This window comes from Arachis stenosperma, chromosome 10 (genome assembly GCF_014773155.1).
Source record: "Arachis stenosperma cultivar V10309 chromosome 10, arast.V10309.gnm1.PFL2, whole genome shotgun sequence".
Lineage (NCBI taxonomy): Eukaryota > Viridiplantae > Streptophyta > Magnoliopsida > Fabales > Fabaceae > Arachis > Arachis stenosperma.
In genome coordinates this window covers 7,864,748-7,936,836 of record NC_080386.1, presented here as the reverse complement: position 1 = coordinate 7,936,836, position 72,089 = coordinate 7,864,748, and the positions used below count along the sequence as shown (strand labels likewise).

The 72,089-nt window shown below is 31.9% G+C and overlaps 6 protein-coding genes across 7 annotated transcripts; 4 read left to right on the top strand and 2 right to left on the bottom strand.

Moving 5' to 3' along the window:
- Positions 1-5,219: 5,219 nt before the first annotated feature.
- Positions 5,220-6,662, bottom strand: LOC130955030 (probable methyltransferase At1g27930). Its single transcript, XM_057881803.1, has one exon. It carries the CDS (start codon positions 6,368-6,370, stop codon positions 5,498-5,500), a length of 873 nt encoding a protein of 290 aa, XP_057737786.1. The 5' UTR covers positions 6,371-6,662; the 3' UTR covers positions 5,220-5,497.
- Positions 6,663-25,197: 18,535 nt separating this feature from the next.
- On the top strand, positions 25,198-26,082 carry LOC130956694 (uncharacterized). Its single transcript, XM_057883705.1, has one exon. The coding sequence runs from the start codon at positions 25,198-25,200 to the stop codon at positions 26,080-26,082; it is 885 nt and encodes a 294-aa protein (XP_057739688.1).
- An 83-nt stretch (positions 26,083-26,165) lies between these two features.
- On the top strand, positions 26,166-27,638 carry LOC130956692 (uncharacterized). The gene has a single exon (XM_057883704.1). The coding sequence runs from the start codon at positions 26,166-26,168 to the stop codon at positions 27,636-27,638; it is 1,473 nt and encodes a 490-aa protein (XP_057739687.1).
- A 946-nt stretch (positions 27,639-28,584) lies between these two features.
- Positions 28,585-32,646, top strand: LOC130956691 (cation/H(+) antiporter 4-like). The gene is made up of 3 exons (XM_057883703.1): positions 28,585-28,839; positions 30,014-31,012; positions 31,573-32,646. The coding sequence occupies exons 1-3, from the start codon at positions 28,585-28,587 to the stop codon at positions 32,644-32,646; spliced, it is 2,328 nt and encodes a 775-aa protein (XP_057739686.1).
- Positions 32,647-35,547: 2,901 nt separating this feature from the next.
- LOC130954249 (pentatricopeptide repeat-containing protein At5g27110) lies at positions 35,548-42,851 on the bottom strand. 2 transcript variants are annotated; one of them, XM_057880980.1, is made up of 5 exons: positions 42,656-42,851; positions 40,945-41,286; positions 39,125-39,192; positions 38,313-38,410; positions 35,548-37,967 (listed from the first exon to the last, which is right to left on the bottom strand). In XM_057880980.1, exon 5 carries the CDS (start codon positions 37,955-37,957, stop codon positions 35,843-35,845), a length of 2,115 nt encoding a protein of 704 aa, XP_057736963.1. In that variant the 5' UTR covers positions 37,958-37,967; positions 38,313-38,410; positions 39,125-39,192; positions 40,945-41,286; positions 42,656-42,851; the 3' UTR covers positions 35,548-35,842. The 2 variants fall into 2 exon arrangements, with proteins under 2 accessions (XP_057736963.1, XP_057736964.1); XM_057880981.1 differs by lacking the exon at positions 40,945-41,286 and having other exon boundaries at positions 42,656-42,837.
- A 12,360-nt stretch (positions 42,852-55,211) lies between these two features.
- LOC130956688 (uncharacterized) lies at positions 55,212-57,297 on the top strand. Its single transcript, XM_057883701.1, has 4 exons — positions 55,212-55,575; positions 55,985-56,213; positions 56,298-56,671; positions 56,771-57,297. The coding sequence occupies exons 1-4, from the start codon at positions 55,212-55,214 to the stop codon at positions 57,295-57,297; spliced, it is 1,494 nt and encodes a 497-aa protein (XP_057739684.1).
- Positions 57,298-72,089: the final 14,792 nt, after the last annotated feature.

Sequence of the window (72,089 nt, the reverse complement as noted above, 5' to 3'; positions counted from 1 at the left end):
ACTTCATTATCAAACGGTATTTGATGACATTATATGATACTGAATTAAGTTAAATTACTTCACTAAATTTGGTTTTGCGATTTTGTTACATGTAGAATCTGAGAACAAGGAGAATAACATAGTAATGGTTTTTATTTATGTTATCGGTGTGTGCATGTTTTATAAGAAAAGTAATTGGTTTTTCTCTTCTCATGACATTTGATTGTGTACTGCCTGTACAAATGAACAGTTATGTCTTTCTTTATGCTTTGTTACTTTTTGTTTTCAGCTTTCTTATGATTTTGTGATTTGTTTAGGGTGTAAGAATTTATTCAATTTGATTATCTTGTGATTTGTTGAATTGGAATTGCAAATCATATAGGAATTACTTTTTGTATCTTTAGCTTTCTGATTTGTCATTGTTTAGCTCCCATGTAAGTGGGCAGATTCCATTCATGAATGAAGTAGTTTCAAAGTAGAAGAAAAGAGTTAAAAAAAATTGTTTAGTTCATCTTCTATATTCAGGATTCTTGTTTGTGAACTTTCAACTAAAAATTATAGAAAATTATTATAAAAAAATTTAAAACTTTAAATTTTGTTAGTTTAGAAATTATTAAATTTAAATATTTAAAATTATATGGTGAATTTTCAAACAAATTTAAAAGAAAAATCAAAATTTAAGTTTACCGTCGGATTTACCGTCAGTTAAATTCACCGGTAACTATTAATTTAATTATTAATAATAAATCATATATTACCATCAGATTTACCGGGAGAAAATCCGACAGTAACAAGCTCCAGAATTTCACAATTAAAAGTTTATATCCGCTGCTAAATTCGTCGGTAATTAGTGGCGGATGAAACAATTCACCAGTAAACAATTACCGACGAGGTTTATACCATCGAATTTATTCCGCCGCTAAATCCGACGGTATCCAACGAATTTCTTGTAGTGACTGCTTCATCCATCACCACATCGCCATCCGTCCTCTAACTGCGTCGTTGTGAGTCTGCACTTTATCGTTTTAAGTTCTTCTCTTCTTCTTCCACAGATTTGCACTTGGTCGTCATTGCTGTGAGCCTGAGCATTTTCGTTGCAGCTTCCAGTGAGACCATCACTGCAGCCCTTTTCCTCTGATCGTGTCTGACTTCCTCCTCTCTCTCTCTCTCTCTCTCTCTCTCTCTCTCCTCTCTCTCTCTCTCTGACCACTGATAAATTCCCTCTCCCTCCTTCTCTCTCTCTCACATTATGAATGACTGAATCTGCACTTTATGATTGTTGTGAATTTGTGCTACAATTTTCTTTATATATGTGCCCTATATTGGGTCTGATTGCAATTTATATATGTTGATTAAGAATAAAAAACTTTGTGATTACAGTTTACATATGTCTGATTGCAGTTTTTTGTTTTTCGTTTTAAATCATCATCAGTTTTGTTTATTTTTTGCATAATGTTGGCATGTTGCTATGTTGATTGAGAATCAGGGTTTTGTTGATTAAGAATCAAAGACTTTGTGATTGCAATTTATATAGGTCCAATTGTAGTTTTTTTATTTTTTATTTTAAATCATTATTGGCTTTGGTTGTTTTTTTCATGATGTTGGCATCTTGCTATGTTGATTGAGAATCAGAATTTTGTTGATTGAGAATCAGAGACTTTGTGATTGCAGTTTATATATGTCCGATTTTAGTTTTTTATTTTTCATTTTAAATCGTTATCGGCTTTAGTTTTTGTTTACATGATGTTGGCAGGTTGCTATGTTGATTGAGAATCAGAGACTTTGTGATTGCAGTTTATATATGTTTGATTGCAATTTTTATTTTTCATTTTAAATTGTTGTCGGCTTTGGTTTCATTTTTTTCATGATGTTGGCATGTTGTTATGTTGATTGAGAATCAGGACTTTGTTGATTGAGAATTAGAGACTTTGTGATTGCAGTTTATATATGTTTGATTGCAATTTTTTATTTTATTTTAAATTGTTGTCGGCAATGGTTTCATTTTTTTTATGATGTTGGTATGTTGTTATGTTGATTGAGAATCACACTTTGTTGATTGAGAATTAGAGATTTTGTGATTATAGTTTATATATGTTTCATTGCAGTTTTTTTTTTCATTTTAAATTGTTATCGACTTTGGTTTTCTTTTATGATGTTGGCATGTTAATACTAATTAAATTGCTATACCTTTTGATTTTCAGATTTAAATATTGAACGATGATGAAGAGTTGAAAAGTGATAAAGAATAAGGATTGAAGACTCATTTATATTTAATGTTGCAATTTTTTTTATTATGGTGTTAAATTTGTGGTGATCATGCGTTAGTTTTTATTTGAATTTCAAGTTATTTGACATTGTATAAATTTTATATTTGTATTTTAATTTATGTATAAATTTCAAATTTTTATCTTAATCTATATATGAATATGTAAAAATTAAAGTGTTATTTAATTTTTATAGGGATGGATAGAGACGAATAGGAGCGGGACGGGTACCCACAGGTGATAGAGAAGTGAAAGGAAGGCGAGACACCATCAAATAGGATAAAATCTCACGCCTACCTGTCCACTGTCAACCCTAATAACCAAAAACAAAAATAGTCATACATTAATTAAGTTAAAACGGGTTAGTTCTTTTTTTTTTACTTTTTTTTGGAACGTTCACATATTTTCGTAGCGTTGTTTTTTTTATGTTGTATTTATTTATAAGCATGAGATACTGAAATAGAGATATAAAGATACAAAATTATATTTTACATATAAGACAAAACAAAAATATCATATTTAAAAATATTAAATTAATATATTTTGTGTCCTTTTTAACTAAAAACAAAAATACTAACAAAAGATATAGCATATTTTTTTATTATTATTCTAATTAATTGTTTGTAATTATATTTTTTTATCAATTTTTTTGTTAAAAAAATAAATTAAACTTTTATAATTTATTTTAATTTATTATTAAATAAAATATAAAAATATTAACTTTTATATTTCTATCTCTTATATTTTATTTTTAATATTTTGTATTAATAGGTTCTCAGAATCAAAAAGAGGCTTAGGGTCAGGTATGCATGCTCTTTCAGGAAAACTTAACATTTCCGTCGTTATTACCTACTACTATCATTCATAACTTTTTTAATGGGAGGACAAGAGAGAAATTAAAATATTTAGCAAATAACTATAATTACGATTCTATCCCTGCCCCGCTGCCCCACACCCACTAAGAGCACATGGGTAATGAATATTGAATGATGAAGATGATGATGAAGAACAAGTGCGAACGCCAGCCAGCTAAAACAGACAAACATGTTACTCACTCAAAAGAAAAGAACAAATAGATATTATTTGCACTCCTCTAAAAGGGTGGGTAACAGATTCAGTTGGCTTGGCATCCCATAATCTGGTGATTCCTTCTGTCCCCACTTTACCAAAACCAAACCAACAAAAATATCTTTAGCATAAATATCATCATTTTATTATACTGATGAATTTAACTAATTCAGTTCAACACAATCCTATGTAATTACAATGAGTTTTTCTATTTACACCTCCTACGCTGTAATCAAGGACCCATGTAAAAAAGTTAAAAAAGAGCAGGTACTATAAATAAATATATATAATATAAAATAAATGTTAATTTTAATACAATTTTATAATTATATAATATTAAAATATGCAATAATATAAAAAAATCAAGGGCAACATAAATTAATACTGACCATATATTTACGTGGATATGTGCAACTAATATATGAAAAATGCTTTTTAGATTACATTTTAACTTTCGTTTTTAACTTGTAGATCAATAAATTAAATATGAATTTTTAGAAATTTTTTAATATTATATATATCTTAAGATAAAATATCATATATGTAAAATTGGAAGAAGGGGGAGAAAGCCTATATACGCCCCTCCACTAGGTCATCAAACAATGGAGGGGCCTCGCGTACATATATAATAACTATATAAAAAAGAAAATTATAAGATACTAATATATTATCTGTTAATTTATTGTTAATAGTAATTAATTATTATATTTTAAATATATATATAAAAAGATACATCCAAAAAATATATTTATAAAAATATTTTTATTAAATATAATTATAAAAAAAGACATTTTTATTAGACACATTTTTAAAGATATTTTTATTAAATATAGTTATAAATAAAAGTTGGTAAAAATTAGTAAAAATACTGTTGATAATATAGCGAAATTAATAAAAAAAATAAAGAAGAAAAAAAAGACTCACGTGTATTTTTTTTTCTTTTTTTTTCTTTCCGTAACTCTATATATTTTTACTCTGTATGTGAGCAAATACCTCAAATAATTGGTTGTAATTGTTCAAGTAAGCATGAAAACGGTAATCTAATAAAAACTAAGAATGTGTATGATTCAAGTATTATTTTATTATAAAAATTTTATTTTTATAGGAATCAAAGATACATAAAAAAAAGTGGGAATTAAAATGATGATATTTTAATTCTTTAGAATTAAATTTATTGAGGAATAATTTTTCAAACTTTAAATCAAACATAAAAATATGATATTTTTATTTTAAAATTCCTAAAAATTAATTATAATTTCTCCAACCAACACACCTGTAAAGATAAACAATTTGTATAGCAAAATGGGTAATATGGTAATTTGTAGGCAAGCAAAGATCTCTACATACGAATTCAATTTTATTTTTAAATTTAAAAAGAAATGAATTTAGTAGGATGAATTATACTTTATTATTTTCGAAAGTTAAAATTTTGGAGCGAATCCTATTTTTTATCTTTTTTTTTTTAACACCACTACCAAGGGATGAATTCAAAGTTTGAACAAATTAAGTATTTTATTTGTCCCCTGCAGATTTAGTTTTGACAAAAAAGTTTTCAGAGGATTTGTTTCACAAAATGCCCCTGATAGATTTGTTTTTAACAAATGGCCCCCATGCATGAAGCACCATAAGTCCATAACACCCATAAGTAGATAAATAAAAAAGTGATGAACCATTCTTCAATTTCTTTTTTCTTTTCTTTTGAAGGTTAAATGTTTACTAGAATGAAATGATGAATAGTGAAACTGCTTTTATCTTAAATTTTTGTGATTTCCAATTTAAAAATTTTAAAACTAAATTAAATTAAAGCTCATCTAATGATTAGACTCTTTTAATTCCATCTTATATGGGAAGAGTAGTATAGGAACACATTGTGAAATCCACTCTTTTAATTCCATCTTATTTGGGAAGTGTAGCATAAGAACACCCAGTGAAATCAGTTCCTATCAGCTCCCCCTTAAAAACAAAAAATGCTTCTCATTATAGTCCATGTTATCTAATTTTGCATTATACACACACTTTTTCTTTTCTTTCCACTCACTTTTCCACTAATTCAAACAGTAATAAATGGGTGAAAATCCATGAATCTTTTACATTGTATCTATCCAATTAAACTGTTGCTGTATAGTTTCTGAAGCAAACATTGAAAGAAATTATAATAAAAAAAATTACAAATTTAATCTTACTTTTTAACAGAAACTTTGAGAAGTATGAGAGTCATTTGAAGGCGGTATCTGAAAATGCCAAAGCCTGCCAACACCTCTCACCAAATACTTCCTACAAAGAAACTCCTCAGCATAAACCTTCTCCACCCTCCGATCAACATCGTGAAGGAACACGTGCGTCACACCGGATCCTTTTCTCCCTCTCGCCATGACCGCCACAGAGTACACCGCCGCCATCCTCCCCGGCGCGTCCGGGAAGTATCCGCGAGGCGCGTCGATCATCACCAGATCCCACTCCGTCTCATACACCTGATCGGGGAGGTTGTGAAGAGCCAGCTCGCACTCAACGTTGTCACGTAAGTGGGCCCCCGCCGGGCCGCAGGTGGGCTCGGAGCGGGAAGACAAGAGCAGTTGGTCCGCGTCCCTTAGGCGCGTGCGATACCGGACAGTGTGGGCCCGCAGGGACGGGGCATCCTTGAGTACGGTTTGAACCCATTTAGGATCCTCTTCCAGGAAGAGAGTTGTTCCGCCCGGGTTCAGGGAGGCCCACATGAGGGAGTCGTGACCCAGACCGAAGACCAGGAAGTTGCATGGCCGGCCCATTGATTTGAGGACGTCGAAGCTGATCTTGATCTCTGCAAGAGATTGTTGCGGGACAATGCGTGACGTGGCGTAGTGGAGTATGGCCTTCAGCTGGATCGTCGTTGGGTTGTAGTCTTCCTGGACTCGGGCCTGGGCTTTGGGCATTTCACCGTAGATTGGTTCCGTCGGGCATATTAAGGAGGAGTCGGAGGTTAGGATCATTACGACTATGAAGACTGCAGCTCCGACCAGGCCCACTATGGCCAGGCCTAGGAACCACCTTCTCTCTGGTAGAGAATTCCTGTTATTTCTCATCCTTTCTAGATTTAATTTTGTTATTTTTTTTATATAAAAAGATATTCCTCTTTCTCCCTCTCAAGGTTACATATGTATTAAGATGTGAATAATGTAGAGTGGGAGCAAAGTGGTAAAGGCGTTTTTGTGTGAAACAAAGAAGGAAAGAGGTTAATTAGTGTGTAGGAAGGAAGAGGAAGAGGAAGAGGGAGAGGAAGTGGAGAAATAATTTGGTGAGGGAAGGTGGGGAGGGTGGTTTGATTTTGTCAAAACTCAAATGTTCAGATGGGATTGGAAAGGAGGGACTTGGCAACGCAAAAAGATATGTAAGATTGTAAGAGAGTATTTGGACAAAAACAAAATAAAAAACTTCTATTAAAACGATTTATGCCATAACAAAAATAATTATAAAAAATAAAAAAAAATTAATTAATTATTAAAACATAATATTAATTTGACAGTAAAAATAACAATCAACATTTAGATCATATTATGGTCTTAATTTATAAGCATTATGAAAGTGCACATGAGAAAGTTGTGATATTTTTATGGATTCATTTTGAATATATGGATATATAATATATTGGTGAGTGTCACCTAGTCATGTAATGTGTAAGGGGTAAAATATAAAATACGGAAGACCCAAATCGAATCGGAGAAAATCTGGAAAATATCAGTTAAATTAAAGAGAAATAAAACAAATAATTTCATATACATAATTATGCCAATAAATAATTTTTTATATGATTGATTATATTAACACTTTTCTTATTTATAGTAAATTCTATTAACTAATAAAAATTAGGTTTTTTTATTTAAATAAATTATTTGGCTTTTTATATTACGTGATTCCCTTAAATGGTTTTCGTGAACGTGAATCTCCTAAATTATATAATATATAAATCGTCCTAGGTTCGTGTATTTTAATCAATATATAAATCATTGTACCCTCAGACGATTTATGCATAAATTGCATAGTTGAAGAAGGTATAAATCGTCCCAACTCCCTGTGTGTTAGAAGAAACAAGTAAATTGTTATAGGCTAAGATGGTCAATGCCTTTTAACCTAAAACCCTCTACCCTGGCATAATTTACGTGCTGCTTCCTAATCCTCTACCTCTTAGCACGATTTACGTGCAAATCCAATCCCCACAATACCCTAACACGATTTACGTTCAACCCTAATCCCCACCAACCCAGCACGATTTACGTGCAAATATACACCCCTCAACAGTCTAGGACGAATCATGGATTACTCCCAACCCTAGTGACCTTTCCACAAGTAATGTCTCATTCGTGAGACCCTATTAGCGGCGAGGAGCTCACTTAAGTGGAGGAGAGCCACGGCCAAAAACTGAAGGAAGGGTGTAGTGGAGGAAAGTCGGCGGCGGTGGAGGGTTGGTTAGACGACGGAAGTGGTGGCCTCCGGTGCACGGCGTTGACGGTGGCCCACATCGGAGGATTGAGGTGATAAGGGCGGCGATGGAAGGTTGGGTTGGCGGCAGTTGAAGGTTGGTTTGGTGGCGTTGGTGGGCGGTGCAAGATGGCGAGGAACAAAGGTGACATGTACCAATTGAATAGCATTGCGCACGTGGCAGGTTTTATCGACGAAGAGGTTAGTGGTTAATTTGATTTACAACTGATATAGTCAATGACGTTGATGTGTTTAGTTATAATAATTTGATTTTTTGTGGAAAAAAAAAAGCTTGTTGTGTTAAAAATTTGTAAAACCTTAAGCTTAACATGCTTAGGATTGGTATGGTTCTTGTTTGGTTTAGGGGTGAGGTTGATTTCTGATACATGTTTTTGGTTGTTATGCGATGTTGAGTTGTGATTGTGCTTGTTATTCTGTTATTAGCCAACCTGGTGTGTACAGAGCATCCGTAGGCAACAAAAGATGATATTGCATGACCGTATTATGCCTTACCTAGATAGCGTCGGATTGCTGCATGTTGCTAGGCTGAATGATTATTGGTTTAAGCTGGATGAGCCACTGATTAGTGCCTTTGTTGAGCGATGGCGTCCAGAGACTAACACTTTCCACATGCCATTTGGGGAGTGCACTGTTACTTTACAGGATGTGACATATCAGCTCGACCTCTCTGTTGATGGATTTCCAGTTAGTGGTTGTCTCAGTGACTTTGAGCAGTTGATGGAGGGTGGAAAGCCTGCGTGGCAGTGGTTTGAAGAGTTGTTTGGTGAACTTCCTTCTGAGAATTATATCGATGAGTTCACCGTGTCATATGGCTGGTTTCAAAATAGGTTCAGAGTCATGCCGACTGATGCTACAAAGCCAATGGTACAGGTCTATGCGCGTGGTTACATCATGATGTTGTTGTCCACAATACTTTTTGGTGACAAGTCTGGTGCCAGAGTTCACTTACGCTGGCTCCCGTATGTTGCGGATCTCGACGGACTCGGTAAGTATAGCTGGGGTTTGGCCACGTTGTCTTGGTTATATAGGTGTCTCTGCAGAGTTGCCAATCGGAATGTAAAGAACTTAGCTGGGCCACTAGCATTGCTGCAGTCCTGGATATTTTGGAGGTTCCCCACATTCAGGCCGAGAGGATTTGATGTCATTCTCTGGCCGCTTGCATCGAGATAAGTATAATGCTTATTATTTAGCTTTATATACTTTAACTGCAAACATAATGTTTACTATTAATGCTTGAATCACTTTTACCATATGTATAATGGCTCCGACAATGAATCTTGAAGGTGGGGTAGATACATGCCATCATCAGATGAGAAAGGTCCTCGGGTCATTGCTACCCGACACAGATTGGACAAGTTGAGAGTAGATGATGTAAGTATAACCTCCCATGATTTTTGTTCATGTTTCACGTTTTTCTTGTTTAGGTGTATTCATCACATATGAACTTTTGACATAACGATCCTACATGTTGCAGTTTATTTGGATGCCATACTCGGCACTAGAGGTTATTCAAGTTATCTATCCTAATATCCTCAGACCTGAGCACACGCATTTATGGAAGTCGACAACTGCGCTGATTTACTTTTCCTCCATCAAGTGGCACCAGGTTGACCGAGTTCTATCCCAGCTTGGAGGAGTTCAACACGTACCTGAACCAGCCATCAACATTGATTTTCTGTTATTAAAGGATGGTCGAGGACCTACCCACTGGTTTCCTGAGGTCTTTGCCACATGGCATGAGTATTGGGATCAAAGGCATCAGAGCGTGCTTACGTTTCAGCTGGTACCAGATCCACGACCCTCTATTGAGTATCTTGATTGGTGGTACAGGGTAGCTCATAGATCTGTCGCATGATCGGGATTTAGTTGACCCTCGCCAGGCTGGGATCCCTGCAGATGCTCCAGTTCGGGGTCATATCGTTGTGACCGCACTTACCTAACTTCTGTAATATGCTATTTCGTAAATCATCTAAACTCGTTGATGGATTTATGAACACTTCAACCTGTTTTTTGCTACTGAACGTTATACCCTCACTTGTGTTTTCATCGATCTTTCTCCGATGATGAACTAACAAAAACACACTCTTAGCCATCTTTCCGCAACCCTCATCTGAAATATGGCTCGACACAGATCGTCTTCCTGTATTTATAGGCTCTTCCAGCACATAAATCTTTTCATGGTATCGGGTATTGTATTTATGCACGTAAATCGTTCCAGACTAACGTGCCTTATCTTAGAAACACATGACTCGTGTCCTAGGATATTGAGGGATAAAAAGTTGCACGTAAATCATGCTAGGGTATTGTGAGGATTGGATTGGCATGTAAATCGTGCTAGGGGGTAGAGGGTTAGGAAGCAGCATGTAAATCGTGCCAGGGTAGAGGGTTTTAGGTTAAAAGGCATTAACCATCTTAGCCTAGGACGATTTACTTGTTTCTTCTAACACACAGGGGGCTAGGACGATTTATTCCTTCTTCAGCTATGCAATTCATGCATAAATCGTTTCAGAGTACAATGATTTATATATTGATTAAAACACACGAGCCTAGAACGATTTATATATTATATGGTTTAGGAGATTCACATTCACGAAAACCATTTAAGGAAATCACGTAATATAGAAAGCCAAATAATTTATTTAAATAAAAAAGTCTAAAAATTATTTAATTGGACTATTAAATTTATATGTAATTTATTCCATATATTATCCTTATCTTAAAATAATCATACTCTTAAAGTTATAAAAATATTTTTAAATTATAATTATAATTAATACTAAAATAACATTTTTTATTTTATTTTTTATTCTACTATCTAAAATAAAAATTATTAGTAGAATTATATTATTTATAATAAAGCCTATTAGTCATGACACAATTTTTTTTTGTTTTACTAAAGATGGGAATGAGACTTGAACTTATAACCTCTAAATAAGTATAAAAAAATTACGTCATTTAAACTATAACTCATTAGTATGACCCAATACATTTACTTGTTTCCATAAATTATTTTTTATTGAGCTTGACTAAAATATTGTAAAATAAGACATCAAAAACTCTTCTTTGCCATTTGCCCTCGAATTAATTTTTCAATCTCACAAATTGATTCGAGAAGAAACTTGCCTATTCTGGACAAGAACAATTGTTCCATTATATCGACGAAACGAATTTATTATGTTATTAGCTCAGTAAAATTTAATGGATATATCATTAAATCACTAACTCATAACATTATCAAATCATGGCATTAAGGCAGTATATTAAAGATAATAAATACCTATAAACAGTTACATCAAGAAGATATAATTAAAAAAAAAGGAAAAACTTAGCAGGCTATACATTTCTTACTTTTATCTAAAAACACTACTGACTTAATAAGTATCGGATTGTCTTTATAGGTTACTCTCCTGATCTGGTTCCAACACAATTCAAACTAAGATTTCTAAAACTCCTTAGCTCATAACCTCTGCAACAGAAACGAATATTTGGCGGCATCTGTGAGAATCCTACTAAATTGATACTATAGCTAATCGAGAAGTAAACTCTATTATTCACCAAATAATTCCAAATACTCTTTTTAAAGAATAGCGAAATAAGGATCAAGGACATGAGACTAAGACCACCCCCAATCCCAACGAGGAAGAACATCAACAAAGCCCTCCAGGTTTCGAACATTGAGAGGTTCAAAATACTGGTGCTCGACATTTCGTTTACTTGGGAGAGGATTATGTCCATGCGATGCAAGAAATGCGTTATCAAGCATAAGAATTGGAACAATTGCTGGTAAAACGGTCAATGTCACGACAATCTTGATCCTAAAGTCGAACAACAAAGGATTGACGTGATACCTGTGACAGGAAGACCCCAGAGCAGGGTCATAAACAACATCAGGATGATGATCGTCATCGTACTCCTTCACCTCAAAGGAATTGGAGAGTCTTTTCGACGTGAAGATGAGCATTGTGATCCGAAAAATAAGGCAAGGATTGACTCCCATTTAGCCTAGTTTAAAAAGAGGCAGACTCTGCAAAGGACCCAAGTCTTAAAAGGCATAGGAATATTCAGAAACATATCATCATAGGACAAACTCTATTTACTTCACATGTCTTTTAAATTTGTTTACCAAGGCACTTTGATAAATCGACAGATTTGAAGTGTGAGGGAAAGTCGAATCCTTAAGAACACATAGACACTTTTGAGGTCGTGTGTTTATGTCTCATTGCTGGCCTATTAGAAGGAGATTTCAGATGGCAAATGAAAAAACCATTAAATTTCTTTGCAATATATGCGAGATAAGTATGTCTTAAAAGTGGTGTCCACCAGACGAAAAGGCTAGCTCCATCACCTAATAAGGTTGGAATAGCTCGGGACAAACGTCTATACCAAAAACGTTAACACCACGAGTTGGCAAATTCTCAACATATACACTTTGGTGGCTTCGTTGACTTAAATCTACCAACAAGTGTCACAGAGAAAAATACTTTCCAAAGTAAGGCAGATCCGACCTAGGATTTTGGGAGTGGATCTTTTCCAGTGGAAAAAAAACTGGATGATGTCTAGTGTTTATTCTCACCTTTCATTACTCTCTCTCTCCTATTTACTTTTGGTCCCACTTATAGAATTAAAGGTGAGATATCATATTTTATTCTCTCAATTGTTAAAAAAAATGGAGAGGATCTATTTCCTAGGATTTTCTAAACAAGTCATAATATTGTGACTATCACACAAGTCCTATTTGAACAACCAATTTAAGATGAGAAACTTTTCGAATTCATTCATCATGTTAAGCCTAAGGCAAGTGTGGTCTGGATACTCGTTGATCTCTCTCTTTTTCATTGTGTTCGAAGCTCGATATTTTATTTTTGGATTCAAGTTGAGGAAGAACTATGTTTTGTACAGGTACTTGGTGAATATTGTTAGAGGTGGCAAATGAGCCTAAATCCGCGCGGACCGGTCTGCATAACCCGCCAAAAAAGACGAGTCGGGCTAGAAAATTGAGACCGCCAAAGAGCAAAAGTCTTCCTAACCCGCACTGTTTAAACCGCGGGTTTTGACGGGGCGGGACGAGCTTTTCCGCAAGGCTTAGTGTTTTTTTGTCAAGAAGGTATTTTTGTAATTTTTTGGCCAAACCCAACTTTTCCCAATCCAACTTACAAGAATATAAAGATGAAAATTGAGTGTTTTGGATTATGTTTATGTTGCTTTAGAGACAATATTTATAATTATATTTTGGATGAAAACTTGGTTTATACTTATATTTATTAGATATTTATAATTACAAAGACTTTAATGTTTATGAATATAAAAAATATAATTTTTTTATGCCTTTAAAAATTATAAATTTTTTAATATGGTTGTGAAATTATATATATTATGTAGTAGTTAATAATAAAAAAAGGAACTTTGGCGGGTTTAGTCCACCAACCCACACTTAGACAGGATGGAGTGAAATTTTAGGACCGCCTCATTAGGTGGGACGGGGTAAACTTTTCCGCTTACCATCCCTAAATATAGCATCACAGAAATTAAGATATTTTTAACTCTCTTAATTTATAGTTTCCTTTCACAATATTTGTTACGTATCAAAATTTGCATTTTTTGCTGGAAAAATTTTTTAGGTTGTTAATAACAATAAATAATCTCATTCATTTAATTCCATAATTTTTTATTTTATAATTAAGAAACTGTTTTAAAATAAAAGTTATCTTTTGCAAAACCTTAAAGTTAAAAACTAAGCCCATGATTTCTGATTTGTATTTTAGTATAAATTCATTTCCGTATAAATTCATATTTATGCTAATAAGTATGATTTTATTAAATCTATCCACCTATCTATTTAATATACTAAAATTAAATTTTACACCAAATTATTTGAAATGAGATATCATTATTAAATATTAAAAAAATAATTTCAATAATCAAATTTATAAATAATTGAATTCTCGCATAACGTGCTCTAAATTTTACTATATATTATTTTATTCATTTATAAAAAAAAATTATAATGAATACAAAATATTTATCATCAAACTAATTATAATTTTTATTTACTTTAATGAGTATTTATCATTGATAAAAAAATAACTATTGAAAAATTTAGCTTTATTTAACTAGCAAAGGTGCAGTAGTCGTTAATGACTATAGTGATGTTAATTACTCTTTAAAACACGATAAATATATTTTTTTTATAAAACACCAAAAAAGAATTTTAAAACACCGTATAATGAAGCTGATGCATGGAAGTATATATAAACCTAGAGAAAACCGTGGATTTAGATTTGAAACTTGTTGAAAATCGTATGGTTTAGATTTGAAACTTGTTGAAACACTAATTTAAAGATGTGAAAACGTCTTTTTTTTAATGTTTTTTAAAAATTAAAATTTAACACATATAATTAATTAAATTATATTATTTTTATTAAAATTAAATTAGATAAATCAGTTTAGCAAAAAAATTAATAAATTAAATTTTAAATTTGTATAAATTAATATTTTTTATAAAAAATTACTATAATATTCCTATTATAAAACACAACTAAAATATCTCTATTATATATATATATATATTAATTTTAAAAACTTTAAATTTTAACTCTATAACCATAAAAAAGAAAAGGGTTAGAATTTAGAATTTTTAAAATTAATATATATAATAAGAATATTTTTGTAATTTTATATAATAACGGTGTTGTAGTCATTTTTTATAAAAAATAATGTTAATTTAGATGAATTTAAAATTTGATTCACTATTTTTCAGTCAAATTAATTTGTCTGATTTAATTTTGACAAAACTAACATAATTTAAGTGATTATATATCTTAAATTTTAATTATTAAAAAATATCTTAAAAAAAAGACGTTTTTTGCGTCTTTATGGGAGCATCCCTATAACAAATTCATACTAATAACCTAAAACCTTAAACGCTAATATATACAAGCATCCTTTTCAAATACCAGCTACCCTAATGGTAGAAGTTTGAAGCTCCCATTTTTAATAAGATAAGAGCTCTCATGATTTTGCCTTTTTCTTTTAATTCAAATTACAGTCTAACATATACTCTTTTCTTTTTCGATAGATTCAATATATCAACAACTTTTTAGTTATTACTCGATTGATATAGTTTTTGTAGTTGATGTACCAAATCGATCACAAATTGAAAGGTATTGAGAGAATGAGACTGTCTAAGGAGAAGTCGAAGAAGAATTTTGAATTCAAAAGTTGGGTGCAAATAGTTTTTTAGCAAAATTTGGTGAGTAAATGACGTGTCATGGAGTGATTGAGCTGAATAGTCTATAAATTGACGGACTATATATAAAGGAATCAAGGTTGGAAATTCTATCCAGAAGTACACTCTCACAAACTCTTACATCTCAATAATTTTTTTAGACATTTGTTTTGAGTTAGTTTTGGTAGGATTTCTTCCATTTCCTTCAACTTTACCAATTCTGTATTTACATTCATGTAATTTAGTTTATTTGCAAAGCTGATTTCGTTTTTCTTGACTTTAAATTCTTTATTTTTATTTTTGATACTTTTGAATTTCCGTAAAGATTCTTTATTTTAACTTTTGTAATATTTTAAAATTCTGTGAAGTATTCTTTATGTTAAATTTACCTTTTTCAAGTAAAGATATTCGTTTTATCTCATTTTTTGCAAAAGATTTTTTTATCATTCACAACGTAACAGCTTTGATGCACATAAGACTGGTATCTTCAGATAAGTAGGTTTTGCTTCTAAATATTAAATTTCGAACCATTAGATTATTTACAATCATCAAAGTTATTTTGGCATTTAAATTTATTAATAATCCACTTAAAAAAGATAAAAATGGATAAATAGGAAAACCTATTATATAATTTAATTTTTTCGTTATTTTAAAATACTAGTTCTGATCTATAAGGATTCAATTTTCAATAAACTGAATTTTTTTCATATTTTGCAAATTATTCTGCAAAACTCAGAATCACGACTCATCATGATTTAGTGAGGTGGGTCCAGATGAAAAAACCAAAATAAATGGTAAAAAGGGTAATAAATGAGTCAAATTTGATTTTACGAGGATAATAAATTTTTCTAGTCAAATTTGACTAATTAGTAGAGACATGTTCACACTTATTTTCAGTATTTTTTATTTTTTTTTTCATTAGAGACTTTTTGAGCTGAAATTTGCTTTTTAACGATAATTTTGTACGCACAAAAAAAATCAGCGTCTTGAAGACCGTAGAATCAGTAATAAATGTTACAGCCACTCATTCTTGATTTATTCTTTTAAGAATAAATCTCAGTCGTTCATTATTTTACTACACGATAAAATTTAATTCGAGATGAACCTCAATAGAGTATTCCGCAAATACCTCCTACAGACCCGAAATTCTCTTTCTTTTCTCCCAAGCAACACGGTCCACTCTCCTTTTACAGTGACCGAGTTTTCTCTCTCTTTTTATCCTACCCATTGTATTTTTAACTCCAAATAATTAAATGTGGTTAATTGCAAAAAATATCACATAATGAGTAATGACTTGGCTCTTTGGTTTCACGTCATTCCACCCTTGATTTTTCAATCTTGACAACGAAATTTTCAGCATCTTTTATCACCATAATTGCATGTTTATTTTAGCCTTTTATTTAAGTAAGCTCACAGTAAAAATTTGACAAGTTTAACGATAATTGAGAGAGAAAGAGTCGAGTTTTAGAGAAAGAAAAAGAGAGCCTTTTAGTCATATTCATATATTTTTCAATAATTATTCATTGTTCTTCCATAGTTCTTGGTGGGTTCTTCAAGGATTCAAGTCTTTCAAGTCCATTTTCTTATTCTTTCTTGATTTTTCTTGTTTTTCTATATAAAGTCCAGCAAAGGTAACCATCATTCTTCACCCTTTCTTTTTCGATTTTGAACCTGAAACTAAGAAGGTATGTTGCTCTCTTCCATATTTAAAAAATCACTCTTGAAAGTCTTAAGGAGACATGTCTAAAGCACTCAAAATTTAAGCTCAAAGTGAATGAAAATTTATCATTTTTTTGACACCCAATTTGGCCAAGAAGACTTAAAATCCAATATTAATTGTCCTCTTACTTTTGTTTAGGTGATTCTTGGTGTTTAAGGTGTTTAAAGACTAATTTGCACAAGAGATTAGGATTATGTTAGTTAGAATATCTTCATGCTTGATTTGGTGTTCATATGAGCCATTTTATGATGATTTTGTGCATAAAAAATTATTCTAAAAATTGTATGATGCGCAGCTATTTTTGACTTGATATATGTGAAATATGAATCTTTGATGCCTATATTTTTGTATTATAGGGCCAAAAAGTTGCAACACTTGGAGTTTAAATTTCAAGCATTAAAAGTCACTAAAAAATAGAGAAAAACATGGAAATATATGTCCTGAAAATTCATCCATGAATTTGTCTAAAAAGTATAGAATAAAAAGGTTGACTAGAAATTAAGTTTTAGTCCTACGAAATTAATTAGTATGATACAACACAAGTGATAATTCGACCATTAAAGAGTAGTAGAGAGCTAAAAATATAATTAAAATAATTTAGACGTAAAATTTTTATCTTAGTAGTTTTATGGGTAAAATTATAATTATATAAAAGAGTTGGATCAAAATTATAATTAAAATAAAAATTACGGGCCTAAATAAAAGTTTTAACAAGAGTTAGCATTAAAAGTGAAAGTGTGGTAATTAAATATGTAAGAAAAGTAATCTAAAGGCGAAGTAGATCTTTTGTGTCGTTAAAGATAAAATTGATATTAATTAAAAGTGTTAGGAATAAGAAGTAGATCTTTTGTGTCGTTAAAGATAAAATTGATATTAATTAAAAGTGTTAGGAATAAATTGGTAAAAGTAGAATCATAAGGTCAATTGGGTAATTTTGGCACTAAATAAGACTAATAAGTATTTACTTAAAACGCTTAGGAGCATAATAGTAATTATGGGATAAAGTAAGACATAAAAATGGAGGCAAATGACTAAAATAAATCAATTGGGATTCATTTTTATCGAATTACAATTTTTGGAGATTGCATACGCAAATGCATCTTTTATATTACTATAAAAATTGCGAGAAAGGTCCTGCAGATTAGGCATGCACCGCTACAAATATGTTAATGAAAAAACTGCTACACCCCTCCAGCGATTTCTTCAATGTTAGGCAATTATAACGCGACAGCGGTGTAGCGGTTTATGCTTGAGTATAAATACGCTGCATCCAAATTCTTAGGGTGTATTTGACAAACACGATGGAGAGGATAAAAGTGCGTTTATGTTCTTTGAACGATGTTTTTTAATATTTGGTAATTTTTTTCCTCTAAACGCAGATGTGATTTTGCACCTAAAAGCGCATTCACTTGAACAAAAAAATTGTAGCTTTTGCATTCACTTAACGTGATTTACGTTTGTTGTTGTTGGTCATTATTGGTTTTAGTAGTTTTTTCCATAAGAATTTCATATCTGTTTCAAGTTATTTCAAATATTTTAATTTTTTATTAGTGTTAGTATTTTCTTTTGTATTTTGATTTTTTATTTTTTATTAAATTTTTGTTATAATTTTGTTATAATATGAATTATTAATCTTATTTAAAAGGACAAAGTTAATAAAAAATTGATCATACCTAACAATAAAGTCAAAAGTAATAAAATTTTACCGACTAAAATAATACTAAATAAAAGAATATTGAGAGCACTAAAACAATTATAAAATGTTTTTGGTTTGACATTGTAAAAAATTAGAACCAAAAACAATAATAAAAATAACATTATTGAAAATACTTGAAAAAATTATTAAAATATATCATTTTATATGTTATTTTTAATTTAATAAATAAATATTAATTTTTATTATAAAAAGATTATTTTTACAAAATTGTTAATTTTTATATGTTATTTTTACTTTAATAAATAAATATTCATTTTTATTATAATAGTAAAAAATTATAACATACTAAAATAGAGTACTATAAAAAATACTATCTAAAAAATATACTAAAAGAAGTATAAAAAAAAGATTAAATATACTTAAAAAATAATATTATAATTTAATATTATATTTTTTAGTAATTAACTAATTATCTATCTAAAAGTGATTTTAACTAATATTATCCAGACAATATTTATTTTATCAAAATCAATTTCAGTATAGAATTGCCAAACATAAATTATGTTGGTATAGACTCAATTTTATCCAAATCAATTCTACAAAATCACATTCATTCAATCTCCAGTTTGACAAACGTAAATCCAACCACGCACTTAGTAATTTCAAATGCCCAAATTCTTTCTAAGCCTTGAGAAACTTTCCCTCTCAATCCACAATTTCCTCTATCTCTCTAAAACGTTTAACTACTCAAGCATAAACCACTACACTCCTATAGCGGTTTATGCCTTTTTTTATATTCGTGAAGAAATCGTTGGAGAGGTGTCGCGGTTTCTTCTTTATTGTGTTTGAACGTAAACCACTATACCCCTCTAGCGGTTTACATGTATACCAAATCTGTTTGATCTTCTGTCGTGGTTTTCATAATAATATAAAAGTTGCATTTGCGTATGTAATCTTTAAATGTTGTATTCTAGTAAAATTGAATGGCAAATGATTTATTTTGGTAACTTACCCTAAAAATGGTTAATTAACTTACAAAAGGATAGAAATGTCTTTTTAAAAAATATGAGGGTATAATAGTAAATTAATAACCGTAGGGGTAAAAACGTCACCATAAAACCTAAGGAGAAAAGCTAAAGAGAAAGTTAGTGTAGAAATGACGAAATGAAAATTTTATAAAGTGTTAAGGACAAAGTGATAATTTTGTGACAAAAGACTTCAGAGATTCAGAGAAATAGACCGAGCATAAGATTTAAAAGACTAAGAAAAGAGAAGTACCTTAAAAAGAGAATTTATTAGCGTTTGGATGATACGTGGATCTTGCAATGGGAGGCGTGGTGTTTTGGGACACTCCATGTACTTGTAGATACTACCTTCCGAACCGCCCATTCTCTCATTCCTTGCTCAACCTTGACATAGTGTATGACATGCTACTATTTGAGCTCCATCCTGATTGAGGCACTACAAGAAAACAAGTTTTTTGCTACGCTTTTAAAGCGTGGTGAAAAGTAAAACAAAAAAGCGTAACGATAGCTCTTTGCCACGCTTGTTGAACTATTGATACGCTTTTAAAAGGGTCACATCTGCAAAGGGTGCCAGTTGCTCTATCGCCACGCTTTATTTTTGCCACGCTTTTAAAGATTGCCACGCTTTTTAAAAGGTGCCAATAGCGAGACATATGGCTAGCTTTTAAAATGTGCCGATATTGTGATGCAGTTATGCTTTTGAAGCGTGGTCGTTGATGCCTACTATATATTATAGCCACTCTTTTAAAGCGTGCCAATAGCAAGAGATACGGCTACGCTTTTAAAGCGTGCCAATATCGTGAGATGCAGCTATGCTTTTAAAGCATGGCTGTTGATGCCTACGGTACATTATGGCCACTCTTTTAAAGCATGTCAATAGATGGAGATACGGCTACATTTTTAAAACTTACCAATAGCGAGACATACGACTACGTTTTTAAAGCGTGACTGTTGATGACTACTGTAAAATATGGCTACTCTTTTAAAGTGTGGCTATAAGTTAGTTCAGTAACCTATTGTTCTTTATTAATAAATAAACCCTACAAAATTCATAGATAATTTTAAAATAAAAAAATGACCAGTAATTTTAAATCAATTAAACCTTGCTTCATAAGCTTGTCACCAAAAAAAGTGTGTTTGATCACATGACATGTCTAACAAAATACCAAAAATAAAAGTCATAACAACTACCCATGAATTATTAATACATGAATTAAAATTTCAACATGGGTTTACATTATCTACTTCCTTTACACTTCATTACAAAATATGAAACTTCATGATTACTGATCATCCATTGTGAGCGAAATTATTTTTACCACTGCCCTGCATAATTTTAAATATTATTGTGTTAGTGCATCTTATATCGAACCAAAAAATGAGAAGACATATATTACATATTAGCAATGCTGGTAGCTATGACACTAAGTGCAATAGTAGGCACATGCAGCACAAAGTTTTATGAATCAAAACAATAAGATATATAACAATCCATTCATCCACAAACTCAAAAGGACAAAACCGCTGTCCCAAGTCCCAACATCATAAAACAAAGGCAGCAAAAGCAAAATTCATATAACAAACTAGACAGCACAACAATAAAGGATCTGCAGAGCTTATAGAAACACATAACTCTACTGTATACTAAAATATTTACATAACATGAGATTGTGTGTACATATTCTAGTGACTGGACGAATAAATCAAATGAACAAGCTTAATGAATGATAAATTTTTACATCTAAGTTGTATGTTTTTCCATTATTAGTACAAAGAAAGACCACATCCTAAAATAATGTCAAATGTACCTGTCCGATAGAGTTTAGACAGTTCAAATAATCCTGGGTTATAAAATATAATAAATAGCATTCTTTGTGGAGTTATTCACTTTATTATGAGTAATTGTGAGAAACTCTATTCTACCTTAACTTAAATCAACTTTGAATTAATAAATTCAGATTCCGTTTCAACACCCACCTAAATCCCAACTCCCACCTTACACCAATTCAACACCATCAGCACCACCTATAATCTTTTATCTCACTATCAAATATCCAAAATCAACAACAATAACAACAAGTCAACAACTTTGAATTAATATATCAAATATCCAAAACAAAGAACAATCAACAATACACAACTTGAAAATTCAACAACCAACACTAGCATATTCAACTAGCAACAGTAGCAACAAGACAATGACCAATTCTTTTTTTTTTCTTTTTATCAGTACCTCTTTATGACAATAATATGGAAAAGATAGTTACTTACATCATCTTTGGGTGGAATGTGAGTTGATTCGGAGGAGCGAGGAGTATTTTTTGGTTTGCTACTTGAGGCATTCAAATAAGAATTTTGGGCAGCTTGCACTAAGGCTGCTACCTCTTCGTCACTCATTCCAGGGTTGATTTAGTGCACCAATACCTTTCATAAATCACATACACCGTCCATCTTCTTCTCTAATTATGAAACCTTCTCGTTGTATTCAACTTTGACTTGTCGAATCTCTTCATCCTTTTTAAGAGAGCTTTTTGTAATCAAAATCCTATAACAACGAACTCGACCTGGTTGGTCCTTTCCTCGCACTCCTACAAATGCATCCTCATCATTTTCTCCTGCTTCTATGCGGGTTTGAAGCTCAGCCTATCAAAAGTGACAACCAATGAGAAACAAAGTCGCATTAACTCAATATAAATAGAAATCACTTTAGGAAACATGGTACACTTTTAAAGCGTGCCAAAAGAGTTGTAGGAAACGACCACACTTTTAAAACGCCACTATAACAAAACTCTGTCGCTACACTTTAAAAGCGTGCATGTTTCTCTCTATGGCTACGCTTTTTAAGCGTAGCAAAAAAAGTGTGGCCAAATCTCGAATCAGTTGCCACCCTCATAAAAGCGTGGCCATAGACCCATGCCACGCTTTTTAAGCATGGCAAGAAAAAACATGGCCAATCTCTAATCAATCGCCACCCTTATAAAAGTATGGTCATTGACCATTTTTGACCACGCTTTTAAAGCGTGGCAAGAAAAAGTTGTGACTATAGACCTTTTTTCTTGTATTGAGGCCAGCACCCACCCCTCCATATCCTATGAATATGGTAGAGCCCATACTAGATTCCCCAATGATCTGAGCTGATCTATGACCAAAATACCCATCATGGTTAGATCCTGCTTTGGAGCTGGTGATCCCAGATGTACCTATATTTGTCACTCCTCTACCGTCCCCTGCAGTCGAGCCATTCAACAACCTTTGAGGAGAGGTCGACGGACTGGCAGTTCTCGAAGGCTTTGGATCATCATCATCCTCGATGAAGGAGGACTCTCTGATGTGGATTGACCTAATGATGGTAGACATATACTCTAGTTCATCCGAGCCAGGAGAAGCAGAAGTCGTTGAGGAGACAAGCAGCAACATTACTAGCGTGTAAAAGTGACTCATTCTACTTCAGCACAACGTTCCATGTTCTTTTAGCTATCAATGATCTGTGACCAGTTTGTCCTCACTTTATATAAACTTTTTAGATAGCTAGCATCTTTTTATAAAGTTAGACGGATTCCAAAGTAGGGTGGTTTTTGTAGAACTAGGACTTTTTAATATAAGTAATAGAGTCTGTAAATATTTGTATGTAATATAAATAAGCAATCGTTGCACTCTATGATGTAAGCCTACGAGCAAGTACATAATGTTACTATACTTTTGTATATTTATATGTTACATGTTTTGATTGTCTAACTTATATATGGTTAATACACGATCTCAATAAGTAACACATGTTATATGCTTAATATATCTAGTCTAGAGAGTCCCTAAAGTAAGCCGAATAATAGCACTTAGATACTAGCATTAGTCATGATGTGTTAGGAGTTAAGTCATTAGAAGTTCCAAAGCAAAAGATACACGTAATAAAAAGTTTAAGCAATTTTGAATAAAGGACCAATAAAATACACATAAAAAGTGAATTTTATGGTACTTATAATGAATATGGTAATTATACTAATATTCTAAAACAATATAATTAAAATTAAGGTCACACTTTTTTATTATTTAACAACACTTTATTTTTTTAATTTGAGAACATATATTTTTTTGTAGCCACCGTAATCACCATAAAATATACCATAATTCAATTATTTTTTAAAAATAATTATCCAAAATAAAAATAACACATATTATAACATAAAAGTGAATCTTAGTATTATAATGTTTAAAATTAGAAGATAAATAAATAAAATTACATTTAAATAATAACTGAACTTATTAAACTAATTGATAATTATTTAATTATTTAATTATTTAATTCAATTTTTAATATATAAGTTCTAATTTATAATTATTTCTTACAACAGATCTTATAAATATCATAATGACTTTTAATTTTATCATAAAGTAATGTTAATTTTTAATTTTAGCTTGTTCATTAAGTAAATTTTTATGAAATCAGGATATTAAATTTTATTGAAAATTTTTCTGTTTAAGCAACCTTATTACACCGCTAACATTTTCCTTTGTATCCTCACTTCACCCATGTCTGGCTTTTCATACATAGATATATGACACGAAATTTTATTATATTAGTAATTTTTTATGGCACATTATTCATTTCACTTACCCCATCTATGTTACCCTGTTCGTGAGTTGCTTGAGATGTTGAAGATAGCCTTTTTTTTTTTTTGTGATACAGGATTGCTCCTATCTTCGGACTATAATGTGTGATTGATAGAGGGATGATATGCAAAGACATTTTGACAGCCAAGTCAGTAGTTATTTTAAAGAAAAAGTTAGTGAAAAAATGTATTGTGTGTATTTGGAGGAGTAGACTGTTTCTCTTTATATACTATAAAAAAAATTTTAAATGTACCAAAAATATTCAAGTTGCATATTAATTAAAATCAATAATTAAAATAATTAAAATATTAGTGTTTTGATACACTTAAAACTCTTTTTATACTATAAAAAATATTTCAAGTGCACTGGAGAGCAGGGGCGCAGGTAGGTATAAACAAAGGGGGGCAATGGCCCCCCAAAATTTTAGCTTTTATTCAAAAAAAAAAAAAAAAGTCTGATCCCCTTTTTTTATTTCTCAGCCCCCTCTTTTTTTGTTTTATCTTTTCCAATCCCCTTCCCCCTCTCACTTTTAATTTCTACAAAACCCAGCCCAATAGCCCATCTGCCCATTCCCTATCCCTTTTCTATTTTCCAATCCTTATGTCTTTTTTATTTCCCAACGTATAATCACTAATCAGTTCCCCAATCCCCTTTTTCTATTTTTCAACATACAACCGGTCTCTTCCTCTCCCTCTCTTCCCACCTTGGCTTTCAAAAAATTTAGGTAACAATTTTTTCTATTCTTCTTCTTCTTTATCTCTTTAATCTTCTTATTTTTTACAATTTTATCTTTTTAACTCTTTTTTTTTTGTTTTTTGCAGATTAAAAAAAAAGAGTAGTTTAACAAGTGATTTTTCACTCCTCTTTCTCAAAAAAGGTTCTATTTTTATTCTTTTTTATATATTTAGTTATTTACTTAATTAGTTAATTTATTATTATTTGTTAATTAAGTTTATGTTATTATATGTTAGTTTGTATATTTAGTTTTTTTTATTAGTTAACTATTTAATTACAATTTTATATTATTTATACTAAGATGTTAGTATTATTGTTCTGAATTTTAATATTTTATTTTAAATTGAAATATAATTTTTATATTTTATAAAGATTTAGACTGTAATTTATACTTTTTGCTAAATATATTTTAAATTATAGGAACTTATTTGGCCATTTGAATTATGAGTAAGTTCAAAACCATTGATACATTTTTTAAAAGAAAAGATCAAGAGAATGAAGATGCTTCTACTATTACTACTCCAATACTTGAGGGGTCATCAAATTTCATTACTTCAAGTTCTTCATTGAATAGCTCAAAGCGTCCACGACTTCTTCCAAATCAACTGGATGTTTTTCGTTTGGAAAGAGATCCTGGAATGCGACCAATGATTTGGAAGTTTCCTCCAAATAAAAGAGATGAAATCCGTCGGGCTTATATTAAAGTTGGGCCAAATCAGCCAATTCTTGATAATTATCCATTTTCTGGTGATAAAAGTCATCGTCGCTTTCAAGCTTCATGGTTTAAATTGTTCCCATCTTGGTTAGAATATTCTATAGAAGATGATGCTATATATTGTTTTCCGTGCTTTCTTTTTGCTAAGGAACCTTCAATCAATACGGGTTCAAATGCTTTTATTGAGAATGGTTTCAGGAATTGGAAGAAAGTAAATAGTGGAAAAGAATGTGCTCTTTTGAATCACATTGGCAAAGGTCCTAACTCATTCCATCATAAGGCGCTAAAATCATGTGATGATTTGATGAAACAATCACAACATATTGACAGACTTCTTCATAAGCAAACATCAGAAGAGATTGAAAAGAATCGAATTCGACTAGGAGCATCTATAGATTGCATTAGATGGTTGACATTTCAAGGTTGTGCATACAGAGGACATGATGAAAGCCAAAGTTCAAGCAACAGAGGTAACTTTTTGGAAATGTTAAAATTTTTGGGATCTTACAATGAAAGAGTGAAACAGAATGTTTTGGAAAATGCTCCAAAAAATGCTAAGTATACTTCAAATGATGTCCAAAAGAAATTCTACATATTCTTGCTACTAAGGTGAGAAATTCAATTAGAGAAGAGATTGGAGATGCCAAATTTTGTATTATTGTTGATGAAGCTAGAGATGAATCTAAAAAGGAGCAAATGGCCATTGTTTTGAGATTTGTTACTCTAGATGGTTTTGTTAAAGAGAGATTTTTTGATCTTGTGCATGTCACTGATACTTGTGCAACAACTTTAAAGAAAGAATTGATTTCTGTCCTTTCTCATTATAATCTCCAAGTTGAAAATATTAGGGGTCAAGGGTATGATGGTGCTAGCAACATGCGGGGTGAGTGGAATGGTTTGCAAGCTTTGTTTCTTAAAGATTCTCCACAAGCATACTATGTGCATTGTTTTGCTCATAGGTTACAATTAGCATTGGTGGCAGCTTCAAGAGAGGTACTTCAAATTCATGAATTTTTTACTCAATTAAACTCTATTGTCACTATTGTTAGTGCTTCTTCAAAAAGACATGATCAATTACAAGAAGCTCAAGCAATTGAAAATGCAAACTTGGTTGCTCAAAATGAATTAGAAACAGGCAAAGGTGTGAATCAAATAAGCACTTTACAAAGAGCTGGGGATACTCGATGGAGCTCTCACTTTAATTCTATTTGCAGTTTGGTAAAAATGTTTACTGCTACCAATATTGTTCTCAATAATATCATTGAAGACGGGACAACTTATGCACAAAGAGGTGAGGCTTATGGTGTTAGTAAAATATTATTGTCATTTGAATTTGTTTTCACTTTGCACTTGATGAAAGAGATTATGGGAATCACTAATGTCCTTTGCCAAGCACTGCAACAACAATCTCAAGATATTCTTAATGCAATGCATATTGTTTCTACATCAAAGTTACTTCTTCAACAATTAAGAGATGGTGGATGGTGCAATTTTTTTGCAAATGTTAAAAATTTTTGTGAAAAACATGAAATTGAAGTCCCTAATATGAGTGCACAATATGTTTTTGGAAGAGGTCGATCTCGTCAACCAAGTGTGACAGTTGAGCATCATTATCGAATAGATGTATTCTTGGCAACAATTGACTCTCAAATACAAGAGTTGAATAGTAGATTTAATGAGCAAACAATAGAGTTTTTGACTTTGAGTTGTGCTTTGGATCCTAAGGACAATTTCAAATCATTCAATATTGAAGAAATCAGCAAGTTAGCAGAGAAGTTTTATCCCCTTGACTTTCCTTATAATGAGCTAAATATTTTGAAATCTCAGTTGCAACATTATCAGCATGATATACCAAATCATTTGAAAGGCATTGGTACACTTTCTGAATTGTGCAACAAGTTGCAAGAAACGGGAAAATCAAGAACTTATCACATGGTTGATAGATTAATACGTCTTGTTTTGACTCTACCAGTGTCTACAGCAACAACAGAAAGAGCTTTTTCAGCAATGAAAATTGTTAAGACAAGACTCCGAAGTAAGATGGCTGATGAATTTCTTGCAGACAATTTGGTCATCTATATAGAAAAAGAATTAGCAGCTATTTTTGACACAAATTCAATTATAGATGATTTTGAAAATAGAAAAAAACGTCGAATAGCCTTTTCATGATACAAAACTGTAAGTAGTAATTTTTATATATTATTGTCTTATTTTGATTGAGATTATATATATATATATATATATATATATATATATATATTTTAATTTTATCAATAGAAATAGTAATATAAATTATAACACCGCCCCCCCTAAATAGTTAGCCTAGCTCCGCCCCTGCTGGAGAGTATCGATGTACCAATTATTTTAACCGTTGATTTTAATTAATATATATTAATATTATATATATTTTTTATAATTTAAATTAATGGTTAAAATAATTGGTACACCGATACTCCTGGTGCACTTAAAATGTTTTCTATACTATATAAAGTTGGTGACTTATTATATCTCTTAAGTGGTTAGAACATCAGTGATTCTAAATTTAAAAATTCATTATTGAGCTGTCAGAAATTTTTGGGCCTTGGGCCAATATGAAGCTAGGGATTTAATTTCTTATTGGATTATGAATGGGTCGTCAAATTCAAAAGTCGGATATGTAACATTCTAAAAAAAAAAAAACCCATTTAACCTACTCTATTTCACCCAATAATATTTGTTTAAATACGTATACAATAAGTTAATAACTAATAATTTGTTTAAATTTTATTAGTTATAACTTATTTTAACTATAAAATAGCTAATAATTTGTTTAAATCTAAGCATACTTTGTTAGTAACAACCTCTTTAAATTAGTGCATGATTGTTTCCAAAGTTGGCATGTGTAAAATTTAGTACATTATTAGTTTTAGTTCCTTATGAATTCCACCAAAGCATTATGTGACAAACCATTAACAAATCATGATAAGATAAACAAATTCAATCCTTAAAAAAAGGGGGAAAACACAATGTTCAAGTACGTGTAGTGTCTTCTTTGCAGAAAAGTTTATTTCGCTGTAGGAAATTGTATTCCAATTAATATCTATCGTGGGAATTTAAATTTGCATTGCATGCTAGAATGGCAGAGTTTGCAAAGGAGAATTTGTTCGACAATGTTAAGCAACTGGATAATAACACCTACCGAGTTTGCTTCAAAGCTCCACCCAGGATTGTTTCAGATGGCATTTGGGGTGGCCAAAAAAATGGCAGGAAACCGATGAAATCCTTTCTGCCATTGTTTGAGTTGCAAGTGCTTATAATTTTTGTCGTCACACAAATCTGCCACTTTTTTTTCAAGCGATTGCGACTCCCTTTTCTTGTTTCCCAAATCATGGTATGTACCTCCATCTACGGCATAAACAACTGAACTTACATTTTATTTATTTATTTATTTTTATAAGCGCTTAAAAAGTGAGACTATATACATCTAGCTAGCTAACATATATTTGGGTTATTCTGATATGCCTATGTTTTGATGGTTACAGTGACTATAATATTTTAAAAAGTATTGTTAAAATTAAAGAAATCTTTAAAATAATTATTTTTAAAATAAAAAAATATATAACATTAATTTTAACAATATTTTTTAACTATTATAGTTACCATAAACATATTAGAATTCACCTTATATATTTATCTCAAATTAACACATGCTCCATGCATCTATATACCTCAACCAATACAAGTATTGATATAAGAAACATAACGTCAAATTAAAAATATTATTTATATATTAAAATCAGTTTCTAAAATCATCTATTATGTATTTATGTATTTGTATATAAATATATATATTATTTAAGTAAAAATGTTATTTATACATCAAAATCAGCCACTAATATATTTATGTATAAATATATGTATAATTTAATTTATTTTAATATATATTTGTATTACAACATATATTTTATACTTGTGGTTAATTTTAGTGGCTAATTTTGATGTACACGTAACATGATCCTTATTTAAGTGATAATTTTCAATATGTATTTTTATACTTTAACTAATTTTAGTGACTAATTTTAGTATACACTTGAAATAATTGACATCAAATTATATAAATAGTAATACTCGAGAGACAATAAAAAATTAGCCCTAACAGCTTAAATTTATCTTATTTAACTAAATAATGAAGAGAAAGTTTTGGGGCTAGCACTTTTATTAAAATTTGGCTAGCACTTAGACAACAAAAGAAAAATGAATAATCCAACATCATTAAATTTAATCTCACACCATTAATAATACTAATAATAACTAATTAATTGTTACAAATCACAAACCTACTAACACTCTTCAATAATAAATGTTAAATAAGATATATTTAAACTGTTTGGATTGATTTTTATTGTGTACTTATAAAAATATAATGTACCCCAATTTTCTACAATTCATTATAAATCTTATTTGGCGATTTAGCCATGCATATATGATACATTAAAATTGTAAAACACAAGCTATTCGTTAAGTCTGTTGTATGTACATAATAATAATATACATTCCATATGCAGGCTGGCATTATTATAGGAATTTCAATTCAAGAAGAACCAACACGTGATTTGATGGCGAAGTTGTTTCCATTTGGAAGTCACGACGTTATTTCTACAATATCATCAATTGGTTTTGTTCTTTTCATCTTCATAAACGGAGTTGAAATGGATTTCTCCATGATAACAAGGACAGGGAAAAAGGCATGGACACTGGCCACAATTGGATTAGTACTACCAACAATGATTGGTTACCCACTTCTACAATACATCCTCACTAAAAAACCAGATCTTAATTCAATGAGAACAGATCTCATGGTTTCATCCGCATTGCACAATCTGGTTTCATTTGCAGTCATTTACAAAACCCTCAACGGGCTCCAAATGCAAAACTCGGAACTCGGAAGATTGGCATTGTCCACAGCATTGTCAAGTGACATACTAAGCACCACCATGGCATGCGTCATCAAGGCTGCAATGGCAAATGGGACAAAGGCTAAAATGTTAAACTCGTTCTATTTGATCGCCTTTGTTACCCTTATTCCATTGGTTTTTCGACCAATAATGTTTTGGGTCATAAAAAACACACCAGAAGGAAGGCCAGTGAGCAATGGTGTTGTTTACCTCATCATCTTAATGGTGTTTGGTTTGGGATGGATTTCCATCAATATAAATCAAGATTTTCTACTTGGAGCTTTCATATTAGGCTTAGCTGTGCCCGAAGGGCCTCCTTTAGGATCAACATTGGTCAAGAAGCTTCGATTTTTTGGCAACTGGTTCTTTCTGCCAATCTTTGTGGCCACGTGCACTATGAAGGCTAATTTTTCATTTAATCACCGACCAAATGTGGTTATAGCTACATCTCTTGTGGCACTACTAACCCACGTTGTGAAAACACTCGCAATCTTTTTACCTGCCTTGTGGTGCAAACTTCCAGTGAGCGATGCTTTGTCTCTTGCCCTTATTTTGAATAGCAAAGGAGAAATGGAAGTTGGATTGTCCAGCTCCCAGTTTGATAATAAGGTAATCATTTCTTTCCTTCTTCCTTATTAAACTTTTCTTTCAAAAAATGTTTACTAATAGTTTAGCGATTTAATTTTTAGGCAAACAATATTAATTACTAATAGAAATTTAGAAAAATGTCAAATTAATTAATCTAAGCAAAAGTGAATTGGAAAAAAGCTTGATAAATATATATTACTAGAAAAAGTATAGGTTACCAAGGTTACCAATATACTATCTGTTAATTTATTGTCAATAATAATTAATTATTATATTTTAAACACATGTATAAGGAAATACATCCAGGAAATATATATATATATATAGATACTTCTATTAGACACAGCCATAAAAAAATATTTTTATTAGACACGTCCATAAAAACGCTTTCATTAAACACGGTCATAAACGTAGTGGAATTAATTTTACTATTATTAATTTATTGATGAAAAGTGTTAGGAGGCCAACAAAATTTATAATTTGTAATCATCATTAGTATTTTTAATAATATGAAATTGGTCAAATTTTAATAAAATTGCTGTCTCTTAAACTTTCTTTTAAATATATGTTTATGCATAAAGATGATTGGTGGGCACACATATGGAACAATGATGATAAGCATAATGGTGACAGCAAGCATTGTTCAATGGTCTGTAAAGTCTCTGTATGATCCTTCAAGAAAATATGCTGGCTACCAAAAAAGAAACCTGATGGACATGAAACCCGATTCTGAATTGAGAATACTCACCTGCATTCACAAAAAGAGCCACATAGTACCCATAACCAACGTCATTGACCTCTTTTTTCCATCACTAGAAAACCCAATGACGGTTGATGTCTTGCATCTAATAGAGCTCGTTGGTCGCTCCTTACCCGTCTTTGTCTCCCACCGTCACCAAAGGGTTAAATCAAGCCACAAGGCATACTCAGATGACGTCATCATCGCTTTCGATGTTTACGAGCATGACAATGCAGGTGCCGTCATAGTCAACACTTATACTTCAATATCCCTACCAACCCTCATGCATGAAGACGTTTGCAACCTCGCGTTGGACAAAGTGGCATCCATGGTGATCCTTCCGTTTCATCAAAGATGGTCCATTGATGGCGCAATCGAATGCGATGACAAGAACATGAGGGCCTTAAATAAAAAGGTCCTAGACATTGCTCCATGCACAGTTGGAATCCTAGTCAGCAGAGGTCAACACTCCATAAAAGAGTCACATACTCGATTGGCGGTTATTTATTTGGGTGGAACAGATGATGGAGAAGCCTTGTGCATAGCAAGACGAGCAATCAAGAACCCGAGGGTGCGCTTAGTTGTGTACAGACTTGTCCACAAACACTATACGCCGCACTGTAACGACGACTTGGAAGATTTTATGGTCACGTGCAATGCCATTGGAAACGTGTGCTGTACGGATGTTACAGTAGAGGAAGGATCCAAGACAGCATGTTTCTTGCGTGACATAGTGAATGAGCATGACTTGTTCATAGTTGGTAGAAGGCACGAGCTTGAGTTGCCTCAATTAGAGGGACTTACAAGTTGGAGTGAATTTCTAGAGTTAGGTGTCATCGGTGATTTTCTTGCCTCACCAGATTTCGGTAGCCGTGCATCTATTTTAGTCGTGCAACAACAAGTCTCCAAGACCTAAAAATAGGTCCAACATTCTACTACTTATACATCATCTATAACTAGATGCTTCTCATCTCAGGACCTTATTTGGACTCTATAGAATTACTACATGTTACATTACTTAAATCAATTGGTAATACTAGCAAGACAATAACTTAGAATTATTTTATTTAACTTAGTATTTATATTTATGTACGTAATATTTGTAAGAGTTTAATTTTAATGTATTGATTTACACAATCGTACAATCACATTTGTTCTTTTGGATGGTCATTCACGTAGTTAATGTGAAAGGTAATTATATTTATTGATGTGACGTTATATAATTGGATGCACGAGTAAAACTATTTTATACTGACATGCATTAAAATTAAACTACTTTATACGCTAGAAGAGGGCGAGAGTGCCCAGAGGAGCTATTGATGTTGTTGCCACTCCTAAGCTACACTTCCAACACCTACCGTTCTGCATAGTACAAAAAAATTAGTTTTAGTCGCAAACATTTAGTAGCAAAATATTAATGTCACTATTCTTTATTTAGGGTCTATTTAAAAAATTTTAAAAGTAATTTTTTTGAACTTTTGACTTATAAAAAATAGTAGTATTAATGTCTGGTATAATTTTTAAATCAAATTGCAGCTTTTTTAAAAAGTTATTTATAAGCTTGTAGAGAAGTTAAAAAAATAACTTCTCTCATAATAAAAAACTTTTTATCACATTTCTTTTAAAATAAACACTTTTAAAACTAAAAACTCAAATACAAAATAACTTATTTATAAGTTACTTTTAATATAACTATTTATTGTTTAAGCTATTTTTTTTAAAAAATTTAATTATAATGTTTACTTAAACCAGACCTTAGTCTATTTTCTTGTGGAAAATATATATTTTTTATTTTTATTATATATTATAATGATAATTATAATTATTGCAACTAAATTTTACTGTTTCACAATATATATGAAAATTATGACGGAGTATTGACACAAAATTGTTACTATATATCTTAATTAGTTTAATTTTCATGTGTTTGCGAATATTTTTTTAATTGAATTTGATGTTTGAAACTATGATTTTTAGGATTATAAATCACTAATTTTATCTCATCTTTTATTCTACTTGATGTCGTAATATATTTTCTTTGAGTATTTTAGAGTTAAATTATATGCATTATTGGCCTAAAGAAATGGAAAAGGCATGGACAAAGAAAATAAAAAGAGAATAAGAGCGTACATAGGTCGAATAAGACCAAATTTAATAATTAGATCCGAATCTAATCTAATAGTTTACCGGGTATATTTTGATCCAATTCTGACCGGCTAACTTGACTTAAAATAAATAGGATTAAACTAGGTCGAGCTGATATAATATTAGTATATAAAAATTTATAAATTTTATATAATAAATTAATACAAAATTACTTTTAAAAATTAAATTTAACATATATTATATCATATTTATAATAAAATAAATTATCTTAAAATAAAAATAATACTATTTAGTATAAAAAATTTTAATTAAAATATAAAAGTATAATATTCCTTACAAATTATACTTTAAGATATATTTTAATTATAGAATACAGCTTCGAGCTGGGTTAAGTAACCTAAAGCATGATCGGAATCTTACCTAAAAATAACATCAAGTAAAAATGATAAATTCAAATTCGAGAAAATATGACTCGAATTCAGACTAAGTTTTGAGTCAGAATCTTAAACACCCCTAGAGCAGAAAAGTGCAGAAGTATATATACACAACATCATTCATACGCGCCTATCACGTATGTGCACCAAGTACCAACTCAGGCATACACACGATATCTACATACACACCACTTCTAGCGTATAAAGTAGTGAATTCATTTTTCTCACTTACTGAATCACGTGCACATGAACTTTGGGCCCTAGTCAGCTGCACCAAATATACTATGTAACACCCTTAATAACCGAATACTATGGTAGGACTCTTAATTCCGTTTTAATACTAAAAAAAAAAAAAAAAAAACAGAATACTATGCTTAAATCATAATATTACTGTTGGTATAAATTTTTCTTTTCCTCATTTAAAAATGATTATATGGTTAAAATTAAATTATGTACAATCATATTAAAAATAAATCATACAGGTATACCTATACATAAATACAGTCATGTCAATATTAATATACTTTATTTACAAGAGTTCTTTATAAAAGTAAAATAAATATATATAGGCGAATTCTACCTAACCCTCTCTAAAATAATATGTAAATTATTTTCTATAATGTGTTACATCTTAATTGAATATTTGCTTTTAATTTGAGTTACTATCTTAACCATAGTTAGATTATATTGTAATTAAATTTTTTTAAAAAATAAATATATAATTTATTAAAAGATTAGAAACTGATTTTTATAATTTTTCAAATAATATTAATGGTAGCCTTAATCCTAAATGTTTCTTCTTCGTTGGCTCCCCTGTTCTGCGTCGTTGAGTCTCTTTGCTCTGGTGCGTCTCTCGTCATCGCGTCCTCGTGCGTCGTTGAGTCTCTTTGTTCTGGTGCGTTTCTCGTCATCGCGTCCTCGTCTATCGCTGCTGTCACCCCTGGCCAAAATTTGCTTCGCCTTGCTTGGATAGGTTAGTTTTCTCTCTTCTCTGCATTCTTGAAACTCCCTATTAGTTTTTTTTTTTGTTATTCAATTGGCTTATAATTTGATTACAATCAACGAAGCGGTGCTACTTGAGAGGCGCAACGAGGATGAAAGAATGGGGGGATCGAAAGGCCGAAAGCTATTACAGAGGATTAAGATACATCTTTTAAAAATGATTTGAAAAAAAAATCATTTTTAATACTTTAAAAAATTACATAATTACCTATTTTAAAAACTAATTTAATTATAAAATAGTCTAACCATGATTAACTTAATAACCAATTAAAAAGTAACTACAAAATAAGTTACATATTACTTTACAAAGGAATTGATAGAATTCACCATACATATATATATATATATATATATATATATATATAATTAAAAGATACAACAATATCAAGTGAGAGAAGACTACTAATAAGACTATAAAGAATCTCCTACTTGGCAGCCCTGCGTTAAATATAAAATCAAGCATAGTAAAAGCTACCTTACATTTTGCTCACAGAAAAATTTTACTTGCAACTAAGTTTAAGGATCATTGTGATGTCTATCTGCTAAGCCTACGCTCTTTTCCTTTGAAGGCTAGTAATATATCGGAGTTTCAGTATCAAAATGGATAAATGATATAGACTCGTCTTCCATGTGACTAGTAAGATACAAAAGACATTTTTTAATTGATTCCAAATGCCATTGGGAATTGTCTTCCGAAAAGAAGGGTTGAATCTTTTGGTTAATCTCCGTCCAACTGCATCCTGGATTCTTCTTCAGTCCAAGCTTTTTCATTTTTGATCTCACCATCCGCATTTCATCCCAGTTTTGAACAGATGCATACATATTTGACAGGATAATATAGGTTGATGGATCATCAGGATTCTTGTCAATTAGCATTCTTGCAATTTTAACCCCCAAATCAAGATTTCTGTGCAAACGACATGCAGAAAATAATGTGCTTAACAACCCAACATCATCCGTGATTGAAGGATTTCTTTGCAGAATCTCATAGGCTTCATTTAATCTTCCAGCACGTCCAAGAAGATCAATTAAGCATGAATAATGCTCAACTCTTGGCATAATGCCATAAACATTGATCATTTCGTTGAAATAATAGCATCCTTCATCCACCAACCCTGCATGGCTACAAGCAGATAATATGGCAAGAAAAGTAACTCTGTCAGGTTTCACATTCCACTGAAGCATGTCAGCAAAGAGTTTTAAAGCTTCATGGGCCCGACCATGGGACCCATAAGCTGTAATCATCGAAGTCCAAGACACCAAATCTCTCTCCGGTAAAATTCTAAAAATACCAAATGCTTCATCAACAGCACCACACTTTGCATACATATCAAGAAGGGCCCCCATAACTACTTCATTGTCTTCTAAGTTTCTCTCAATAATCAATTTGTGAACCTCTTTACCCTTTTCTAGAGCTGCTAGTTGTGAACAAGCAGCTAAAACACTAGTAAAAGTAATAGCATCTGCTTCTACATGAGCTTGTCTCATGTCACTAAACACATCATAGGCTTCAAAAAATTTCCCTGCCGTCATATATCCAGAAATCATGACGTTCCAAGAAACGGCATTTGTCTTCGGTATTAACTTAAAGATGGCTTCAGCTGACCCAACCTTTCCACATTTGAAGTATAAATCCATTAGGGAGGTATTAATAAAAATATCAGGTTGTATGTTGTTTCGTATTATATATCCATGCACGAATTTCCCCTCTAGTAATCGAGCTGATCTTGAACAAACCATTACTATGCTACTTAAAGTAGTCAAAGTTGGCTTGATTCCCTCATTGTACATCCTCCTAAAATGTTGAATACATGAAATGATGTCACCTTTCAAACCATATCCTGCAATCAGGGAATTCCAAGCAACCACGGTCCTTTTGGGCATTTGCTCAAAAACCTCTATGGCATTTTCTAGGTCACTGCATTTTCCATACATGTCAACAAGAGCAGAACTAATGAAACTATCTAGCTGAAACCCACTATTAATTAACTCCTTGTGAATTTCCCTTCCCCTCTTCAAATCCAAAAGTCTAGCACATGAGGAAATAGCTGTTGTGATTGTAACTGAATCAGGCTCAAAACCAGATCCTCTCATTATGCTAAAATAACGTAGGGCCACTTCAAATTTTCCATTTTGGTAATAACAAGAAATCACTGTATTCCAGCTTGCCACATCCTTTTCAGGCATTTCTTCAAAAATCTTTATAGCATACTCAAGTGCATTGCATTTAGCATACATACCTACAAGAGAGCTTCCAACTACAATGTCTGTCATTAAACCAGCTTTTACCAAACAGGTATGAATCATTTTCCCTAAGATGACTCTTCTCAACCCGCCACAAGCCTTGAGAACACTCGGGTAAGTATAACTATCAGGTTTAAGGTAAGGGTAATGCAAGAACTTCTCAAAAAGCTCTAGAGCTTCCACATACATGTAATTCTTAGAGTAACCAGCCATTAGGCCATTCCACAAAGAAATCTCACTTGGATTTTCAATGGTATCAAAAGCATGCTTTGCAAAATCATATAAATGACAAGAAACATACAGGCTAATCAGGTTCCTGCAAAAGGAAACATCACTTTGCAACCCCAAAGTCACAACCTTCTGATGGATGAGTTTCCCTTGCTTAAGTGACTTGGAAGTCACACTGGCTTTCAAAAGGGATAGAAGTTTTCTTGCATCCATTCAGCAATGGCTACAGAGATACAACAAAGAAACTATAATCAATCTTACCACATTAAGGGAGAAACAAAAATCAGAAATATAATCTACGAAACAAGAGGGTGTAAAAAATAAACACACCTAGGGAAGAGGTTGTTGGGAGCCCGTATTATTCAATATAATAAGAAAATTAGCTTTATTTAATTGAATACTATAAGTTTAAATATTTTTTACAGTAAAAACAAATTGACAAGCAATAAAAGAAATATAAATGTTAAGAATCATTACACTTAAGAATCAGAGTTGTTGATATCAATAAATATAATTAACTATATAAGGAAGGATGTGGAGCCAAGTGCAGTGGTGGTAGCATATATACCACTCAATGCAGAATTCTCAGTGGCAATCTGGAAATGCGATATGATTTGACAGATGTTGCTTCATCTCCATAAACAAAATCAAACTGTGAAGCTAACCCTGTAAACCACAAGTATAAACAATACAGTTTTAGACAAAAAACACCTATAATTATATGCATAAATAAATAAATAAAGACAAAGACATATATAAATTCAGTTTGTGACAATCTATGAGGTAAAATTACGGATCCATTTTCATTTTTTCCAAAAGATAAAAAATAAAAGAACTTCCAAAGGACTTAGACAGCGTGCCTCACACTTTCATTATTTCTACCATGTCGATATGCAGATATGATGCAGAATATATGTTAGTAATTGTTGATTGTTTTGTTCAAATTGGTAAATAGATTAAAATAAAATGAGCAATAATGTTTTTATTGGCAAGTGAGACATAAATGAAATTGAAGCACACAAGAGTATTACTACTCCGACAGTCGAAACAAGAAACATATACAGGAATGATGTCTTTGGGGATACGCACACTTGCCTCTACTCATTCATTCATCTACAAAATCACTGAAGAAGAAGATCTCTGGAGGCAGAAAATTAACAGCAGCAACAAGAATAACTAACACAATAAATTTGACATGAAGATGAGAAATGAGCAACATGAACAGGAAATTAAATTTCTTGAACAGTTGAACTCACCGAAAGAAAGTAGCAGCGACAGACGAGACTAATAATCAAATATCAATAACTAATAACATAGCTAGAACAAATAAGAAAGTTAAGCTAGAAAATTGAATAAGACAAGAGATTGAATGGCGTATACCTCGCATCATGTTAGGACCACGCACCCAATCTGAGCTTCCACTCCCGCAGCCAACATTCCTTTTGACCCTAATTATCATATTCAAATAATCAGGATAACAAATAATAAATTTTGAATAAACGAATAGCATTAAAATCAAATTAAAATGTGCAAAAACCCTAAATTCTTAGCAGAGATATAGGAGCAGTGAAGCACATAGAAGTGAGAGAAGGCGAAGCAGAGGAGACGCAAGAACCAGAGAAGAGGCAATTAAGCAAGAGGCACGATGCGATGAAGCAGAGGCCAGTGGTACGACAGAGAGACGGTGAAGCAGAGCTGCAGAGTTGACACCAGCAACGGCAGACGTATGCAGCGGCGGTGGAAGAAGATGCAACAAAGTGGGCAACGAAGCGACGCGAACGGAAGCAACGAAGCTACGCGAGCAGAGGCGACGGAGCAGAAGACTGCCAGCGACGAGCAAGGGACAATGAGAGAAGAGAGCGTTGCCGTCGAGGGGGAGCAGATTGCGACTGGTCAGGAACAAGGGGAGGAGGAGGGGAGGAGGAGGGGAGGAAAGATTAGATGAATTAAAATTTTTAGATGTCCTTCATCTTTGTCTTACTTTTACACGTGCATCTAATTATGTCACCTTATTAAAAACCATAGTTATCAGAACCAAACCGGTGATCAACCCAGTCATATGACTGGGTTAGCAGGTCACTGGTTCAACCGATGGGTCACTAATTCACCCGGTTAGTCCGGTCATAATTAAAAAATATAAAATTATATAAATAAAATTAAAATAATATATTAAAACTTAAAATGCAAGTCTTTGCAAACGTTAATAATCTAATATCAATTTTTAAACATAACTAAAGATCTAAAAAAAGATAATAAAGTAGTCTCTAGTACACAATCGATAAATCAAGTCCAAGGAGTGACCCCAAGCAAGATCAGTCTTCCCTCTATTATTGTAAACTCTTTTAGTGGTAAGATCAGGAGTTGATGATGGTGGCGTTTCTCATGGTGTTTGAGATGAAAATATTTTTAAAATTCTAGCAAAAAAATACAAGATTTTCAGCAACCAAAAATTTACCTAAGTGAGTTTTTCAACAACCCAGCAACAACCACCAAAGTATTCAATTCAAACGTTATCCAGCAACAAAATTCAAGTATTCAACTCAAACATTATCCAGCAACAAAAAAAATTATCCAGCAAGTATTCAACTCAAAGTCTCAAACATTATCCAGCAACAAAAAAATTATCTCAGGTTATCCAGCAAAGTATTCAACACTGTACTTATCCAGCAATAAAAAGATTATCTCAGGTTATCCAGCAAAGTATTCAACTCTGTTATCCACTTATCCAGCAACAAAAAGATTATCTCAGGTTCAACAACAACTCTAAACTCTAAATATTAACCAAATTCAATAACAATTCTAACTCAAATTTTCTCAAGTTCATCAACTCTAAAACCAAATACAACAGCAACATTAACCACATTCAATAACACTTCTAAGTTCCTAACTCAAATTTTCTCAAGTTCAACAACTCTAAAACCAAATACAACAGCAACATTAACCAGATTCAATAACAATTCTAAGTTCCTAAATCCTAACTCAAATTTTATCAAGTTCAAACTCAAATTTCCTCAAGTTCAACTCTAAATCCAAAATACAACAGCAACATTAACCAGACTCAATAACAATTCTAAGTTTCTAACTCAAATTCTCTCCAGTTCAACAACTCTAAATCCAAATACAACAGCAACAACTACCAGATTCAACAACAATTCTAGTGAAAGAACAGAGCAAAAAACTTGAACTTGAAGGGAGCTCACCTGATTGACGGATTCTGACATCGCGACTGGCGCGACACAAGATGACGACGACCAACACTCGAGGGAACAGCTGCTGCTTGACTGGTTCCGTCTGCTTCTGCCGCTGACAAACCGAATGCAGGGGCACGGGACCGCGACGACCACCGAGGTGAGGGGACGAGGTGAGAGACTGAGAGAGCGACGAAGTGAGGTTGTGAGAGACTGAGAGTGAGGACCGTCGAGGTGAGGGAAGAGACAAGAGAGCGACGAGTGTGAGGGTGAGGCTGTGAGCCAGTGAGTGAGGGAGAGAGCCAAGGTTCTGAAAACCGGACCGGTCATCAAACTGCTTTAGTCACTGGTTCACTGGTTTATTGGTCCAACCGGTGGTTCAACCGAAAAAATCGTTTTAGAATAAAATAATAAAATTATAAAGGACCAAAGATGAAGGTACTCCAAGAACTCCTATTAGATGCAACAGCATTCAACATTATCACATATTCTCACACAGACATACAAAGCCTTAACTCAAAGAACAACCACAGCAAGTGACTTGGAAAGAAAATGTAAACACCGAAACAATCACAAGCATACAGAACATGTGAATATTATTATAGCAAACATAATAATAAAATAGCTCTTCTAATGCGTCTCCGAAAATATCCCAAATCAAGAAAACTACATAATCTGATCCACTTGATTCAGAAAGCTACATATATTAGAAAAATTAAGAATCAACTAAAAGAAAAAGAAAAGGAAGGCCTGGTTGATTCGATTCAATTGCCTGAGATGAAGAATCAAACAGGGCTGAGAAGCTGAGAGTTTAAATGTTAAACATAGGCAGTGCAAATTTTAATAAAGTTCACCACAATGATTAACAACAACAAAAAGCACTGAAGGAACACTCAGTAATATAGGCAGTGCAAATTTTAACAAAGCTCATCACAATGATTAACAACAACAAAAAGCATTGAAAGAACAGTGAATCAGTAACATGGGCAGTGCAAATTTAAAATTTATAAGTTATCAATTTAAAATTTATCATCAAATACAATCAATGAGCAAAGCCAATCAATCAAGCACTGACTGAGCATTCTGTTCTGATTCTGTGACTGGGAAGCAACAAATTCATGTTACAGCAACAAATTTAACAAATCCTAGTAAAGTCCCGATTTACAGCAAAAAGGCAAATTTATTGATTACCAATTCAGCAACATGCAGAAATACAGGGAGAAGGGAAATCTGGAAAAGAGAGAACACTAAACCAAAACGTTAACCAATAATCACAAAACACTAAACCTTCACCCAGCAATTACAAACAAAGCCAGCAATTACAAACATTAGCACATTATAAAACATTCCAAAACACTAAACCTTCACCCAGCAAAACCAGCAACTACAAACAAAGCCATCACTAAAATTGAACAAAAAAATTAAGAGCCATCAGCAACTAACAGAACCATCGAGCCATCAGTAACAGAGCAAAGAATTGAAAGCAACAGACTAACAGAGCCATCGAGCCATCAGTAAATTTGAAAAGAAAAATTACAGCCATCAGCAACCAGTAAATACAAGACAGATCCATCAGCAGCAGACAATTACAATTTACAAAACATTACAAGAAAAATGGAACAAAAATTGAACAACAATTTCAGAACTTCAAACGAAGAAGACCGAACATTCAGAAATTAAAAGGAAGAAGCGGAGGCGAAGAATTGAAAGCAGGGCCACTAACCTGGGTTCCGTGCCGAGAAGCCAACGAAGATGAAAACGACGTGCCAGCGAAGATGAAAACAACAAGGGAAAGAGGAAGCAGCGGCGGCGCTGAGGACCTGGGGACGGCGGCGGCGATGAAGGGATATGGTTTTCCTTTGCTTCAGAGTTCTCCAGTACAGGGAGTGAGTAGTGACAAATGAACGAATGATTGGGGGAAGAGGGGGATTGGTTCACCAGTGGATCCGTTTATGTCTTTTTTTTTCACAAATTAAAAAACGGCTTCGTTTTATCCGGACCGGCCGGTTACCGGTCCGGCCCAACCGGCCGGTTCTCAATCAGTTCGATAGTTTTTCAACGGTTTTTTCTCGAGCGGTTATAGGTGGAAGATTGGACCGATTGCATTGTCGGTTTCTGGTTGAATCGGTTTGACCGGCCGATCCGGTCCGATTTTCAAAACCATGGAGAGAGCACAAAGACGAGGTTGGCTGGGTTTGGGGGGTTCCATTCAGTCTCAGCTTTGGCCATTAGGGTTTCATTGAAAAGGAAGATGAGGGTTTTGAAACGACGTCATTTCAGGTTTTAAGGAGGAAAAAAATAATCAACTTGACCCGTAACGGTTATATTAATCGACCGGGTCACCAGGTTTCATGAAAACCAGTCGGGTTTAACCGGATCGACAGGATTCAATGCACATCCGATTCAACGAGTGACTCGACCCTTTCCGGCCGGATCGAGCCGGGTCTGATAACTACGTTAAAAACGACTATTTTTTATGAATAATCATAAAAAATAAATATAAGTGCATAATAATTGTGTAACACATTTTATAGGTATATAAGAGGGAATACGAATCTAATCAAATATGACCAAAATCTTAATCTGATACATACATTTACGGAACGAATATTAAATATATTCGCAAAATATAAAAATATTTTTAAATGTTTATTTTTATTAAAAATATCAACAAAATTTTTTTCTATTTTTTAAACATGTTTACTCTTAAAATAATATTAAATATATTTTTTTAAATAATAAAAATATAATAATACAACATATATAATAATTATTAATTAAAATAAAACATAAAAAAATATTTATTTATTTATTCATTTATTTTTGCATATATGCGAATAAATATATAAAATCTACCATGCGATTTTATTAATGTGTCGATCGGATTCGATCCAGAAATACCTTTACACATGCATTAAAATTAAAGTCTTCTAATAATATAATATAGTTTTTAAAATTTCTTTAAAGTGATCAATTATCCCATAATTTTCCACTTATTATTTTTTGTAATTTGCATGTAATTGTGTATAACAGAAGGATGAGACAAAAGATGAGATTCGCAATGCTATATATGGAACTAAAGAAATTGGAGGGACTGATTTTCTTTTTTCTTTTGTACGATAGTATTTATAAATTACACCGTTTGGTTTATATTGTTTAACTTTTTTATTTAAAATCACAAATTGAACCGTTCAATTTATATTTTTTAAAAATAAAAAATCTTTATATTGAAATTAAATCTTTTGATTTTTATTTCAAAAATTAAAAAAAAAAACACACACACACAATTTAATGAATTATACTCTTTGATTTATAATTTGTTTTTACTCTTCAAATAAATTAGACCCTTCAATTTGATTAATATCAATTTTAAAAAAATTTTAAATTTTTAATAACAATATATTACACATATATTTAATTAATATAAAAAATTAGTCATAATTTTTTTTAAAATTATTTTTATAAAAAAATTAAATGATATGAAATTTAAACTAAAAATAAATAAATTTAATTTTTTATTTTATTAAAAATTAATTTATCTAATATTTAAAAAAAATAAATCGTCAAAAATTAAAAATTAGACACAAACTTACAAAAATATAATTTAGTCTAAAAATGTAAATTAAAGAGTTGTCTAGTTTGATGAGCAAAATTTTGTTGTAAGACACAAAAATAACGAGAGAATAAACTAAAAACAAATGAAATATGTAAATGACAACGCTTCGTTCTCAAAAATATTCTTCTTGTTTCTTCAAGGATTTATGTAATAATCTGATTTTCGCAAAATAATTTTTGGGATTTTTTTTTTTGGTGATTGTCATCGCAAAAACTATGTATCATGGTTCTCATTACTTTAGCAGGCCGGATTGATGCGAAATTTGGCAAAATTATAATTTGGTAAGTACACCGAATGTATCAAATAATACTATAGAAGTGAATTATCGTTTCTACGAGAATTAATAGATTAAGTAAGTAATAGTAAATTGATTATTTTAGTCAGACAATCAAAAATTAAAGTTTCAGAGACAAATAGCATAAAAAATAGTGAATCAAATAAAAACAAATTATAAATGGTTGAGAACTTAATATGATTAAAAGAATTAAGGTTTTAAAGATGTTAAAATTTTAGAAATAATGCTTTTTACTCTCTACTTTGATCGTGCAAAATGCATCTATGGCAAATCATAAATAATCAAATCTCAATCTCGTGGTAATTTAATTTCTCTTTTCTTAATAAAATGTCAATTCCTTGATTAATTGATTATAATAAGAGGTGAGGTATGTTTACTGATTTAAAAATCACACGATTCTTAAGAATTAAACCTAATTGATTCGATGTCACTTATCAATTCCAATTTTAACATTTAAAAAACCATGAGAAGAAATTTTTAAAGTTAATTCCAATAATCAACTTTTTTAAGATGATAAAAGAATTCATGTCAGATTAGAATTATTTTCTAACATATTCAAATTCTTGTGATGAAGAATGAAAAATCTTTCTTATAAAAATGTCAATGTATTAATCAAAAATAAAAAAATTATATTAATCTATTAGAATCAACAGAGCTTCTAATGTTAACCGAGAAGATTAGTGATTTATAGTGTATTTGAAAATAAAAAAATAATGAATTGAAAACAACTAAAAGAAGGACTCACGTTTGTGTTCTTTTCCTATAAATACTAATCCTAGAAACTAATTCAGAATTCAACTAATTTAAAAAAAAAATAAATCAAATCTAATCTAATTAATTAAGTCTTCTCATAAAGTTTTTCCTTTAAAATAAGTTTTTCATGATCTTCTCAACAATTGACAATTAATGCTTGATTTTATAGGCTTATGTTAAGCTTTGAGTTATCCAATTAAGTGTTTGAAGAATTGAAAGATTAGTGAAAGACTAATGAATGATCCAAAACTCTGAAAGATGGCCCAATATCATGCGTTATACACATAGTTCATGCGTTATACGCGTGGTCAACAGGTCATGGGCTAGTCCATGACCCCTTCCCAAACCCGAACACCCAACCCACCCTACCCAGAACCCGGTTTCCTAATCTAAGTTCCTAACAGAGATGTAATTAACTCAAGATATCCCATGGCTATCGAAGATGCATCCCCTCCAATGCAACACTGCAAATATCGTTGTTCTTCGGATCTGGATTTTAGTGAAATAGTGGCTTCGCTTCCATGCCTCGCCGTCGTTTCCAGTTTCGTTGTCTCGACGCCTGTTGGAGCCATTGTGGCATCGGGTTTCGGAGCAGATTCGCCCCCTGGATCTCTCCTTCATCGAGAACGAAGACTCTCCTAGATGTGGAACTTGTTGTGCAACGCTGCTTGAAAGACTAAAGGTAATGGTCGAAACTTCACGGTCGCTGCCCCGCCAGTACAGCCGCCCTGTATGTGAGTTCGTTAATGAAGAAGGAACTTTTCATATGGTGGTTGGAGCTTCTCAGGTTGGTGATCCAATTAATGGGCCTTCACTTCTCTATAGCTTGCTTTTATTGTGCATAATACGCAGGATTTCTAATGGTGGTTGCATGCTCCAATTTGAATGAAGGTTCCCTAATTCTGCTTCTCTGGCCACCTTATGTGCAAGAAGATTTTTTTTTCTGGGAGTCCAAGTTATGCCCCCTAGTAGGTAATTGTTCCAATAACAATTGAATGTCTTGAATAATTGCCCATGCTTCACCAATTGGACTATTGGATTTAATTGCTTGTATGATTTTTAAATTATCTGATTCAATGAGAACTTTTTTCATGAGCAAATTATTTGCAATGATTAGAGCTTATCTGATTGTTAAAGCTTCTGCTACTGTGACTGAGTTTGCTTGAATTAATTCTGTGAAACCTAATAAAATCTTTCCTCTGTTATCTCTGTACACCACTGCTATTGCTCCTTTGCCTGTATTCTTTTTGAAAGAAGCATCCACATTTGCCTTGATCCAATCCGCAAGGGGTGGCCTCCAACGAACTTCTCTCGTTCCTTTTTGAACCCGTTTTTCTTTTAAATTTATCTGCTTTTTCGCTATTCTCCAAAACAGATTTTCCATTAGTTTAGCCCTCTTTATAGTCCAGCTAGGATTAATTTCTTGCTGCTGGTACACTTTCTTATTTCTAGTCTTCCATATCTCCCACACCAGAAATCCTATTTTACTAATTCTTCTATTTTCCTCCTCCCCCCATACTGACTTGATTTTTTGTATGATAGTCATAAACCAGTCTCCAAACTCAGTAACTGTTTCTGTTGTTGGAATACACTGACAATCAACTCCGAACCATGCATCCCTTGTCCACTCACATAGCAATAATGCATGCTCTGTTGTCTCCACCTCTTTAGTACAAATCTGGCATATAGGACTCCTAACAATTTTTTTCTTGAACAAATTTGAATTTACCGGCACGATATCATGGGCTGCCTTCCACAAAAATGATTTGATTTTAGAGAGAACTTCCATTTTCCAAATTTCTTTCCACAACTCCCTCCTAGCATCACTTATGGATGGGTTTCCATGACCTCGAGATTGAAATTCTATTTTTGCTGCGAAATAACCTGTCTTTATGGTATATATACCATCTTCTCTTGCAGGCCAGTATAAATTATCCTCCTTATTCACAAAACTAAATGGGGTTCTAATAATAGCATCACAAATTTCTGGCAAAAACATGCTTCTGATTTTGCTATCATTCCAACCCCTTCTCACTTCAATAAGCTCTTCAACTTTCTGATCATCTTGTCTACCATTCTCCAGCACCTTACCTACTTCAGCTATCCAATTATCCCTCCATATATTTATTTTTGAGCCATTTCCAACACTCCACTTTCCTTTTCTCCTTAGCAATTCTCGTCCATGCAGAATACTTTTCCATATCCACGAAGAATTCTTCCCAACCTGCGCCTCCCAAAAATTGCCCTTTGGGTAATAAACAGCTTGTAGGATTTTTACCCAAATTGCATCTGGATTCTTCAAAACTCTCCATGCTTGTTTTGCAAGATGCGCTATATTCTGCATTTCTAAGTCCTTGAAGCCCAATCCCCCTTCGATCTTACTCTTTGTTATTATATTCCAATTCTTCCAATGAATACCTCTCTCCTTTCCGGATGTCACCCACCAAAATTGCACTACTCTTGAATTGATTCTCTTGCAAAACTACTTGGGAAATTTTATCACATTCATAGCGTAAGCTGGTATGACTTGTACAACTGCTTTAATCAGAATTTACTTGCCAGCTTGGTTTAGTAGCCTCTCTTTCCATCCTTCAAGTTTGTTTAAAATTCTCTCTTCTATCCACGACAAAGCCCGATTTTGAGATCTTTCCCAAATTGCAGGTAGTCCTAAATATTTTCCTGGGGATTCTCACGATGACATATTTAGTATTTCTTCAATGCATACTCTTGTTTGTATTGAGACTTGATGTCCAAAAGTAATACCAGATTTATCTAAATTTATTCTTTGCCCCGAGGCCTCTGTATATTCATTAAGGACTGTTATTATCCGATAAGCCTCTTCTTCTTTTGCTTTGGAAAAAATAATGCAATCATCTGCAAATAAGAGATACGAAATTGTTGGGGCTGTTGGGGCAATTCTTAGGCCTGAAATTCTATCTTCTTTTTGTACTTCCTCCATTAATATAGTAAACACTTCCGTTGCAAGAATTAAAAGATAAAGCGAAAGCGGATCTCCCTGTCGTAATCCTCTTTGTGGTTTCACTTTCCTTGACAAGTCCCCATTGATTTTGAACTGGTAATTGGCACTTTTAACACACTCCATCACTAATCTTACCCATCGTTCATGAAACCCGAAAGCTGTGATGACCCGTTCCAAGAAATCCCACTCCATCCTATCATATGCTTTGTTCATATCTAATTTAACCACCATATCATGAGATCCATTCCTACCTTTTTTGTTAAGGCTATGATATATTTCCTGCACAATGACTAAATTATCTTGAATGAGACGCCCTCCCACGAATGCACTCTGTATCGGTGATATTATTTTTTTCATTATTCCCTTAAGTCTTAAAACTATGACCCTTGCCAATATTTTGTAAATAAAATTACAATAGCTAATGGGTCTTAGTTGGTTAAGACTTTCAGGGTTCTTGGTTTTGGGTATTAATACAATTGTAATTTTCCCAATACACTCCGGTATGTATCCATTTTCGAAGAAACTTCTCACTGCTTCACACACTTCCTTGCTAATGACCTCGCAATACTTATGATAAAACAATCCATTCAAACCATCAAGCCCAGGTGCTTTGAGACTTCCTATACTGAATACTGCCTTTTTAACTTCTTCATCTGAAACTTCCATCAGCAGCTCGTTATTCATCTTCTCTGTAACCCTCTTAGGGATTTTTCTAATGGTGCTATCAAAATTCCGTCTTCTTGTGGAAGTGAACAAATTCGTGAAATGATTAACAATGTGTTCCATTATTTCTTCCTTGCTATTCAACCATTGTCCTGAGGCATCCTTCAATTTTTGAATTCTATTTCTATCTCTTCTCTGAATGGTGGTTGCATGGAAGAAAGAGGTGTTTTTGTCCCCTAGCCTCAGCCATTTAACCCTTGCTCTCTGTCCCCAATACGTCTCTTCTTGCCTCCACAAATTAGCTAATTTCTCCTTTATATTCTGCATCTGCTCTTGTTTTTCTTCTGAAAAATCAGAGGCTTGTAATTTTTTAAGTTCCTCCTTCAAACAATGAATCTCTCTGTCTGCCCGTTTGAACGTAGTTCTACTCTGTTTTCTTAACTCATCCTTACAACTCTTGATTTTATTAGTTAATCTCCCCCATTCGCAGCCATTAGGTTCTCGTTTACTCCAGCCCCTTCTCACGACATTCTCACAATCTTCGTGGTCTGCCCAAAAAGCTTCGAACTTAAAACTCCTTCTAACATTATGCACAGGGTTCAAATCTAAAATTAGAGGACTATGATCCGAACTAATAGCAGGCAATGACGAAAGACAGGCATGTGGATACATCATCCTCCACTCCCAATTGCCCAACGCCCTATCTATTCTTTCCCTTGTCACAAATCCATTTCTTGGATTGCTAAACCATGTGAACCCTCCTCCTTTTAATTCCAAATCTATGAGAGCATTTGAATCTACAAAATTTCTGAAGTCTCTAACCTAGTTCTGCGGCTTCGGATGCAGTCCCACCTTCTCCTCTTGACTCAAAACATCGTTAAAGTCTCATATGAAGAGCTGAGGTTCACCTTCACTTCTGCAACTGACTGTGATCTCCCTCCATTGCTCTTGTCTTTTTTTAAAATTAGGATTACCATATACAAAATTGCATAACCACATATTTCCTTCTTTATCCATAATTCGAGCTTTAATATAGTTATCACACCAAAAATAAATATCAACCTTATATATTGTATTCCAAAACAAACATAGACCGCCAGACAGACCCCGGGGTTCTACACAAAAGGCATTTTCAAAATAAAGTCTCTTCTTAATTCTACTTACAGTCTTCTCTTTTTCTCTTGTTTCAATTAAAAAGATTATTGTCGGCTTAATCTGTTTACATAGACTATGTAGTTCCGAAACTGTCGCAGGAGCCGCTAACCCACGACAATTCCAACTTATGATGCTCATGGTTGAGTTGGGGGCATGATTAGGCCCGCCTCCTCGGCCTTCATGTCTTCTGTTGCTTCTTCATTGCCATGCTCTTTTCGCGTTCGTTGCCCCTTCCATGAAATTGTTTGGACCATTTTACTCTTCTTACTTGTTCCCCGAAACTGTGGCAAGTATTTCGCTTCTTCAGTAATGTCCTCTAATTGTACATGTGCCTCTTCCTCCCTTTTTCTCTTCAAGTTTTAAGCTATGAACAATCCTTTGAACCAAATCAATCTCATACTCATATGTTACTGTTGTTGCATGGTTGCTGTACTTTTCTTCCTCCTTTTCTTCATCTGCAAGTTCAACAATGTAACTCCGTCCATCTTCAGTCGTGTGAATTTGCTTTTCATTTCTTTCTGGCATTTTTTCTTGGCTCCATAGTGCCCGGATCTTCTCAAAGTTGTCATATTTGTGTCCCTCCTGATTGCCTCCAATTTCTCCTCTGTCTAAATCCAATTCCTGCTCTTTTCCGCTCTTTTTTGTTCTCCTGATTGCCCTTTTCTCATTACCTAATTGAAAATTGTTCTTGGCTGGATTTTGGTGCACATCAATCCTCTTGAATACTAATGCTTCATCATTTCTCCCAGGCCCATCTGTACTTTCTCGGTTCTTGTGAGAGATCTCATCAACTCGTTCATTTCTATCCATGTGATCCACCTCCTGCATTATTGAAGTCTTTTGCTTATGAATCCCTTGTATGGGCTCTACTCCATTCCTTTTCTGTTGCAAAGTGTTAAATGGGCCACTTAAAGCTAGCCCAATTTTCATTTCACTAGGCCCTTTCTCCACTTCGTTGTTTATGCTTTTTTCTTTTTGTTTCTCTTCTTTTTTTTTCATTCTTACTTGGTTGCTCTGCAATTATATATTTTTTCTTCTTCTTCTTTCATACCTAAAAATTGGTAAAAACCCTCATATGTTCTTGTTTTTGCTTCACTTATAATGACTTTTGTCTCTTTCTTAGCCGCCTTATATTTTTTCAAATTATTTGCATTGCGGCATAAAGACCACTCTTTAAAGCACTCTCTTTTTGCCTTTTATCTTTTCTTGTACACTCACATTCCACCACCAAGACTCCTTATCTATTTAAAACTTTCTTTTGTTGTTCTTCTAATAACTTCCTCCATCTCCTTCCACATCTCCTCCGCGTTTCCATCCCCTTTCCACTCTGTCTCTTCTCCTACCTGTCTTAGGAAGCTTATTTGTTCCTCACCTTTCATCTACCACCACCTCGTCCTTGAATTATTCGTATGATGTCTTTTCCTCAATTTTTGTTTAACGCAAAAATTCATGACGAGCATCGTACGTTGTGTTGTTAAACTCTCTCTTGAAATAATTTTACAATTAATGAAAAATTTCCAGTCGACTCTCCTTAACAAAAAGAAGTCGATTTAAGAGCTTGTCATGCCACTCCTATAGGTATAAGATGTTCGTCTCTCTTTTTAAAGCATGTATTTGCGATGAGAAAGTCAAAAGTTGAGGAAAAGTTCAAAATAGTTTCATCCTCGATATTGACCACTTGCGGTGCATAGGCGTTAATCACATGAAAAGTACATCATTCCACCACAAATTTGATAGCGATAATCAAATCACCCATCCTCTTGACATCTATTACGTCTTTTTTCCACTACTTATTCATAATAATACCTACCCAATTTCTATTTTTCACTTTTTCTGTATACCAAAATTTAAATCAAGAGGTATCCAATTCTCTAACTTTTGCGCCGACCCATTTTATTTTTTATAAATACATGATGTTAATCTTTCTCTTTATCATAGTATCCACCATCTTCATAGATTTTTTTATTAAAGTGTTTGTATTTCATGTTCCAAATATTAATTTTCATATAATTTCAAAAATATACTCTTTTAAAATATTTTTAAAAAAATAGAGATATACATATTAACACTAAAATGCGACGGATCAGCATTTCAAATATTAGAATGCTACTTATTGTAAAATAATATAATGAGTTAATATATATTAATTATAGCAATTAATTGAAGTTATTAAATTAATATATTTTATATGAGGCCTGCTACACATACAAGTCTTTTTGACTTACAAGTTTTACAAGTTGCTACACATACGGGCCTTTTAATGCGTTATTCAACCGTTTCCTGTTTTCAAAGCGCTACACTCACCATGTATTATGAACGACTCATTTTCCTCTTCCTCTTCCCCTTCCTCTTCCTCTTCCTCTTCCTCCTCCTCTTCTTCTTCTTCTTCTTCTTCTTCTTCTTCTTCTTCTTCTTCTTTGTTTTTTTTCGATTTTCATGGTTTTTGAAATCAAACTTTGAAATCATTTTGAAGATAATGGAACTTCAGAAATACACCCAAACGATTACAGAAATACACCCAAACGATTATAGAAATACACCTAAAAGATTACAGAAATACACCCAAAGGATTACAAAACTACACCCAAAGAATTTAAGAAATACACCCAAAATTCGTTGAAGTACACCTTATACATAATTCAAAATTTTTTCTCTTTCTCCTCCTCATCTTCTGCTGCTTCTTCTTCTTCAAAACGATTTCAGAGTTTGATGTCAAAAAACAATGGAAATCGAGAATAACGAAGAAAGAAAACAAAGAGAAAAGCACGTAAATGAAGAAGAAGAAGAGGAAGACGAGGAAGAAAAACGTGCAGCAAGAAGAAGAAGAAGGAGAAAGAGAAGGCAAGAAATGAAAGAAAAGAAGAAGAAGAAGAAGAGGAAGAGAAAGAAGAACGTGCAGCAAGAAAAAGAAGAAGAAGGAGAAATAGAAGGCAAGAAACGAAAAAAAGAAGAAGAAGAAGACGAAGAGGAAGAAGAACGGTTCGAAGCGCGTTTTGAGCGTTAGTTTTAATTGGACTTGTAAGGCTTACAAGCCTTAATCGCTTGTATGCGAAGAATTTTTCATTTTATATTTAGCCAAGGCATTTAGGACTGTCTTTTTATCTGTGGGCCATATGGTAGAGTATCCAACAACATCGACCTTGTTTATGGTGTGTTATTGGGTTACTACATTCCAACTCCAATGATTATTTCGTTATACGTTAGAATATATTTAATTCACATATATTCCTGCATTATTATAATTAAATAGCTATTTTTATTTCCTTATATATTATTATATTTAGTGTTATAGCCGTGATAATTATTTTCTTATATATATATATATATATATATATATATATATATATATTAGCTATTAAATTAATATCAATATAGATGCTATTACTCTATTTTATCCTTAAATATAGTAACTCTTGCATTATTATATTTAAGTCGTGATTATTTTTATAAATATTAGAATGTTTTTATTTTTTTATATACATTATTATATAGTTATATTCATAGTTATTAAAATCGAACTGACAATCAATCTAGCTAAGTTATTGAATTACTGGATTAATAATTTAACCGATGAATTACTGATCAAACTATTTGATCCGGTAATAATTAAATAAATATAGATAATTATAATAAAATTAAAATTTTGATACATTACATTTAGTTATTTAATACTATGTCAGCAAAAATAATTAATTTTTATATTAACTACATGAATAGCAAAAGAATAAAAATAATTGATAAATATGTAAAATATTTTATATTATTAATATATTAAAATTAAACTATAAAATAAATAAATACAATATTATTATGGAAGAAGAAAATAATATTTTATATTATTTAAATTGTATTACTTTAATTTAAATATAATTACTTTTAGTATAATATATATAATTATTAGTCTTTAGTATGATAACTTAATAAGTGCATTGTGTTGCTTTTATAATATATATATATATAATTATATACTCTAATAATGTTTAAGAACATGTTAGGCTAAATCTTTTAGATATTATGAAAGTATAGGTGTATTACGGAGATATTATGTTAGTTTAGTGTAATGTATTAATATGGGAGTTGAATAAATACAATAAGAAATCGTTATTAACGATTTTAGAATGGACAAAAAACTGTGAAAATGAGACTACCAATTTTTGAATAAGACAAAAAAGATAAAAAATGGGACTTACGATTTTAAGTAGGACAAAAATAATTTCTGAACCTATGGAACTTGAAATCGTTAGTGCCGATTTCATTTTTTTTATTTTAAAATTATTTAATTCGTAAACGTGAGTAATGATTTATTTATTAACTTCTCTATATATAGAGTGCGTGCATGAATGTAATGTCTTGCAATTCTCGAACTCTTTTTTTCTTTTTAATGCTCTTCTTCTACTTCTACTTCTTTTTGTTGTTTCTCTTCTTTGCTGTGTGCAAGCAATTTTTGTTGTTGTTTGTTATTGGGTAAATTTTTTTTTGTTTATTTTAGTTATATAAATATTTCATTTTGATACTGTAATATTTCGTTAATTCGTGTTAAAAGTTATAATAAAAATATAATTTTCGTGATCACAAAAATGAATAATAATATCAGTTTTAAAATTTATTATAATGGGCAAATTTTATCTGAAATAGCTGAAGGTGTGATATTTATGTGTAATAATCCTTGTATATCTGTTCTTTCTTTTATGGTGTCGTTCGAAGAATTTAAGAGTTATATTTGTCAGAATATAGATCCTCACATGCCAAAGAGAGTGACAAATATTTTATACAGACGACCTATATTAGTATTCGGTGGATTCGTTCAATTTCATGCGATGTGCATCAATGATGACACAAGTCTGCAAGAGATGTTCTCAATCTACTATGAAGCCCAATCACGAGTATCTGTTATTGAGCTGTACGTGGAGTTTGACCAATTACCGAATACGGTGGAACAAGATGATCATGATTTCGATGGGGAAAGTTATAACGGTGACAGCAAAGAGGAATATGAAGGAAATTACGATTTCGTTGATCCGAATGCAGATGAGGAACAAGAGGACTGCACCATTGAGTCGGACGTCGAAGACGTCACAAATGCACTAGCGAGTGAGCATCCATTCAAAGAACCGTCTTTCATGCGCGCTTTGGATCTCGATGCCATGAATGCTCCAGAATTTCCGGAGTATGCCAATGCAGGTTTGTCGTTGCATCACACCGTATTTGGATTAGTACTTTAAATATTATGTTTGCGTATTAATATTATGCACCGTGTAAATATGGGTTGGCAGTGTTATTACAAATCCACCTTTGGTCAAGGATGGTGAATTTGTCATAAGGATAGAATTTAATTCTAGAGATGCTATGATCAAGGCAGTTAAAGATTATACCATTCACAGAGGTGTTGATTATTGGGTTTTTGAGTCTGAGCCGACGACATTTTATGCGAAATGTGTGTAATATGGGCAAAGCTGTGATTGGCTTATCAGGGTTAGCTTGATGCGAAGAAAGTATTGTTAGGAGATTAGACGATATAATGGCAGCCATACTTGTACTAGAGCCACTATTTCTCAGGATCATTCGAAGTTGGACTTAGACACTATTGCAGATGCAATTAAGCCATTGATAGAGGCCGATCCATCCATAAAGGTGCGATCAGTAATTGCAGATGTCCAATCAAAGTTTAACTACACGATTAGTTATCGCAAAGCATGGTTGGCTAAGCAGAAGGCAGTTAAAAAAATTTTTGCAAGGTGGGAAGCCTCTTATGAAGCGTTGCCCATATGGTTTGAGGCAATGGTGAAGAAAGAGCCATCAGTAGCCGTCGAATATGAAACGTTACCTTGCTACCGCGGGGATGAATTGGCTTAGGATGTCAGGGTTCTAAACCGAGTTTTCTGGAGTTTCTACCCATGTATAAGAGCATTTAGGCACTGCAAGCCGGTTGTACAAGTAGATAGCACACACTTGTATGGAAAATATAAAGGAGCATTGTTGGTCGCAGTTTCTCAAGATGGTAACAACAATATTGTGCCAATTGCATTTGCACTTGTAGAGGGGGAGACATCAGATGCATGGTTCTTTTTCCTTCGTCATTTGCGAACCCATGTGGTGACGAAGGATGGAGTGGGACTTATCTCTGATCGACACGAGTCTATTAGGTCAACAGTTTCTCGTTGTGATGGAGCATGGGAGCCGCCAAGGGCCAGACACATGTTTTGCATTAGGCACATAGCATCGAACTTCTTGAGGAAGTTCAAGGCACCGTTCATGCAAAAGCTTGTGGTGAACATAGGTAATTAACAATGTGTTCTATATAATATTTTATGCATGTTGTGGTTATGTTTCCAATGGTGGTTATCGTTGTGTGTTTTCATTGTATCTTTTTGTCCAGGCTATTCTAAGACGGTGGATGAATACGAAATCCGTTACCAGAGGTTGCGCAGTCGGGGTGAGGCATACACTCGCTGGCTAGATCGGATTCCCCGTGAGCAATACTCTTTGGCATATGATGGTGGCCATCGATGGGGTCATATGACGACAAATCTGGTGGAATGCATCAATGGGGTGTTGAAGGGTGCACGCAATTTTCCCGTCACAGCACTTGTAAAGGCGATTTCTTATAGACTGAATGAGTTGTTCACAAGGAAAAGGGATGGCGCTGAGACTCGTCTTCGAGCCGGACACCTATTCTCCGAAATAGTGATCGAAAAGATTCAGCAAAATTTGATTACGGCTGGAAACATCATGGTTAGTTGCTTCGATCGGCAGAATGAAGTTTTCGAGGTGAGGGAGATGCTCAGCGGTGTTGAGTATGCGGTAGACCTGCGACATAGGCACTGTGACTGTGGTTATTTTCAGGTTGATCGCTTTCCATGTCGTCACGTTTTTGCATGTTGTGCAAACCAACGTCTTGATTGACAAGTTTACGTTCACGAGGTGTATCGGATGGATGAGATCCGAAAGGTATACAGAGCTAGATTTAGGCCATTGGGCAACCCAACAACGTGGCCGGTGTATGGAGGGCCACGGATGATACCTAATCCTTCACTTAAGAAAGTTACCAAAGGTCGTCCCAAACAAACTCGCTTCTTGAATGAGATGGACACATGATCAATGCGAAGTCCGAGATGTTGTAGGCTATGCGGTGTAGAAGGACACAGTCGTAGTAGGTGCCCCTAGCGCGCCGGAACTAGTGCACGCGAGGCAGACCCACCATAAGTGTATAATACAGGAAAGGCTAAGGGCGTACGTTACAGATTAAAATGACATTGAGTATATTATTGCCAATTACAATCTACTATTAATGAAGAAAAAGTATGTTCCCAGGTTAAGCATTGATATTTTTAGTGAATATAGTAGTTTCTCATAGCATGGTTATAAATTCTAGTAGTACATAAATAAAATTAACATCACGGACTTTGCCATTAAGTAGCAGATCAAAGTAGAATCTAGTAGTTTGTCATAGCATGTACATAAATAAAGGCAACTAGCACATCAAACTAGAATTTTGAAGTCACAAAATACATCGTGGAATGACAAACCAATTTGCTACATATACTTTGTAAATTTTTTCTTTACTGTGTTGACCACTTTTTTGTACTTGTTTGACATTGCTTTCTTTATCGCTGATGGGGTATATCTCTTTTGGCTGCGACGGGGTGGATCTACCCTTAAAGTGTAGCCTTTATCCCGTTCTTGTTTTGCTGCTGTTCCAGTCACACCTGCCAACATTAACAACATATCTCAATCTACATGTACGTAATAATTATAACATAAAGCACATTTATCTCAGAGTGATAATAATACAGACAGATGCCACAATACCATCACACTATAATAATTACAACTGAATTACCTCTGGTCGGCCTAGGCTGCCCATTGTTATCTTCGTCGTCATCATCATCCTCACTTTCATCCGAATCTTCTTCCTCATTGTCCTCGTCACTTGAGTCCATCTTATCACGGTATGGACCGTATCTGCGGTGTGCAAACTGGTCTTCTTCACTTGTCTCCTGGATTGATGAATCAATGAGATTAAGATCAATTCTTGGAATATATGCACTAGTTCCAGAGTTGTACTCGTAACCAATACCTCGACCCCAATCGCTTCTGCTGGAATCTAGTGACACTCTAGCGGCTGAATAAAAGGAACTGGTAGGTCGATGTACTCGTGAATCGAATGACAATCTATCAGGCACCACCTGAGGTGGCTGTGGCATCTCTTCCGGATGTAACTCCTGCTGGTATATAGGATGTTGTGTCGGATCCAACACATTAGACATTTGGATGTAACTGTTGGTTGGCCCTGTAACTGGTAGCCCAGTTCCTTGAAGACCAAGTATCAAAGCTACATCTTCTAAAGTGATAGTACATTCACCTATAAGGAGATGGAACGTATGAGTCACTGGATTCCACCGTTCTACCAAGGCATTTATCAGAGCCGTTTGTCCGGGAATTTTTCGAATCTGAGACACATTGTAAAAGCCAGCGGCTCTTAGATAGGGTTCTATTCTCCGATCATATGGTTCTGGAGCATATAAATATCTCAGTCCAATTACTCTAGAACCCTGACATAAATAATCAACACATAATTATAACTGTTAAAATAATAATGATAATAACAATAAAAACAATATCAATGCTAATTAGTATGGAAATGCACTTGGAAGTGAAACAATTAAAAATGATTTATAACAACCGTAATAACAATAACTAATAAAACTTAATAACACTATCAGTAAACCTGTAACTATCTCAATAACAATAATAATAGTAATAATAACAATAATAATAATTAAAAAATAAATTAGCCACTAAACTCTTAAAAATAGGGTACTCACATGTTTATTTGGACTAACTATCATGTTCATATTAATTTTGCACACTCAATTCAATTATGATAATTAACTTACCTTTTAGTCTATAATAACATTATCAGTAATCATATAATAATAATAATAATAATAATAATAATAATAATAATAATAATAATAATAACTAAAAAGATAAAATATTCACTAAACTCTTAAAAACAGGTACTCACATCTTTATTTGGACTAACTACCATATTCATATTAAATTTGTACACTCAAATTTGTACTCACATCTTTATTTAGACTAACTACCATGTTCATATTAAATTTGTACACTCAAATCCATTATGATAATTAACTTCATTTTTTGGTCTATAATAACATTATCAATAATACTAATAATAGCCACTAAACTCTTAGAAATAGGGTATTGACATGTTTATTTGGACTAATAACCATGTTCATATTAACTTTGTATACTCAAATCAATTATTATAAACTTTTAGTCTATAATAACACTATCACTAATCATATAACTAATTCAATAATAATAATAATAATAATAATAATAATAATAATAATAATAATAATAATAATTAAAAAATAAAACAGTTACTAAACTCTTAAAAATAAGGTACTCACGTATTTATTTGCATTAACTATGATGTTTATGTTAAGAAATTACACTCAAATTTATTATTTTAACAAACTTTTACTCCATAATAACACTATCAGTATATAAAAATATTATCATGTAAACATATAATAATTATCTCAATATCGATAAAAATGATTAAAAAAATAAAAAAGCCGCTAAACTCTTAAAAACAGAGTACTCATGGGTTTATTTAGATTAACTATTATGTTCACGTTAACTTATTATACTCAAATCTATTATTATAACTAACGTTTACTCTATAACAGTGCTAAGTTCATTTAACCAGCTTATAATTGATGTTAACATTATAAATAATTTTATAGACAAAAAAAAGTATTTACATATAATAGATGATCAAGATATTTCACAATATGTTTATCCATTGAGATTTTTTTCTTCTCCATCTTAAAAAGGATAAATCTGGAGTTCCACCTCACATGCAACCTTTATATGGAAACAATGGCACTTAAGAGAGTTAACACACACGTTGTGTTTTAGTATTTTGGTCTTCCCAATGATGAGTGAGAGCTTCTGGGAGAGAGAACTCACGGACCACACAGTGGCTCACTGCATGCGAGCCACGTGGACACAGCATCAAATCGGAAGTACCGATTTGATTCATGCTTCCTAGCTATAAATCGTCCATCTTGCGGTTGCTAAACCCTGTCTCTCTGCTCACCTCCCACCAAATCGGTACCCTCATTTTATTTACTGATCCTAGCCGTTCTTACTTGATCCAACGCCTCCAGGTTCTCTTTCCACACTCTCTCTCCTAATAAAAATCGTTAATCACAATTTGATTAAAATCGTTATTAACGATTTCTGAATATACTAATTATTAAACCCATATCTATACATAACACATTCAAAGCCTCATTTCTGCGTATTACTCACCTTCTATCCTAATATTAAAAATAAAAAACTCAACATGTTATCCTAGTGGAAGACTGACACTCTTTATTCCAAAGGTCCCAAATTCAAGTGATGACACCAATTGTGCATCATGGAGGTACATAGAACGTTGACCCATCCGGTTTAAATTGAGTTGACCTCGTCCGGTTCAAATTGAGTTGACCGCAGAGGCGGAGCCACGTACAAGTCAAGGAGAGCAATAGTCTCTTCTAATTATCAAATTTTTTTTATAAGTTATACATAAATTTTAGTTTATCCCTCCTAAAATTTTTATTTTATTCTTTGTTAATTATAAAGTTTTTTTGAGCTCCTCCCTAAAAGTTAATCTAACTCTGCTCTTGGTTGATCGGTTTAAAATAAGTCAAATTGATTTCTTGTGAATTAATTACAAAAATGGTTAGAAAAATAATTCGGATTGATTTAAAGTCTGATTCACCGATTTTTCGATTGAACTGACCAATTCGATCCGAGTTTAATAATTATGGTTATATTTAAGCTACATGGTTATTTTCTTATATATATATATATATATATATATATATATATATATATATATATATATATATATATATATATATATATTTTTAAATATTATTATATATTATTTTTTATTAATATTAAAAAAATACATATTTCACAAAAAGTTATGACTAAATCAGGGATAGTTGTAAATTATCATTAAACACATGGTTTTATATGCTAATTGATTTTGTCTAATAAAAAAAATTAATTAATATCGCTTTATGTAAGGTCCATATCGGTTAGGGAGGAGAACGAAGCATGCCTTATAAGAGTGTGGATATCTCTTTCTAACATGACGCGTTTTGACGAGTGAGTGTGGGGGGTTTCGGCTATCATCCCTATCGTCAAAGGCAAAACCGTGAGGCCTTGTGTGCCAAAGTGGACAATATCATTCTAGCGAGTGGTATGGGTTGTTACAGATGGTATCAGAACCAGAGCCCGAATCGATGTGCCAGCGAGGGCGCTGGGCTCCCAGAGGGGGGGTGGATTGTAAGGTCCCACATCGGTTGGGGAAGGGAATGAAGCATGCCTTATAAGAGTGTGGATAGTGTGAGGGACTTCGACTATCATCCCTATCGTCAAAGACAAAACCGTGAGGCCTTGTGTGCCAAAGCGGACAATATTGTGCTAGCGGTAGCGGGTGGTCTGGACTATTACACTTTAAAAGTGTATAATTAAACAAATAAGTTTAATTATGCGTAATTAGTGTATAATCTAACTAATATATGCTTTTTTTAATTAATAATGCATTTATACAAATTGTAGTATAATAGGAATACCAATAATTATGTAGAATATTATCATTACTAGTATTATCAATTATAATTGTGTGTATTTCATATAATAATAATAATGACATAATAGTAATAATGATAACATTGATTTTTTTTTTACTAAAAATACGAAAATTCGAACCTGCGATCTTTTAAATAAATATAGAAAGACTATACTATTTAAGCTGTAACTCATTAGCAAAAATATTAAATTAATTATACTAGTGATTATTTCTTTTTATATATAAATATATTCATGGATTACTAAATTTTAGCCTCGATAATTATTTTCTTATACGTTAATAAATTTTTTAGTGTAACTATTAATATTTTAAAATTGAGTTTGCGTATTGATAATTTAAAAGAATACATAAATTAAGTCACTATTTATTATTTATTTACGACAACTTCACATAATTAATTGATTAAAATAATTATCATATCTTAAATTATTCTGTAGAAATATTTATTACAATGTCAATAAAAGTTTTTAGGACAACTAATAATATTTTAAAAGTTTTAGTTTTGTGTATTAATAATTTAAAAAATATACTTTTTTATTATTAGCAGTATTTTTTAACTTAATTATTAGAATTTTTTAGTTATATTGAGTCCAATAAAAATAAATTTATAAACCTAACAAAAATTTTATATTAAAAACTTAGAAATAATATTTCCAAATTTAATGGATATAACAAATAAACTGAGATGATCATTTAAATTTCTCTAAAAGTAATCTAACAAAATTCTAAATATTAGAACTAAACTATTTAAATAATATTTAAGTTGTTTAGATTTAAACGTTAGACACACACACATATATATATGTATATATATATAGACTAGAGTCATTTTCGTAACGACAACAAACTGAAATAATGTCATCAGTTTTAATATTTAGAATCTGTAAAAATTTAGACCATGTATTCTCTTGTTAAAAAATTTAAAAGAAGGAATTTTAAACATGATATCAATCTTTCAAATTGCATATAAGGCAGACACGATTCTTTAAAAGTTGAACTTAAATTAAGAAAACTCATCTCATTATATGTCCACTTTAAAAAAAATGTTAACAGATGTAGAAAGCATGAAGGAATAGAATTTGATCTTGGCCTATAAAGATCTAATTGCTCAAAAAAAAAAAAAAAAATCGAATTCCTCCTGAACAAATTAACTTTACCCATATTCCATTAAGTTGGTTATAATATATAAATAGATTCAACCATCCTTCAGTAAAATAAAATTCATTGCGCTTTCGTTGAGCTTACATCTATGTAATTAGAATTGAGATAAGTGAATATAATTCAAGGTGATATTTGATAAATGTGCTGTATTATAAACGATTACTACAAAGGACAATCGTGTTGTAAGTTTAGATGAAAGAATAATTATCAAATTATTAAAAGAATAAGAGAATGACTATATTAATAAAAGATCATAAAAAAAGTATAGCTTGTTTCTTAAAATAATCAATTTCGATGAAAAACAAAGACTATCTTTTTATTTTATGAAATAGTTAAAGAGGAATAACAAATTAAAAAATTAAACAAAATATTTTGACGGTTAAATTTAAACTTATAAACAATAAAAGTAACACTATATATAATATTTAGTTGAAAAAAATTAATTGTAAGAATTGATACCAATATATGTGTTATTAATACGCATGTATATAAAAAATTTATTAACGCAAATATCATATTAAAGAAAAGAGAAGTACTGTACATACAAGTTATTTTGGTTTACAAGTCATACAAGTTGGGCTAAACCCAACAAAAAGGACGCTCACCCATATGAGCGTGTCAACACGCGCGCTACTCAACGGTTTCTATAGCGCGCTTCGCATTCATCCTCCTCTTCCTTCTTCTTCTCCTTCTTCTTTGCATTTCTCCTCCTTTTTCTTCACGTGTTTCATCTTCATTGTTGTTTTTTATTAACGTTGTTGCTGCTGCTTTTTTTTCCTCCTTCTCTTTCTGTTGATTTTGCAACATTATGTAATTTTTTTTTTGTTTGATTTTTTTCTCTCGAGAAGAATTATGAGAATATAAAATAAGAAGATGAAGAACAAGAAGGAGCAGAAAATGAGAAGGAGGAAGAGGAAGAGTTTTGAATTATGCAGAACTTATCAGCACAGATACACTGAAAATTCTTAAATAATACACCCAAATATCTTCGTGTTACACTCAAATTTGTTACAAATACAGAAAAATATTTCCTCTAATGCTACATTTTTTTTCTTTTTCCTTATTTCTTTCTTTCTTTTAGTTGAACGAATGTAAGTTCATCATCTTCCAAGTAATTTTGTACCATTATGTGTTTATTCTTCTTCTTTGTTTGATTTTTTGTTTTTATTCTTGTTAAAATAGTAAAATAAGAAGAAACTTGAGAAGATAAAATAAGAAAAAAAAATGAATAAGAAAAAAAAATGATGATAATGATGATGATGAAAAAGAAGAAGAAGAAGCAGCACAAGATGATGAGGAGGGATAAGAAGAGTTTTGAATTATGCAGAACTTATCAGCACACACACACCGAAAATTCTTAAACAATGCACTCAAATATCTTCGTGTTACACCCAAATACAGAAAAATATTTTCTTTAATGCAGAACTTTTACATTACATTCAATTCAAACCATCAACAATAATGAACAACAATTTTCACAAACAAAAACAACATTATTCACCTATAGAATCATAAACTACTAACGAAAACATTAACTAGAATCAAACCATACCTCAGCCACTTCATTATATTTAAAATAATCAATTTCGTTCTAGTTTAACTGACAATCTGAACTTGAATTATTCATTATCTTCAACAACGAAATAACTGATGATGGAGGAGAAGGAGAAAAAGGAAGGAGGAGAAGAAATTCTAATGAAAAAAAAGGAGAAAGAAGAGAAGGAGGAGGAGATAGTGTTGGTGAGAGAGTAAAACAAGAAGAAACTTGAGAAGGTAAAACAAAAAGGAAAAGAAGAATAAAAAAGAAGAAGAAGAAGATGGTGACGATAATGAAAAAAAAGAAAATACAACCAAATATCATTGTGTTACACCCAAATATCTTCGTGTTACACCCAGGGACGGATCCAGAAAATTTAGTATGGAGGGGCCGAATTTTAGATAAATTTTTTCATTTCAAAAAAATAATTAACATATAGTTATTAGAGTTAATTTTTTAAAAAAATTATCAATATATATATATATATATATATAATTATAAATTTTTTTCACAATTTTATTTTTAATATGATAGTTACATAAAAAAATATAACAATATTAATAGTGCATTATAAAATTATAAAATACCAATAATTTATAGCGTGTTTAGTTAAAAATGATCACATATCTTATTAATTAAAATTAATTCTTTAAAATTTTTTAAAAAATTTAAAAATAAATGATAAATTATTAATTATTTGAAAGAAACAATACCTTTATAAAATACAAAATATAAGATATTTTTATAAAAGTTTTTTTTTCAACAACATAAATTTAGAAGAAAAATAAGTATTTTTTATAAAAAAAATTATCTAAAGTACATAATGTGATTACCAAAATATAACTACGTAAGTTATTATTAATATAATAATATAAATTTTAAATATGTTAATATAAAATAAACAAATTATTTTTTTAAATAAATATAGAGATTATTATATAAAAACTAATTTGAAAATTACAAAGACTTGAGAATATGATATTAAATTAGTTAAGTGAAAAATATTAGTGAATTAAACAATTAAGACATAAATCAATCACATAATAAAAAATAATACATATAAAAATACTAAATTATATAATATTTTTTATTTTTTAAATACATCTCATATATAAATATAGTTTCTAAAAATTTTGGGGGGGCCGAGGCCACTACTCGCCCCCCTCTAAGTCCGTCCCTGGTTACATCCAAATTTGCTGCAAATACAGAAAAATGTTTTTTCTAATGCTGCATTTTTTCTTCTTCTTTTTTTCCTTATTTCTTTCTTTCTTTTAGTTGAACGAATGTAAGTTCATCCTCTTCTAAATAATTTTGTACTATTATGTGTTTCTTCTTCTTCTTTGTTTATTTTTTTGTTTTTATTCTTGTTAAAAGAGTAAAATAAGAAGAAATTTGAGAAGATAAAACAAGAAAAGAAGATGAATAAGAAAAAAAGAAGAAGAAAAAGAAGATGATGATGATGATGCAGCAGAAGATGAGGAGGAGGGAGAAGAAGATGTTTGAATTATGTAGAATTTATCAGCATACATACACCGAAAATTCTTAAATACAGAATTTATCAGTGGATGATGATGAATACATCCAAATATCTTCGTGTTACATCCAAATTTAATGTAAATATAGAAAACTATTTTTTTCAATGCAGAACTTTTACATTTCATTCAATTCGAACCATCAGTGATAAAACATTATTCAGCTACAAAATCATAAACTACTAACGAAAAAATTAAAGAAAAAAATAAAGAAGAAGAAGAAAAAGAAGAAGAGCGTGCATGAAGAAGAACATGTGCACGTTGATTAAAACATCTATTAAATTAGGAGGCGTATAAAATCGAGGTATTAGAAGAGGCGCGTCTGACGTGAAATAAAATATATGGACTTATGACTTGTACAGATAAAAAACTTGCATGTGAAAAATTATTCTAAAGGAAAATATTTAGTAATCAAAGGAATTTAGCCAAAAAAACCAAAGGTTTCCTTTTCTTACATTATTAATTAATTTGAATAAATGATATTGAGAATTAAACAACTTCAATCGAGTATAATTTATAGCAGTAAATATAAATTTCTACACGCTTATTCTAAAAATGCAATTCTCCCATCAATGTTAGTTATAAATGATTCAATATAATTTATAGTCTTACTGTTATACAATCAATGTTAATTAAAATCGTTTAATGTAATTAGTTATAAATGATTCAATATCTTTTAATTTATTACACAATTTCTTTTACTATTTTTATTTTTAAATATACAACTTTACGTGCATTCAGTTTATTTTGTAAAATCTCAAACTATTTTTTTTTTTTTTTACCTTTCTTTGGTCATCACTGATCAATCAACAATCTTTATTATTATTGTTGTTATTGTAGCAACTTAGTATGTGAAATTCAACAACCGTAACATCTAAAAATAACTAATCTAATGATTTTTTTAAATAAATAAAATAAATATTAAATTTACTAAAATACATAATTTAAAATTTTTTTATTATTTTTATTTTTAATCTTATCTCGTTTATACTGTAAATAAAATAAGGTACACACACGTCTTCACATATCACGTTTATAAATATATTGTGACACGTGTTTTATCTCGTTTACAGTATAAACGAGATATGACCATACTTATCTCATTTACACTATAAACAAAATAAGGTTAAAAATGACTTGTTGAAATGTCAGAATCTGTCTATTCTCGGGACACCACTGTGAAAACCTGTGGTATATCCAGGACATGAGAAGCGGTGTGCAGCTGGCGATATCCGTCGTATTATGACTTGCTGCATGGCACAAGGAATGGTACGTCCATGTAAGCACAGCGGATCCCCAACGAAACGAAAGACTGCTACACCTCCCAAAGTACGCCAACAACGGCAACCACCTGATGTGCACCTGATTGTTGGACTTGTCGGTCATCAGGTATCCATCGATCAGCAACATGATATAGCACCTGGTGTACTGTCGGAAGGTGGCTAGATCGTCGGTGGTTGGCATCTGCCATTCTCAGTCCCTGAGCCAAGTCATCTTGATGCTGAACGAATCATTCCTCGGTGGCAAGCCTGCTGCGCTGGAAGGGGCGGTCAGGCTCCTAGGAGCTTCTCCACGTACTCCTATGTCGGCTGCTGGTGCCAGGTCTGGAAGTCACGTAGGCACCCACGCCCACTGGCTCTTCGTCTGTGCGTAACCCAAGGTGGTACACAACATCTTTCAGGGTGATGGTGCACTCACCTCATGGCAGGTAAAAAGTGTGGATCTCCGGACGCCACCATTCCACAAATGCAGTGATCAAGGAGTTGTCAAAGACAAAGTCCCTGAGTTACACCATGTCGCTGAACCAGGCTTCCCTCAGGTAAGGAATAATGGCATCTGGGGGTGCAAGTGTGTGACTAACCCACCTAGGCAATAAAAGATAAGGCCTCTGTTTAAAGGTAAAAAAGTTACAAATGAGAGAATTCAAACTAACTCCTCTAGCATGTTTAGATCTATTCTAAAAAATATCATATGCAACTCAGATAAGCACCAGATAAACATTAGAAAAAATAGCACTGATAATTCCTATTTGCCAACTAACATACTTCGCAAATATGATTAAACTAAGTTGTCAACAACCCAAATTCAGTATAAATTAAGTTAACTACTTATAGATGTTTTAATCCATATTTGTCAACTAACATACTCTGTGTTACCCAAATATGATTCCATTTATCCCGTCTATTCACTAATTAAAAGACAATCAATTATTAATTTGAGACACAAAAGATAGCACCAACCTCGAAGTCAATGACTTCCGCAGCGTTTAGCCGATTTATGTCAGGGTTATGTGTCATATCATTACAGGAACTCAGAAATATCTAACAACTAGCCTAAGGATGTAGAGAAAGGAGAGAAATGTGGGTTAGGAGTGGTCCCAGGCCACTGCCAATGAGTTGCTTTTAAAGGCGTCATTCAACCTTATCTTGTTTACAGTGTAAACGAGATAAGTATGGCCATATTTCGTTTAAACTATAAATAAAATAAGGCACATGTCACAACGCGTTTATAAATATGATACGTGGAAACGTGTGTGTCTTATCTTATTTACACTATAAACAAGATAAGGTTAAAAATAAAAAACAATAAAAATTCTTAAAATTACGTATTTCAATACATTTAATATTTTGTTTATTTAAAAAAATTCCTAATCTAACATCCAAAATTCCAATTTTAAAATTATATTTCATTAGCAATATTTTACGGCATTTGAATTTAAAATGTCGTTTTTGGTTAGATGGTGTCCATTATTGTTTTACATTTTTATATTTTATATTTTTATTGTTTGTTTTATTTAGAATTTCTTTAAAGTATCAATCATTTTATTATTTTCTTTCATATTTTATTTTTTATTTTTTTCTTTATAACAATCAATATATAAAAGTATGTTGTATAATGGAATTTGAAAAATATTTTTAATTTAACATTCATAATCTTATGTATATAACATCTATAATTTTACACTCATAATATCAATAATTTCATACACCACAAGAAACATCGTTAAAATCGACAGCCAAATCGACGGCTAAGCCGTCGATAATATTAAAATTCGACGGCAAAATAGATAGCAGAGTTGGTCGCTATTAAGCTTGTCGATTTTTCAAAATGCTAATAAAATTGACGGCTTGCCTGGCCGTCGATAATAATTTAATAAAATCGACAGCCCTTCTATCTATAATATGAGTTTGAGAATTTTACATTTTTACTAAAATCGACAACATCGTCGTCGATATTATTATATAAAATCGACGCCATTTCTGTCAATATTTGATCCAATAAAATAAAACAAGATGTAACAGATTTCATACGCATTCAGCTCTTAAATAGAGTTGACCGGTATGAAGGACTTTGAGTCATAAACTTGAACAAACAAATGTCAAAATGAAAATCATGATCTCAAGTGTTGTAAGAGACTAAGACCAATGTTCACCTTCTCTTCTAGCTAGAGATGATGCCAAGCATCTATTCTCATATCTGAGTGACTCTGTATGTATATGACTAGAGAAGCCTTAATGGCAAACCTATTAGCTGTAAATCTGACTCTGATCCTGTGATTAGGATTAGGAATCTTAGGTATAATAGTGTTGCAATCAAAACATAGAAATCAAGTAAGTGAAATACTAGAAACATCCTCGTACTAGATCTTTGACTATGCTAGACCTTTATGATATCTCTCTTTATAATTAATCACTCTTTTGAGTTGTAGTCGTGCACTATCAAAGTCCTGACTTACTGCAATTACTTGGAGAAATACTATATGAACTAGAAAACTTAATATCTACGTATACTAAAGTTAACAAGAAAATTTGGTCTAATCAATTCAAATTAGTACTAACCGGACAGGCATCCACACAAACATAGTTTGGCTCTATTAAAGTATCAACTTTAGACAAATTGATTAACAAAGAACAAATGTCTCATGATATCGATAGAACGAGATCAAAAGAATTATATATTCGTTAAAAAAAATTTCATTATATAAGCAAATATGATTCATGTTTATAAACAAATTTCATAAATAATATAACCAAAGTGCAAAAAATCCAAGTATCTGCAGAGAATGTTTTATTTTTTTTAACGCTAGCTATAAATTATAATCAGTCTCATATAGTTTATTGATTAACCCATCCATTTACACAAAAACACACACATGAAAATAGTAAATTACTATATCATTTTCAGGCAATAACCAATTCACCTTTTTGTTTTTTCCACACAAATCAACAAAGCAAAGCCTTATGCTGATAGAAGTTACACAAACAGCTTTCATTCACTTTCTTGTTTTCACACATAGACACTTTTAGTATTTGCTAATAATTTTGTATTAACAGAACACTGCTTGAATTAAAGTAGCATTTCATCAATCCTATATTTAAATTTGTCAGAAAGATAACTTTGAAAGCTAATGATATTTTTACTTTTTCTTTTCCAATTTTGATCAATTTTAAAGAAGATGAAGTATACAAATATAAGTTTGGCCAAGCACACCAAACAGGAAAGTGATTGAAGCTCAATGCTCATAGATAGCATTGTTGTTGAATTAGGGGAAATAGGGCCAAAGAAGTATATATTACCCGTTCCATATCACAAAACTCACATCACGTGCAGGAAGAGAATTAGGGTTTCGAAGTTGCCGCACAACCAGCAAGGCAACAAAAATTTGTTAATGTTAGCAATTAGGGTTTCGAAGCTGCCACACACAGAGAAAGAAGAGTTCATAGCTAATAAGCAATAAAGGAGCAAGAATTGAATTAGCAGACAAACCGAAGAAGAAATGGGAAAAATTGACCCTCGCTGGAGTTCTACTCGCCTTGGGTTCGTTGTCAGCTAGTGCAATTAGCTGCCGCGCTGGACTACTGAGTAAGGCGCTGGAGGCACTGGCCACTGGGTAGGATTTATGGTTTGCTCGTTGGTGATGAAATGGGGAATTTAGGGAAAAAGAAGAGAATCGTGTTTCTGAGCTTTGGACGTGGGCAAGTGTTTTTAGTGATAAAAATTGACGGCATATTTGTCGATTTTAATTTAAAAAAAATCAACATCCTAGCCGTCTATTTTATACATTAAATCTGTACCGTACATTTAGTTTTAGAAAGCGATCTAAACCGTTTAAATTTATCGACGGTAATTGTTGTCGATATTTTAAATAATAAAATAGACACCGTTTTCGTCAATTTTAAAATAAAAGTATTCTAAACCCCAGGTTTGTGGACAGTATGACGATAGGCTAATGCATCATAAAATTATCGGCACCTTATTGTCGATTTTAATATTTTATTTTTAATTAAAATAACCGCTGATATTTGGCGTCGAAAAAAATACTTTTTTTAGTAGTGATATGTATAACATCTATAATTTTAGATATACATATATATATATATATATATATAGTTAAATGAATTTTTATAATTAATATTATTCAATTATTTTATTGTATATTTTAAATTATTTCACACGTATACTAATAGTTCAAGATTTTAAATTAATTTAAACTTTTATTTGATATTTATTATATGTGTATTTGTTTATTGATTCTAATAAAATCAATTAATAATTTTATATAAATATTTATTTTATAATTTTTTTTATATTTCATTTTTTATTCTTATTTTATAATAATCTGTATATAAAAATATGAGTTATACAGTAAAAATTATTAAAATATTTTAAATTTAATATCTATAATTTTAAATATATAGCATTTATAATTTTAAACATATAATATTTATATTCAATAAATTGAGACAGATATTTTATCATATCACAAAGACATAAACTA

Bases quoted from the DNA above. Each gene is read 5' to 3' on its own strand.
- LOC130956694 (XM_057883705.1), top strand. From the start codon at position 25,198: ATGAGTAAGTTCAAAACCATTGATACATTTTTTAAAAGAAAAGATCAA.
- LOC130956688 (XM_057883701.1), top strand. From the start codon at position 55,212: ATGTGCATCAATGATGACACAAGTCTGCAAGAGATGTTCTCAATCTAC. The intron at 56,214-56,297 runs GTTACCTTGCTA...CCCATGTATAAG, and splicing joins GTAGCCGTCGAATATGAAAC to AGCATTTAGGCACTGCAAGC. The intron at 56,672-56,770 runs GTAATTAACAAT...CTTTTTGTCCAG, and splicing joins AAAGCTTGTGGTGAACATAG to GCTATTCTAAGACGGTGGAT.
- LOC130955030 (XM_057881803.1), bottom strand. From the start codon at position 6,370: ATGAGAAATAACAGGAATTCTCTACCAGAGAGAAGGTGGTTCCTAGGC.
- LOC130954249 (XM_057880980.1), bottom strand. From the start codon at position 37,957: ATGGATGCAAGAAAACTTCTATCCCTTTTGAAAGCCAGTGTGACTTCC.
- LOC130956691 (XM_057883703.1), top strand. From the start codon at position 28,585: ATGGCAGAGTTTGCAAAGGAGAATTTGTTCGACAATGTTAAGCAACTG. The intron at 28,840-30,013 runs GTATGTACCTCC...TTCCATATGCAG, and splicing joins TTCTTGTTTCCCAAATCATG to GCTGGCATTATTATAGGAAT. The intron at 31,013-31,572 runs GTAATCATTTCT...TTATGCATAAAG, and splicing joins GCTCCCAGTTTGATAATAAG to ATGATTGGTGGGCACACATA.
- LOC130956692 (XM_057883704.1), top strand. From the start codon at position 26,166: ATGGCCATTGTTTTGAGATTTGTTACTCTAGATGGTTTTGTTAAAGAG.